The 53,913-nt window shown below is 39.2% G+C and overlaps 4 protein-coding genes across 4 annotated transcripts; 1 reads left to right on the top strand and 3 right to left on the bottom strand.

Moving 5' to 3' along the window:
* Positions 1-9,145: 9,145 nt before the first annotated feature.
* LOC127192250 (olfactory receptor 52P1) lies at positions 9,146-10,135 on the bottom strand. Its single transcript, XM_051149577.1, has one exon. The coding sequence runs from the start codon at positions 10,133-10,135 to the stop codon at positions 9,146-9,148; it is 990 nt and encodes a 329-aa protein (XP_051005534.1).
* An 18,122-nt stretch (positions 10,136-28,257) lies between these two features.
* Positions 28,258-29,184, top strand: LOC127192249 (olfactory receptor 52P1-like). The gene has a single exon (XM_051149575.1). The coding sequence runs from the start codon at positions 28,258-28,260 to the stop codon at positions 29,182-29,184; it is 927 nt and encodes a 308-aa protein (XP_051005532.1).
* Positions 29,185-37,888: 8,704 nt separating this feature from the next.
* LOC127192248 (olfactory receptor 52D1-like) lies at positions 37,889-38,866 on the bottom strand. The gene has a single exon (XM_051149574.1). The coding sequence runs from the start codon at positions 38,861-38,863 to the stop codon at positions 37,889-37,891; it is 975 nt and encodes a 324-aa protein (XP_051005531.1). The 5' UTR covers positions 38,864-38,866.
* Positions 38,867-46,350: 7,484 nt separating this feature from the next.
* Positions 46,351-53,694, bottom strand: LOC127192247 (olfactory receptor 52D1-like). The gene is made up of 2 exons (XM_051149573.1): positions 53,684-53,694; positions 46,351-47,284 (listed from the first exon to the last, which is right to left on the bottom strand). The coding sequence occupies exons 1-2, from the start codon at positions 53,692-53,694 to the stop codon at positions 46,351-46,353; spliced, it is 945 nt and encodes a 314-aa protein (XP_051005530.1).
* Positions 53,695-53,913: the final 219 nt, after the last annotated feature.

Here is a 53,913-nt window from a genome sequence, read left to right as displayed (position 1 = left end):
ATCTCAATGTAGCCACACCATAATTTAATGACTAGAAAGTGAGATAGCCTAGTTTTCCTCTGAGACCTTAGAAGAGCATCTCAAGGAAGCGCAGCACAGTATCCATGCCCTGAGGGTTTGAACATGCCAGGCCCATGTGTTTGTACAAGACATTTCTCTAAAACTCTCATTCATTCCTTTCCACCGCAGAGAACACAGCTTTTTTTTTTTATCTGATAGAGTCTCATTTTATTTCTTTTTAAAGATATACATTTTATACTTACTTATTTTTAGCATGTGGTATTTTAATTTTTAATGCTATGTGTAATAATTAAATTGATTGATGCATCCTTCACCCACAATATCTTATGTGTATTTTTATACAAATGTCAGCAATGTTGAAACGCTCAGTTCTAAATGTACAGCTCTATTCAGTATTCTCTGCAACTTATCTAGATGAGACTATTCCTACTGCCAACCTGAGAGATTCCTTCCTTGCCCATCATTCTTCCTCTTTCTAGTACAGACTATGACAACAATTTCCATCCTCTCTCTTCTTCTCTAAATATAATTATTTCAGACTCTACCTGAGAGACGTGATATTGTCTTCCTGCGTAGAGATTATTTCATTTAATGTAATGTTCTCAGATTCTATTTGTGTTATCATAAATGGCACAATGTCTTCCTTTTTAAAGCTGAATAATCCTATTTTCACCATTTTCTTTTAAAACTTCCCCCTTGTTAATATTTCTATTAGACAATTAAGACTAGAAATGAGTCTGAACCCATAGGGACAAATGGCATTTTGTCCTTTTAACAATAAAATTCAAAATGACATAAAATGTGTTTCTTGCATCAAAAATGTTTGATATGTAAATATTAAAGATAATAAGGAAGTTAACTTCTGCTGCTCCATGCCAGCCTGGTCTTTTCTAAATTTTCCCTTAAACCATTTCTTAAAAGGTTTACAAACCTCTGTCACTTGCTGTGGTGGAGAGGAGTGTTGACTGATTTTACCAGAAGTTGCTGAACAACATTAAGCTTGAAGATTTAACCACTAAGACTTAACAAAGAGTAATAGCTTACTGTCGTTATGAGCAGAGCCTCACAGCCTGGAGTCTCAGCAATCGGAGGAGCTTCCCATTAGGAAACACAGAAGACTGGGAAAGGCAATCTTACATGTGATGAGGATGTCCTTTCGTCTGAGTGTGGGACAGAAATCACAGACTTACAGAATTTATGAGAAACATTACCAGTTCAAGAATCTAAGGATAATAGCCCGCCACCCCCCCCCCACTGGAATCATGAGGAAGAATGGCCAAGAGAGAAAGCTGAATTCCTATGGTGTTAAATCCCTAAAGTGTAACAAGGAGATTAATTCAAAGACAAGAAAGTATTCATTCACATACAAATTTCTAGTGTCTTTGTTAAACATGACATATATAAAGTGATCAATAAATAACACATTAATTCCATTCTCCTAAAAATTGTTGCCATGTGGGAATAAAGAAACATAATGTCAAATTTAAAAGAAAGTAAATATATACAGACTTAGATAAATGTCTTAAAGTATAAGGATCCTGTGAGGCACAAAACATGGGCACATGGACAACAGCAATAGAAAAGAGAATCCAAAAATAAACTCCACTTAGCTACAGATACTTGTGTCAGGAATACATATTAGACTAAATATAGCCTCTTCAGTAAATGGTTCTGAGAAAATTGGATATCTACCTGGAGAGGAATTACACAAATCCATACTAGTTATTTTATAAAAATAAATCAAAATTGATCAACGACTTTGTTGAAAGACCTGAGCCTCTAAAATTGTTAGGAGAAGATTTCAAGTTCTCTGGAGAGATGGCTCAGTGGTTAAAAGTGCCCTCTTCTTTCCAAAGAGCCAAGAGTCCTTCTTTTTTTTTTTTTTTTTTTTTTTTTTTTGAACATAATTTTTTATTTTATATATATACATTTATATTATTTCACATGTATACAATAACTACCTATTACAAGAATAACCATGACACAATTAGGAATTACATAAATGTTACATTCTTAGTGTTTTGGCTATTTGTATTTGACAGCCTTGAAGAACCACTACATGGGGGCTTGTGACCATCTGTAATGAGATCTGGTGCCCTCTTCTGGCGTGCAGGTGTACATGCAGAACACTGCATACATAAATCTTTTTTTTTAATGTTTCTTTTTTAACATATACATTTTTATAATTACACACGGATAATGAGTAATAATATACATGCCGAATAATACACATACAGAATAATAATATACATACAGAAGGAAGAACCAGGAGACAATCAGGAATTATATAAATGTTATATTCATAGTGATTTGACTATTTGTATTTGGCAAACTTGAAGTAAACATCTTTCCTATCTTCTTGGGTCTAAATTTCTGAATGGAGATTAATATCTATCATAGCTCATCTCTATTAACTTAAAACATCCGTCTTGATCTAAAAACATCTTAGGCCCTAACCTACTAAGCTTAATTGACAGACTAAACTATCTGGTCTTCAAACTCTTTAGAAACTTGAGAAGGGATAAAACTTAAATACTTGAGTGAACCTGGAGGTCAGGTTAACAGCTTCCAAAGTGAAAACATGACTGAGACAGTTGAATTTTGTATATTGATGCAAATCATGCTCACGTCAAAGCTAGTCTAAAACAAAAGCTAGTCTAATTTTATCATAAGAATATATACTCTAGATCTAATAAATAGATGTGACTCTATAGATATAGGAGGTAAAATAGTTAAAGAAGGTCTTCAAAAGCCTCAGAGACCTACACAATATGGCCTTTAAAGATGTTTGTATTATTCTAAAGATTCTTTGACAACATAATAAATCTTTTTAAGAGAGCACATCAAGATATAGACATAGACAAGAAATTTTTATTTGTTTAGGTTTTATTTTTTATTAAATATTTTTTATTTTTTATATATACCTTTATATAATTACATATATACACAATAAACTACCTACAGCAAGAAGAACCATGAAACAATCAGGAATTATATAAATGTTGCATTCTTAGTGTTTTGGCTATTTGTATTTGGCAGCCTTGAAGAAAACATCTTTCCTATCTTGGTGAGTCTAAAATAGAAAAGATATTTTTAGGTCAATTGCATTTTATTTTTTAAATATATTTTATTAATTTATTCACATTACATCTCAATTGTTATCCCATCCCTTGTATCCTTCCATTCCTCCCTCCTTCCCGTTTTCCCCTTACTCCCTTCCCCTATGACTGTAAATAATACTCCCGTTGCTCAGGAAATAAGGTCAACAGTTAAAAATGGGACCAATAATACAATATGTTGTAAGGATATCAATTAGAAATGATTACTAGTGATAGTAGTTTTACTGCAAACATCAATTTACAGTTGAAACTAGGTTGTAACAGAAGAAGCAAGAGTGATTAGTATCAAAAATTATTTTAATAAACTCAAGTAAAAAAAGATATGCAATAATGCTTTGGTTTTAGGATGGAAAAACAAATCTGGAATTGAACTAGAAGCTTCCTCTCTGATAGTTAGCTTTCACAGTGCCAAAAGGTGTTCCATAAGCTGCTGAAGGGGAATTGTCATCAACTTTCTTACTTAACTGTGGGCCCTGAGGGTTATATTGCCAATCTATCAAGCAGCTTGTATCCCCTGGTGCAAAACTGGCATGATGGTTTGGGAGCTAACCAACCACATTCTGATTGACTTTGAGGGCTTCTCCATGGGAGCTAAGTCATGTCCGGTGTTAAAACTGGTCAAAGGCCTGTGACTAAAGAGAGCACAGCCCTACTGGAGAAGCTACCACTGATGTTTTGCTAAATTGACATGTTGGGCCTGTCAAATTGCCTTCTAAATATTTATGTTTATGCTCACGGATTAATGATTATGTCAGCTCTGGCCAGAGAGGCTTCTTTTTGCAATGCACAGTGGTTACTAGGGAGGCTCAAGGTGCTGAGAACTGGTGACCATTGAATGCTTAACCACAAACATGGTATCTGTGCCATTTTTTACATGGTTTTGATATCTCAGAAGAGGGGGCCCAAAAGACTTTAACACATGGAGAAAAGATGAAGTGTTGTATAACATTGTCTTCTCTCCAAGACATGCCCATTTTACCTGGAATTCCTATTGCTTATGATAAACTACACAAGATTGGTCCTGTCAACCTTCCATTATATGGAGACGCTCACAAGGCAATATAAATTTCATGTATATGAAATTAATAATCACTGGGGATGAGGAGTTCAAGTGACTACACCATTCCCCTCAGGATCTATGAGCAGTTAATTTCTGGGGGCACTGTAGAGATTTCTTAAATGATATAGCCACTAATACATTACCCATACTCCAACAAATAATCCCTTATTCACATTTCTCTGAGAAATCCTAGTTAAACACATTGGGTCAGCAAAAGAAAACATTTTAAAGACATAAAAAGTAGAAGAAAATAGGTGGAAAGAGGAAGCAAAGTAGCAGGAGTGGGAGACATACAAAAAGGTGATGGAGTAAGGTCAATAAGACTAAAATCCATCACACACATTATGGGGTTGTTACAGCAAAGATCATTGTTACACATGATTCGTGTGCACTAAGAAGAATATTTTTAATTTATTTATTTAGTATAATTTATTTACATTACATCCTGAATGTTATCCCCTTGCTCTTATCTTCCTGCTCTCACCCTCCCTCTCCTGCCCTATTCCCCTCCACTAGACCTCTGACAGGTGGGGTTCTCCTCCTCCCCCACCATCTGACCACAGCCCATCAGATCTCATCAAGATAGCCTGCAACCCCTCCCTCTCTGTGCCTGCAAGGCTGATTGCAGGTGCCAGGGTTCGCATCAGAGGCAGTTTCTGCTCTCCCTACTCCTCACACACACATGGAGAAAGAGCTGTCCACTAGCTGCGACCACTGTCTTTGGTTGGTGCATCGTCTGTGCAGGCGACCCTGTTCCAGATCCACAGGCCTTTATGGTCTTCCTGTGGAGCTCCTGGCCCCTTTGGGTCTTTCTATCCCACATACTCTTCCATACAGCATTCTGGGCTCTCCACTCATGTCTGTCTGCAAGTCCTAGTATCTGTCCTGAATCTCTGCTGGATGGAGTTTCTCAGAAGTCAGGTATGTTGGGCTAATATCATCTTATCAGGTAGTATATACCATGTGTCTTTCTGGATCTGGGTTACCTCACTAAAGATGATCTTTTTTTAGCTCCACCCATTTGCCTGAAAATTACAAGATTTCTGTGTTTTTGATAGCTGAATAGTATTCCATTGTGGAAATGTACCATAGTTTTTTTTTTATCCATTCTTCAGTTGAGGGACATCTAGGTTGTTTCCAGATTCTGGCTATTATGAATAAGAATGCTATAAACAGAGCTGAGCAAATGTCCTTGTTGCATGGTGGACCATCTTTCAGGTATATGCCCAGGAGGGGTATAGCTAGGTCTTGAGGTAGCACTAATCCCAATTTGCTGAGAAAGTGTCAGATTGATTTCCAAAATGGTTGTGCAAGTTTACACACCCACCAGCAATGCAAGAGGGTTCCCCTTTCTCCACCTTCTGGCCAGCATGTTCTGTCACTTGAGTTTTTTATTTTAGCCATTATAATAGGCAAAGGACACTGTCAACAGAACAAAATGACAGTCTACAGACTGAGAAAGAATCTTCACCAACCCCTACATCTTACAAAGGGCTAATATCCAAAATATATAAAGAACTCAATAAATTATACACCACCAAACCAAATAATCCAATTTTAAAATGGGTTGCAGAGCTAAACAGAGAATTCTCAACAGAGGGATATCGAATAGCTGAGAAATACTTAAAGAAATGCCCAATATTCTCAGTCATCAGGGAAATGCAAATCAAAAACCTGAGATTTCATCACCAGAAGATTCTTTTTTTTTTTTTAAGAATAGTTAAAACATGACTGGCAAAAATAATGACATGATTCCTAATGATATTCTGCTATAGATCCATGCTTTGCCCAGTCATCATCAGAGAAATTTCCTCCAGCAGCAGATGGGAGCAGGTGCAGAGACCCAAAGCCAGACATTATACAGAATCTAAATTGATGATCTCCATCCGGTCCTTCCCTTCAGAGACCAGGGAAAGGCAGGAGAAAAGGCAGGAAAAACAGTATGAGACAGAGGGTACAGAGGACACCAGGACAACATGGCCCAACAGATCAACTAATCAGGGCTTACATGGGCTCACAGAAACTGAAGCAGCAAGCACGGGGTCTGCACGGGTCTGCACCAGGTCCTCTGTAAATATGTCCTAGTTGTTAGCTTGGTGTTTTCGTGGAACTCTTAATAGTGGGAAAGAGTGTGTCTCTGACTACTGTTTCTGCTCTTGTGACTTTTCCCCTCCTATTGGGTTGCCTTGTCCAGCTTCAATTAAGGGGAGTTTGCTTTATCATATTGTATCTTGTTTGGTACTGTTTGGCTGTCATCTCCTGGAGTTCTGCTTTTTCCTAGAGAGGAAATGGAGAGTGGAACGGAGCAGGAGGAGGAGTGGAGGGAGGAGAAATTGTGGTCGTGATGTATGGTATAAGAGAAAAATCTATTTGCAATGAAAAATAATGGTTATAAGCTAAAAATATAACTCAGTAGCAAAACACTTGCTTAGTGAGTGAATGGTGTAAGACTAGGCTTGATTTACACACACACACACCCAAACACACACACACACACACACACACACACACACACACACACACACACACACTACTAAGATAAAGAGAAATAAGGGGAAATAAGCTCTAGAGAAAAATTCCAGTGAATTCAAATTGTGAACCCAAAGAATAGAAGCGGATGACAGGATGAGCTTCCACCACTGTGTTTTAGGCTTCCTTGAACATAAAAGGAAATAAGAAGAAGTGAATACAACAAGAGAAGGAGGGAATAATGGCTGTAGATATCAAGAGTTCGTACAAAGACTGGAATTTAAAGTAGTTTACTTGAATCATTTTCTTTAACTCCATGGGACAGAGATTAGTACAGACTTTAAGCATGGGGAAGAGTGTTGTAGAAGGCAGCTAGCTGTGTGTGCCAGAAATGCATCCTTACAGAGCATACAATGAGCACAGCCACAGACACAGAGCACTGAGAACCCCATTAAAATGGGAAGCTGTGAGCAAGTAGAACTGCCTACCTGCACACTTGCAGTGGTTTACTCAGAAGTGCTGCAAGTCCTTAGGTCAGGAACCTGAGACACAGAGTGCAGGGTGGGCTCAGGGTTAGGGGAGTGGTACAGAGGAGGTACAGAAGTTGGCGACGCGGAGAATGAGAAACTCAGTTGGAGGAGTGCTGTATTTTGAGTTGGACATACTTTTTTTTTTTTCTCTTTCTGGGGTGGAAGTAAGAATTGAGACAGTCTTGCTGTATGGCCTGAGCTGGTCTTGAACTTGTGATCTTACTGCCTCCGTTTCTCAAATGCTGTGATTAGAGATCTGCACACCACGTCCAGCTGGAACTGGGCATCATTCTTAAAAAACACGCTACGGTTACCTCAATTTGAGGACTAAAACACAAAGTGAAACCCCACGACAGCCTGTACATTGCCTGGTCTTCCAACTGACTGGTATAATGTGTCTCTTTCTCTTAAAAACGGTTATTAAATTAAACTATGTGCAAGCCATTTTCTCTGCCTGTCTGAAGTACCACAACAGCAGTACCTACTTTCACAAACATGGGAATTTTCAAAAGATATGTCTTTGTTTTTCTCCTTCGGGGCTGATGTTTTCTGAGGCCAAGAGAATCTGTAAATGCCCATGAGTCCTGGGTCCCATTTACATAGGATGACATGATGATATTCCATGAGAAAAGGTTTCCCATTAATGGATCCAATGTAAGGAGCTTACTCTTTACGGCGATTACAACTCACCAACCACTTGATGACACTCTTCTCAGAGACCTGAAGGCTTTGTGTGAATAGTGAACAGCTTCTATTCTAGTTTCACCAATGCGGTTAAGAACCTTTTGCCAGAGGCTGGAGAGATGGCTTTATGCTTTTGCATAGGACCTGGGTTCTAAGACCCATATAGTGTGGCTCATAGCCATCTCTATCTAACTCCAGACCCAGGGGATCGTATGCGGTCTTCTGGTGTCCACAGGCAATGCACACAGGGATGCATAGAAATTTATGCAGATGCAACACATAAAAATAACTCAAAAGAATTTTTTAGAAAGAACCTTTTACCACATGCAGTTAGGTAAGATTAAACTTGTCCATTCTTCCTTATAAAAATAAAATGATTAATAAATATTGGGTGAATAAAAGAATAGCTAAGTTTCTCAATCTGGTTTATTTGGGTATATGACTATTTTTTTCCAAGATTAGGGGGTAAAATTCAATAACAGCAAAGTTTCTCTTAGTGATAATATGTAAGTACATCTGACATGTAAGTATATATTATCCTGGATGAAATCCAAGGTTATTTGGATTTAGATTGGTCCCTTAGAAGCTGGAGACAGAGAGCCACGTGTGAGATGGATAGCTTGAAGTTACAAATGAAGGTGTGTCCTGACCTCTCCAGTACCCTCATCCACAGAGGTTCTAATGTTTTCTGTTAAAGTATTCTCAATTCAGGTCTGTACAGCTGACAGCTGCTCACTCATACTGTGTTTTATTGGCAATTTGCCTCTCTTCCACTCTTGAGGATCTAAGCGAGAAAGACGGGGTTGGTGGAAAAACTTAAGAATCTCCTTCTGTTCTTTTTTTGCTGTGGCTTCGTTGTCTTGTCTTCTGATCCTTCCAGATGCTGTGAATTGGAACTTGACAGCCTGAATTTGAACAACCTTCTTGGGGGTGCTGGGAGAGGTCCGGGAAGCGTGGGGATCCTATGGCTACGCAGAGGCCCTCCTGAACTGAATGGACCCTGTCTGGGGCAGGTGAAGCTTTTCCTGTATCTAGTTGCTATCTAGATGGAATTATGTTAAGTGTATACTTCTCCAGATCAAAGAGAAGAATCACAGAAACCTCCCCCTCTATGATTTATAGTTATTATAAATGAGCAGTTCTTACAGGGGATTTATCCTAGCATTAAATTACCTTTTCAGTTTCAAATACTGAGCATCTCTTAATTTTGAAAAGCTAGGTGTCGTTTTTAATTTTTTATGTAGAGATACTATGCTCCATAATTACTTAGATGGTTTTAGCCCAGTTCCCTGCCCCCACTGAAACACCTTGGCAACCCTTTCGCGAATCTCCCTGGTCTTGACTCCATACACCACGGGGTTAAGAGCCGGTGGGAACAGCAGATAGACATTAGCCAAAAGAATATGAATGTGGAGTGGCACATGGTGACCAAAGCGGTGTGTGAAAAAGGAGAAGAGGGCTGGTGTGTAAGAGATGAGGATGACGCAGACATGGGAGCCACAGGTACCCAGGGCTTTGGACCGGGCTTCTTGTGAAGAGAGGCGAAGAACAGCTTGTGCGATGAGGGCGTAGGAGAGACCAATGCAGAATAAATCAACTCCAATGACCAACAGAGCTGCCGTCAGTCCATACACACGGTTAGGCCTGGTGTCTCCACAGGCCAGCTTCACCACAGCCATATGCTCACAGTATGTATGTGGGATCACGTGGCTTTGGCAGAAGCTCAGACGACCAATGAGGAAGGGACATGGAAGCATGAGCAGAGAGCCTCTCATCATAGCTACCACCCCAATGCGTGCAATTATGGTGTCAGTGAGGATGGTAGAATAGCGCAGTGGGTGGCAGATGGCCACATAGCGATCAAAGGCCATGGCCAACAGCACTGTGGACTCCATCATGCAAAAGGCATGAATGAAAAACATCTGTGCCAGGCAGGCGGAGGCAGAGATATGCCCGGCTCCACACCAGAGAATAGCCAGTAGCTTGGGTACTGTGGCGAAGGAGGCAGCCAAATCAATGGTTGAGAGCATGCACAGGAAGAGATACACGGGCTTGTGCAAAGCTGGATCTGTGACAACAACAACCAGGATGGTTATATTGCCCACGATTGTGGCTGTGCCGAGACAGCACACTGGAAGTGAGAGCCACATATGGAATTGCTCTAGACCTGGGATGCCCAGGAGAAAGAAGATAGAAGGATCCAGGTCCGTGTGATTAGGAGACTCCATGGTCTGGCGTATGGTGCTGGGCATTGTCTCTTGTCAAAAACCCCGACACCATATCATGTTGCCTGGGAAGACATGAGATAGATAAATAAATGAGATCACAATAACTTTCACTAGCTATAGAATGTTTGGAAAACTAATACTCTTAAAATGTCAGTAGTAGTAGTAGTAATAATAATAATAATAATAACAACAACAACAATAATAATAAATTCCTAGAGTTGTGGAATATGTGTGTTAATATTTGCAAAAATATTTGCATAATGCATAGCATATGAGTGTGTAAAAAATAAGTAACTATGATAAAGGGTTTGAGTAAGTACTTATGTGAACTACAATTGCAGCCTAGCTAATGGGTCTTGTCTTCAAGGAAAGGATCACAACCCTTATTCTGGGAATGTAGCTGAATATTAAAATATTAAATTGGGGCCATTGGTCTGGAAAACACAGCTCACTGGTCAAGATGGGCATCATTTTTTTTCTATCTAACTTAAAAGTTTCTTGTTTGGGATCTGGTTCTTAATAATTAATTTTCAAGTTGCATCAGTAATTTGCACTCTTTTTGTTAATCCATGAATATTTTTTGTGTGTAAGCACATATATATTTTTATTCGCACACATGTAATCACAAGTGTGTATATAGATATTTTGATATTGACATTTTTGTATATACTCAGTCGTATTTACATTATCTGTTTAGTTGTTGTAATTTCCAATGAAATATAAAATGAACAGAATAATATGACAAAGCATTATGTAATTGTTTCTATGTTAGTCTATGCTAAACATTCAAAGACTCGGTATATTTGGTGTTTATATGTAACTCAATGTTACTGGAAATGTTCACAGAAATTTAAACACTTAACTGCTCCACTCTCATCAGAAACTCCATAAGATGCTTTGCCTTCCCCATAGATAGAGAAGTTAACCCTCTTTTAAACATCATTGTATTTCTGAAAGGAAAATTACAGCCATACGTGGTGGCTCATGCCTTTAATCCCCTGCACTTGCAAGGCAGAGGCAGATGGATTGCTGTAAGTTCGAGGCCAGCCAAGGCTATGCAGAATTACCCTATCTCAAAACTCCAAAATAATAATTAATAATAATAATAATAATACACCTTTATCCCCCTCCATCAACCCTCTATTGTTACCCTATCTACAGTATATGAACATTTGAAAGGAAAAAAAAGTTATCAAATCCTACTATTCTCATTATCCCATACTGGCTTATAACAGAGAGTTTGTAAAGGACTGTAAACATATGCTTGTGTATGAGGTCATGGCTGCATCCTCGCCATGCCGGCGAGGTGAGCAAAGATCTGTGTGTCTAATCCCTTTTACTCAGGCACTTGTCTTCTCTAAGGAGAACCACATCAAGAAGACATTTTTAGACTTGATCAAATACATGACCCTTATTGATGTGACTTGCACTTTCCAGACATCTATATGGTTATAGTCAAGCAGGCGTGCATATCATATATCATACAATTCCTATGTGTTAGAATCCAAGGGGGATAAGTTTTTGTGTTTATTTCTCAATAGTAGAATCCATATTTTTCTTTGGAACCCTACAATTTCCTGACCCATAATGTAATAATAATAATAATAATAATACCTTGCAAGATTATGAGAATCACTTACTGAATTAGTAGCCCATATAAATTGCTTAATAAATGCTATTTGCTATACTCAATCTAAGTTGTCCTGTTGCCAGGCAAACATTCATGAACAATTATCCTTTTTCAGAATTTTCCTATATGCCCTTTAGTATCTGGTTAGGCTATTGGAAGGCAGATTTCCTGAGTGCCCTTGGACAAACATGATGCACTCAACTGTAGTTTATGTGACCCAGATTTTGCTTCCTGAGCTAACTAGGTCTCTGCTCAGCACAGATCATGGACCAAAAGTCAGAGCCCAGAAGCCCAGAGAGCCTGTTCACGATATTTCCTCCAACTAAGTCTACACTTCACACATGTTTGGCTGTTAGTCAAAGGCACTCACTCACATCCAGTATGCCTAACCTAGTAATTCTTAGCACTCCCTTCCTTCTCAGTAGCTCTCCGGCTCTATGTTTTGTGACTTGATTTCCTGTACAAGCTCAGGAAGTACAAATTACCACATGTCTTTGAACTAGATGTCCTAATTTAACACAACTGGCCGTTACTTGCAGGCCCAGTAGCTTTTCCTTTCTAAGGAACTCCAGTTTTTACCATTTCTAGCCCATCATAGGGTGACACATTCTCTTCATGATGATCGATCCACCTCCCTCCGAAGTCTGCTGTTTCACATAAAACACTGTGTGATCACTCTCACTTTCTCAGTAGAAGGAAATGGTCCCTTTGACCCAAGTCTCTTTATACCATCACAGCCAATGCCTCCAGAGCAATAAAAGTTCTAATAACTTAGCTGGGGCTTGAAGCCTCAAAACTGTGCCATATTGCAAACACTGTCAATTCAAAGTTTGACTGATTTCCTCTTCCCAATTTCTTGATGTTCATCTTTGCAACGTCTACCTCACACAAATTTTCCTTAAGAATTAATGAAGTTTTTTTTTCTTTTTAGTAATACCAAAAACATTACAATGAATAAATTCCTCAGTCTGTCTTCACAGTGCTCTCATTTATAGGTCTGGTTAGCATGTAACCTCCTTCTTTATTTTCCTGAGCCCTATTTATTGTACTGGTTCCAAGGACTCAGCCTTATGGCACACTAGAACTCCAAAGAGAAGCTGTTAATTACAACTCTGAATTAGACATCACAAAGATGATTTTTTTTTCAAGAAAGTCCTCATACCCTCCTCTTTGAAGCAAATTTCTCGTGACCAGTTGCATGGACAGACTTCTTTCGAAGGATAGATAATCCCCTTTTCTAACGTTTCTTCCCACCAGAACTCACAGGACTCCAGCAAAGCATCCATGAGAAGGCACTGCACCCTGGAAGATCCTCAGAAAATCAGAGGAAGTTTTCTTGTTTCCACACTTTCTCAGCGACCTGAAGGAGGGCTCAGAGGCTGTTATACTGAAGACACGGACCTCATGAGCCCAGGGGAGTTTGGTGGTTGCACTGAGTTTTAAAATTGCTGCCTTCTGGGGAGCTTCCATACTTCCTTGGAAATTAATCATCATGTTTTCAATCCTGGTTGACCAGGTCAAAAAGTATAGATGAAGCTACAGGCAGGGAAGACAAAATTATAGTCCATTCCCAAGGTAACCTTATGGCTCTTTGATTTGTTTTGCTTTTTCATTTCCCACATCTCAATGACTGCTTACCAAATAGCATCTGACATTTTAGAGGCAAAGAGGCTACCAGTGCTGTGACTGCGTGACTCTCATCTCTTTCCATTTCTAATGCAGTTCCATTCCTTTGAGATCCTAAAGCATGCTTAATCTTCTTTGTCTGTTGCGTGATTATCTCTGTCCCATTTCTGCTATGGTTTCTGTTTCCCGTTTATAACATCTCCAGACTGGACTTTGTTGTCCAGTGTTGTTTGCTTTGTGAGCTGCGTCTCCATTTCTTTTCTTCTTTAAATCACCTGGGAAAGATGTAGCAAGATTGGTGGTGGAGCTCGAGAGGAAATCATACTCGTTTGTAAAACTTAGGTGATGTGATTTGGTAGTGGTGTTTTTACCACATGGAATTATCTTAGGAAATGAGAAAAGTGAAGGCTTATACATTAAATATTAGTAAACCTGTACCTCATCATGCCTTCTGCTAGGGACCTATACGTATACCCATGGCATCATTGCTTATCTCAGTAAAATGTTTTGCCCAAAAGATCATTTGCTTTGAGCCCCTAACCCAGTTCTCCACAGGATTCAATCACTCCTGCCACCAGCACTCCCTCACATAAAGGATACATTCGAAAATACCTTACTATGAATATAATTTATTCCACTGTACATCATAAATCCCTTTCGGAACACAAACAAGTATTTTAAAGTCCTTATCCCAGAGAAACAGGTGCTGGATAACCTAGGTCCTGGCCTCACGCACAGGAATTCCTATGATGGTCATTGCTCTTTCCGCTAAGCACCGCAGGTGGTCTCCCCTTCATCTGTCCAAGTGCTTCTATTATTATTTACCCTCCTGAAAATAACTTAGCTATCTGACCTTTAACTACAGCCATACTAGGTCTGAGTTCTGGTCACCTGGATTGCCTTGACCACAGTTTCTCAGAGACTCTAAGCGAGTGGCATACAGATTTTACTGCACCTCCATTTTGCCTGTAACTTTTTAAAATTAATTAATTAATTATTCATTTTAATATAATTTATTAATTTATTCATATTACATCTCAATTGTTATTCCATCCCTTGTGTCCTCCCATTCCTCCCTCCCTGCCATTTTCCCCTTACTCCCCTCCCCTATGACTGTGACTGAGGGGGACTTCCTCCCCCTGTATATGTTCACAGCCTGAAACTTTTTAAAGCACAAGTTGCTAAACTAAACTTTAGGAGTTACCGACCCTGTCTAGAGTGAGCAAGCCATCCGAATCTTCCTTTCTAAGACATTTCCAGGTAATTTCAACCATTAAAGTGCTAGGCATGTCAAGCTGCACTAAGACAATGAACATTTAAAACAAAAACAGTTGGCTGAGTGTTTCTCCACAGCTGCTGTCTAGTTTCTCTCTTTGCTTGGGATGCATTTGAGGGAGCAGAATAACAATCAGTTTTTAGTGAGACCTCCTAATGATCTGTCTCAGAACAGGCATGAGAAACTTTCATCCTCAAGACTCCACCCACAAATTGCTTTTCTAACTATAGCTAAGTAGTTTAATCCATTTCATTGCTAATAACTAACACAATAATAGAAACAAAAGAGGGAAGAAACAGAATAAGACTGTGGTGGTTCGCCGGTTAGTTGAGATGATATCTCACTTGTGCTGCCCAAATGGCTCTGGAATTAGCTGTCTAGCCAAGTTGGCATTGAACTCTTGCTTATTTGGCCTCAACTTCTCAAGTGCTAGTATGATAAGCCCTTTCAGAAATTAACTTTGAAACTCTTTTTTCCGTCCTTCATCAGTAAGCCAACTCAGTAAGTTCTGGGGAAAGTCCTAGATAGCAAATTCCAAAGAGGTAATTGTTGTGCGGCACTCAACAGAGAAGACTGCTCAGACATGGGTTTAAGCCAATACAAAGTCTTTATTAGCTGGCTGGAGACTACACAGGGAATTCAGGCTCCCAGTGCAGCACTGAGTCTCTCTTATGGTGAGCTTTTAAGCAGAAAAGCCATGTTCTGGGTTGACACACATCAGTTAACAAGAACAGTTAGCCAGAAGTGGAAGTAGAGAAGCCAAAATGCAAGGTTAGTAAATTTAGGGACTTTCCCAGAACTATGAACTTAAACGGATTAGGCCTTTGTTTTAATTTTGGCAGATGGTGTTATCTGCATGCTGAGTTTTACAGCCTGAATGGTACTTCCATCATGGGAGTGTGCTAAGTCAGTTATGCAAAGGTCTGGAGCCCTGTTACAGAAATAACATGGCTGGCCTGAATTCCCTACAGTCCTCTATCTAGTGTGATTTCACATAAAAGGGATAGTGGAGATAGCCTCCTGTGACAGTTAAAGACAGAGGGAAGTAACATTCACACACACCAATAAAATTTCTAGTTGTTCAAATACTAACGTTGATGCAGTGGCAAAAAGGGCTCCATAGATAATACTAGAACATCTGAGTCAGATGACTTTAAATTAGGGGCTGGACAGTTAGAACCAAATAAGTAGAGGGAAGAGAGTGACAAAAGTTTGGACTTGTCCTGAGAAGAGAGACCCATGCCTGGAAATACTAGCTTTACCTCATCCCTGGAAATCCCCAGCCTTCTTGTAATCTTTACTTCCTGATTGCCTACTCTTTGGATTTCAGTGCTTGCCCAGTCAGCTCTCAGAACCGTGTAAATTAACCCACTGTGGTGGTGGTGGTGGGGTGCAGGGTGAGGCAGGCAGACAGACATACAGACACAGAGACAAACAGAGAGAAAAGTTTTGATATAGCAACCAAAAAAGATTAATAATAGTCTTCATTTTTCATAGTATCAGGAAGAAAGGAAAGGAGAAATGGAAGGTAAGGAAGAAGGGCCATGTTAGACCCAGAAAATATGAAAGGATTATGTGGTGTTAACTGAAACCCAGACCATAGGTCATTACATATTTAAAAAAAAAATATAGTGAGGATCTCATATGGTCAGATATGGAAGAAACAATGAAGGAACAGGAAGAGTTGAGTGTGGCATGCACACCTGTAATCCCAGAATTCAGGAGGTAAGACAATGAAATCACAAAGGGTTCAAGGTCATCCTGGGCTACAGAAGACTCTGAAAACAATGTCATGAAAAAAATCTAACTTCACCTTGCATATCTAGAAAAATATGACTTCAGTAAAAATATCAAGTAGAATTCCACAGAACTTGGAGAACAATGGGGAAAAAAGCTCCCTAAGAATAACTAGGTTTCTTTCTTTTTTAAAACCTGTAAAACTGAATTCCTTCATTTGAAGAGGCAAGAGATAATGCCGTGCTCTAACAATGTTATAGTTTAGACTAAGGTCTTGAACAGCTAAACTCCACAATAGGCATTAGTGAGCATTTTCTATCTAAATCTCTCTTGAATGAATATTAGCAAATGGACTAAAAACCTCTTTCAAATGTAAGCATATCTAACTGACAGAATTCAGGTATGTTAAATCACTTAAGCAAGATATAGGTACTCCTCTAGCTTTAGATAGAGAGTAGAAATTAGCAAACTGTTCTATAATTGTATTCCCTTTTGAAACCTCAAAGCCCACCACCAGTGACACACCTCTTCCCAAAGCAACTTCTTCTAATGTTTCCCAAACAATTCTACCCACTGAAGACCAAACATTCAAATGTGTGAGTTTAGAGGAGCCATTCTCACCCAAACTACCAGAGAGAGTGTCTTGTGTGTGTAGAAGTAGGAATACCTGCAGAAGCCAGAGAGAGCATAAAATTCAGTGGAACTAGGATGTCATTCTCTTAAGGTTACTTCAGGCTGATTTAGGGTGAATGAGACCTTTTAAGGGGCCAAAAAATGGGGGAAATGGTTAAGCAAGCCAGGGATAATATTTGTGGTCCATTTTCTAAATGATGCAAAATTCCAGGCTTAATAGGAGTCTTGTGTCAGACAGTCTGAAATGCTGGACCAATTGGGATCAGAAGCTTTTTACAGTGCTGTCCTGGAAGCTGTCCTGTTCTGATGGGTAACAGCAAGTGAGGCACCTGGGGCTAGAACACGGGGGATGCAGGATGTTAGCATCCAGCATGCTGTGAGGAATGAATCCTGTTGGGTCTGATCCAGCATCAATATCTGGCTCTTTTGTTCTGAAATATAATTTCTCACAGGCATTACATAGTTCTAACATTATGACTGTATGAGGTGTGTGAGATGCACAGAGCAATTAAGGATGGTTCTCTGCTCATTGTATGAGCAGAGGTAAAACATGTGTAAATCTTCCTTCATGCCATACTAAGAATGGCCTCTAATTATAAGTCACAGAGAATCTGAGACCAACAAGAAACCTTGTCTAGCTAGACGTCCTATTTCCTCTAAGGGGGGTTGGGTAGGTTTCTGTTTGTTCTCTAGGTCTACAGATGCTTCTTTTCATTGGGGGTTGGTTATAAGTTATTATTGGTCTTATACAGAGAGAAAATTAGGTTGGACTCAGGGATGTCTTTTTTTTTCCTTTATCTTTCTTTTATAGGTAAGGAGATAGGAGCTGAAAAGAATTAAAAGGGGGATATAGAAATATAGAGGGAGGATAGAACAAAAGGTAGATTATTGTTACTCACAAATAATGTTATTTTTAATTGTTTGAATTTTGTATATTAATGTAAATCATGGTAATGTCAAATACTACAAGAATATATATCCTAGGTCTAATAGATAGATATGATTCTATAGATATATAAGGTAAAATAGTAAAATAAGGTCTTCAAAAGCCTCAGAGACCCACAGAATATGGCATTTAAAGATGGTTTTATTCTTCTAAAGATTCTTTGATAACAAGAGAAATTAACTCCTGGCAGCACCCAGCTTGCCTCAAAGAGGATGATGAGCATGAAAGAACCTCCTTATGAAGATGACTTCAAATGTGGCAAACAAGCCACTGGGAAAAACATCCTCATTTCTGCCACAGAAAGAATTCCACCTAAACATAGGCAAGCTTGGATACAGGCAGAGTCAATGGCTGAACTCTGCCAAGGCAGGGTAAGCAAGTCCTCAATAGTTCTTGCCTCACAAATATGTCTGTCAGAGATATTGGGCCAGAAGGCTGAAGATGATGCTCCAACATTATAGAGAGTGTTGGGTGACTGTTCAGACAGTAAACTGTTGCAGTCATTTTTTCATTTTGGAAGCTGCTAACCTGCTCTTCCAGTTCACTCAGGTAATTAAGTTTTATTCCTTCTCAAGTCTCTGTTGGGGTTGAAGACCAGATGTTTAGTCTTACAATTAAGCTTAATTGGTTAGGGGTTAAGATGTTTTTAGATCAAGACAGATGTTTTTAAGTTAACAGAGATGAGATATGATAAATATTGATCTTCATTTAGAAGTTTAGACCCAACAAGATAGGAAAGATGTTTACTTCAAGTTTGCCAAATACAAATAGCCAAATCACTATGAATGTAACATTTATATAATCCCTGATTGCCCCATAGTTCTTCCGGCTGCGTGTAGTTTATTTTATTCATATGTAATAATATAACTGTATACACTAAAAAAGAAACATAATAAAAAAATTTTAAAGCAAGTCAGTGGAACTGTAGTTACAAACTGTTGTGAGCCTCTGGAAGTCCTCCTGGGAACCTGAGAGAGAGATGGGGAGAGAAAAAGAAAGTGAGAGAGAGAAAAAAGAGAGACAGACAGACAGACAGAGACAGAGACACACACACAGAGAGAGAGAGAGAGAGAAAGAGAGAGACAGAGAGACAGAGACAGAGGCACAGAGAGAGACAGGCAGAGAGAAAGAGAGACAGAGAGACAGAGAGAGAGACAGGCAGAGAGAAAGAGAGACAGAGAGAGAGCAAGAGAGAGAGAGAGCGCTCTGAGATTTTAATTTTTTAATTAATTATTATTTTTACGTGTATGTGTTTTGTCTGTATGTATGGTATATATGTGCACCTCATGCATACAGTTCAAGTCAAGACCAGAAGATGACACCAGATCCCCTGGAACAAGAGTTACAGGCAGTTCTGAGCCTAGGATTCAAACAAGGGTCCTTTTGAAGAGCAGAAAGCACTGTTGTTGTTGCTGCTGCTGCTGCTGCTGCTGCTGCTGCAAATACATTCTTTTCTACATAATATATCTTGATTACAATTTCTCTTCCCTCTAACCCTCTCAGCCCCCTCCACATCTCCTCTCCCATCCAGCTCCAGTCCGTGTCTGTCTCTCACTAGAGAAGAACAGGCTTCTAAGAGCTAACAACCAAACATGGAAAAATAAAATATAACAAAAGCAATTACTTCAAAAGTGGACATGACAAACCAACTAAAGTAAAAAACAAAAACAAAACAAAACAAAAGAAGGCACAAGAATTAGAGGTCCACTCATTCACACACACACACACACACACACACACACACACACACACACACACACACACACACACATTCTATAAAAACTAAACTGGAAACTATAATATATATGTATGCAGAAGACATGGTACAGACCCATGCAGGCCCTGTGCTTGCTGCTTCAGTGAGTTCATATAAGCTTTGCTCAGTTGGACTTAGAAGATCTTGTTTTTTCCAGTGTTGTCCCTTCTCTCTCTCTCTCTCCCTCTCTTTCTCTCTCTCTCTCTCTCTCTCTCTCTCTCTCTCTCTCTTTCTCTCATTCTTTTCATCTTCTCTTCCACAGGGTTCCCTGAGACCTGAGGAGGGAATCTATGGAGATATCCCATTTAAAGCTGTGTGTTCCAAGGTCTCCCCGCCCAGTGCCACCCCCTCCTCCATACTGTCTGGCTGTGGATCTCGTATCTGTTCCTGTCTCCTGCAGAAGGAAGATTCTCTGATGGCTGAATAAGGCACTGGATATATGAATATAGCAGAATATCATTAAGAATCATCCTATCCCTATCTTTTTTCAAGACTAGTAGTATTTGGTTTTACCTAGGTCTCTGGGTTATCTAGACTCTTGTTCATGGTCACCCAAGCAGTATTGGATATGGATTCCGTCTCCTGGAATGGGTCCAAAGTCAAAACAGACAATAGTTGGTTACTTTCACAAGACTTGTGCTACCATTAGCCTAGCATATTTTGCATACAAGACAAAGATCCAAAGAGTTTGTGACTGGGTGGTGTTTGTTTCTCTTTTGGTATCCTATCATACCAAAGACACTGGAAGTCAATATTTTCTTCAGCAATTGGGCCTTGATGTCAGTTTGTGGAGAACCTACTGTCTTGGCAACAGCATTTATTGTTTGAGGATTTCCACGGGACACCTTTGGTTAGCACTCCAAATGGATGTAGCCCAGTCCTGGTACTGGAAGCTTCATTATGTAGCAAGAGGTGGCCAGTTCAGACTCTGTCTCTCCTATTATTTGGAGGCTTCATTAGTATTGCCTTTATGTCTGTTAGAAAGTCTCTATTGCTCTAGGTTTTTATTAGTATTGCCTTTATGTCTGTTAGAAAATCTCTATTGCTCTAGGTTTTCACACCACTGCTCAAATGTCCCTTGGTCTCTTTCCAGTAATGGGCTTTTGACGAGGTTACAATACCTATGGCATGGAATTTACCTTATAGAGGAAGTCTCATATCCAATCGGAAAATGGTCACTTATCTCCATAACTAATGCCACTCATGCACTAGTGGGTGCATCTGGCCAGGTAGATTGGTATTGTAGCATGCAAGGTCCAAATCTGGGTGAGACCATTAATGTCTTTATTCCACCAGGAGTCTGAAAAAAAACAATTTTTAAGCTTTATTTTCATGTGAAAAATGTTAGAACATGTAAATTTAAAAAAATAAATTGTAGCCTGCCCAAAGAATAATATCCTATTCTACGGTTAATAAACAGAAGCAGGCAATTGAAAATGTTGCATGACAAAGTTTGCATGGTGAATAGGCCTACCTTTCTCTACATATGTGAAGATGCACAAAATATTTTAGTGGTTTAAATAATAAGTAATTAAGAAAAATGTGTGCCGAGAATAATATACTGACATGTATAATGAAAGAGTCAGATGAGCAGAATGTTGGAGGGAAGCACTTACTGGGCAGAAAGCAGATGTGTAAAATTCTGCATGAGACACCACCCTATATGCCCACTAAGATTTATTCATCTAAGTAAAAATATCTTAACCACAATTTATATCAAAATTATAATAAACACAAAGCACTTTGGCATCATGGTTTTGTCATGAAATTATTGCATAATGAAGTATCTGAAACTCAAAGGGTCATGTGGTAGCCAAATAGCAGCCCTTCACATCCTCTCCAGGCGTCCACTCTGCACTTCTACCAACCAGAACAGTAAGATAAGAAATTTATGTTGCTTTAAGCCATCAAGATTTTAATATTCTGTGGTAAGAGCAATCGAGAACAAACACAACCAATAAAAAAAAAATTGGTATTTTGTTTTAGTCCTAGACAGTTAGCTTGACTCTAGACTGGGCTAAACTGGACAGATTTGTAGGTAAGGGATGTTGTCAGAAGGTTTTTTCAAGATTTGAACTGGTTTCATATTAGCTTAAAATGTGTTCACTCGGGGCTGAAGAGGCAATTCCTAGAGCTGACTCTTCTCAGACTAGATGCTTAGCCTGACAAACACACTTAAAGTGTTTCCTGTGTTATTGTGCAAACATCCTAATGTTCATAACAAGTTACTATCATCCAGATCATAACCATGTAATCATGCTTGCTTTGTTTAATAACATGGAGTTCCTAAAAACTGAAAAATAACATCACATTGGGAGAGATAAGTTGGGGGAGCATTTCAGAGGTATAGAGCAGATATGATCAAAATACTTTGTATATTTGTATGAAATTTTCAAATAATGAGCACATTTTTTAAAAATCATGGAATATGGACTGGAAAGATGGCTCAGTGGTTAAGAGCACTGTCTGCTCTTTCAGAGGACCTAAATTCAGTTCCCAGCAACTATATGGTGGCTCACAACCATCTATAAGGTGATCTAATGCCCTCTTTTGGCATGTAGGTGTTTATGCAGATACACGAAATTAATAAATAAGTATTTTTTAAACCATGGTGTTTCTATATGAACCTACCTAAAAAGTAATGACTGTTTCTTTCTTAATTTATGTAGAAATTAACCAAGAATGGTTAAAATGCTGATAGAATGTAACTTACTTTACTCAAATTCCATACAGCATGGACTTCGTCTATCATTGGTATCCTGATTTCCAACTCCTTCACTACAATTCTATTCTTTCTATGCCTGAGCATTGCACAAAGACATGTTTTCACTGTATATATTACATGTATCATACATTATGTGTTTATATGTATAATGTATGGATTATACATATAACTCATATTTTTCTAATGTTATATTACAGTTAGGATAATGTGTACACCTATCTATTAAGTGATTATGCATACAGTTTCATAATTTAGAATCCCTTAACTCAGTGCTATATTTGACTAAGACACTGAGCAATCATTGCCAACTAGAAAATACACAGTAATATGAAAGAGCAAAAATTTTTCAATACTATTTAGATTACAGAAAGAACTACAGCTGACTCCCTATCATCAGAAAAGGAAGAACGAACAGCATTACTTTGTAAAAATCAAAAAAAGAAGAAAGTCGAATTGTTCCTGTTTCAGAAAAGTGGTAAGCAATAAAAACTTAACAGGACCTGGAAACTTGACAAAGTCAAGATGATGTCTTCCTTTGGGAACTACTTTTCAAGACCTGCTGGCCTAATAAAAGACCCAGTGGGATTCCCTGATGAGCTATTCTGTTCCTTCCTCTTCCCTTGGTCTCTGAGGACCTTTCACTATGCTCAGTTCTCTAAAGATGAAGTCATAGTGCAACACTTCCCTTATATGGCGAGAGAGCGTTGGCCCAAAGCGCCAAGGAAACTTATTTGTCATCTGGCAGAAAGAAATCCGGGCAGGGAGTGTTTTTCCTCTCTAGCTCCAAAGAAAACAAAAACCCCTCAGATGGGAATGCGCTGCTTATCAGAACCAAGGTGGGTGGTAAGAAGGTAAGAAGGACGCTTCCAGGTACGTTTTCATTTAAAAATTAAAACAACTATCTTTCTTTTGAACTCGAGACCTTTGGAAGAGCAGATGGTGCTCTTAACGGCAGTGCCAGCTCCCCAGCTGACTACCTTTGCTTTGATCAGATGGTTTACTTTCTCTCAATGTCTACCTGTGACCCCCATTGACCACATTTAGCTGGCACTTATTCCCTAGTCACCCAGTGACATCTACACCAAACACCTGAAAGCACTGCCTCCCCTCTGAAAGATGAAAAAAAATCACAGCAGATTTAAGGGGTGAAGAGAGTAAAGTTCCAAGAATTCAGAATTTCTTTTTTAATGATGCAGAAATGTGAACTATGACAGGGCAATTGTTTTACAACTCTAGCTGCATAGACGTACTTAATAAGCATGAGATAAATGGGAAGAGCTTCTTGGGGGGGTATTTGTTTTGTTTTTACTTTTGCTTTTTCATGTGTGTGTGTGTGTGTGTGTGTGTGTGTGTGTGTGTGTGTGTGTGTCGGTTTTGTTTTGTTTTGCTTTGCTTTGCTTTGCTTTGTTTTGAGACAGGGTTTCTCTGTGTAGCCTTAGCTCTCCTGGACTTGCTTTGTAGACCAGGCTAGCCTCAGACCCACAGAGATCTGCCAGCCCCTGCCTCCTCAAATGCTAGCATTATAGGTGTGCACCACCACACCCAGCTAAGAACTTCTTTAAAAAGGGAAAGTTGGATTAACTGATGCTTATGGAAAATAAAAATGTAGGAAGAGCCATGGTGTGGGCATAGAGAAAAGGTGAATATGGAGGAGGAGGCTGGGATTTTTTTTTTAATAAAGAGATGTAGAAAGCATGCTGTCAATCAAGGATAATGAGCCTGCCCCCCAGGACTCTTTGCAGTTGGAGACAGACCATACTGCATTTCTAGTTCCTAAACACATCTAGGTTTGCTGATAGTGTGTGTTTTCACCCACTCATCCACCCCTATCCAAAATCTTCTCTGCTCTCCACTAAGAGTCTGGCAACTTTTAATTCTTTACAATCTTCTTTGTCTCTGTACAAGAAAATTTTCCCTTAAAGCACCATAAACTCTTATGCATCTCAGTTGTTTTCAATTGTACCATTTACTGAACTTTCTAGTCACCGTCTCTAATTTTACGTAATGGAAAGAGAAAAGCACAGTGGAATGATGGAAGAGGAGACATAGTTTCGTTACCTTGAGCCACAGTGTCTTAGGTGGCACGGAAAATAATTGCCTGTGCTCTAGATCCTAGAGCAGCCACGCCCTTCAGTGCTGGGCATCTGGATGCAGGTGTCCGGGTCTAGACATGAGAACTGACACACACCTCTTAGAATTTGTAATGCATGGAAATGCTGTGAATGAGTTTGTGACTCCACGAAGCACAAATGATCCCAAGGCTAGTGAGTTTCGTAGGGGCTGGCTTTGGAAAGGAAAAAGAAGTAAGTATCTGGGCAGCATAAGGAAGAACAAGATCTTATGTATAACACCACTTTTATAATATGTAGTCTATGAGAAATGAAACGCATAAAAGCACCTTTCATTCTATTGTTCATAATTAGTCTATGGCCTGAAATTTAGGTAAAACAGAATAATATGGTTGATAGTTTTTTTCTCTCTTTAATAGTACCTCCCATCTCTACAGCCACACTATTAGTCCTGTTCTGTTTTTATGACTTTTAGCTCCATAATCAATAAAGATATTCATCCATTCCCTGTTGATTATTTTTATGCTGAGTGTCTAACCCAAACCTAGTCCAAATACTCTGGACAGCTTAAATTCTGTGTACTCTTTCAGTTTCGACAAAGGAATTGATTTTATGAGTGGGATAAAAGAATATAGAGATAGGGGGTGATGCTGCCAAATTACTTGACTTGTGAAAGTCAATTTGGGTCAGATAACTACATGAAATCAAGAAGAGCTTTAATAATTCTTTAAGAACAACAACTACAACAATAAAATGAAAGGTGAAATAATTATGGATAAACTCAGATTCTACAATGTGAATCAGAAGGCAATGTATCTATGTTTTATTTTGTTGTTTTTAGTTTTGGTTTTGGTTTTGGTTGTGGCTTTTGGTTTTTCAAGACAAAATTTCTCTGTGCAGTAGCCTTGAATGTCCTGGACCTCTCTTTGTAGACCACCCTAACCTAGAACTCACAGAGATCCTCCTGCCTCTGCCTTCTGATTGCTGGGATTAAAGGCATGCGCCAGCATGCCCGGTTTGTGTCTATAACTTTTAAAAGTCAAAGACTATGCAGAAAATATTTATAATAATTTCATAATATTTATAATAATTTTAATATTTATGTTTCTACTCCACATAGGAAGTTATAAAGATCCCTATAGGTGCACAGTTTGCTCAAATGACAGCAAATTCAGTCACAAAGTCTTGTCAGTAGTCACAAACCTGCCCCACACCTCAGCAGTGAGCTTCTAGTATAACAGAGGAGCTTAGAGCTGCACAGTCAGATACATGCTTCCATTTCATCTTCTTATGATGTGTAGGATCGTAGATTCTCCTTGGCAACCCTTATTTGAATGTTCATGGCCTGCATCAAAATAAACTGCTTTCAATGTCTGCTTATCATGAAGCCAAGGTCCCTTCTAAATGCATGCCACATGATGTTCTTTCTAACATGTTTGAAATATTAGGGATAGTATTATTTCTTCTGGCAAGAATTTTCCTGTGTTTGATCCTCTCCACCCTTCCTTATTACATACTCTGCTGTAAAGATTAGCTTCTTATTAGAAATCCAAGGGAAGTTCCGAGCCTTTCTTTACACAGAGTAATATTGCTTCTCATCAGAACCATTAATTATCCTCATGGCTGCAATAGCTCACAAAATGTCTGAATATCACTTTACACAATAATAAAGCTAAGTTTCCCAAACTATCGACACATGAGCAAAAATTATAGGCTCACATTGAATATCTGTGCTATTGAAAAAAAAATAGATATAGCTGGGCAGTGGCAGCCAGGTCCTTAACCCCAGCATTCAGGAAGGAGAGGCAGGTGGATATATGTGAGTTCAAAGCCAGCGTGATCTACACAGCTAGTTCCTGGAAAGCCAGAGCTACACAAAGAGAATCCTTGTCTTGAAGAAAGAAAGAAAGAAAGAAAGGAAGGAAGGAAGGGGAAAGGAATGAACAAAGGAAGGAAAGAAGGAAAAGAGAGAGGAAGGAGGTAGGTAGAGAGAGACTAGACAAAGTGGAAGATAGAAAACAATAGGTAATATAAAGGTTGCTCTTTACTTTTTAAGAAAGGCCACCAAGTTGAGCATGGTGGCACATGCCTTTAATGCCAGCACTGGGAAGGCAGAGTCAGGCAGATCTGTGAGTTTGAAGCCAGCCTGGTCTACAAACAGGGTCTAGGACATCCAGGGCTACACAGAGAAACCCTGTCTTGAAATCCAGGAAAAAAAGAAAAGAAAAGAAAAAAAGAAAGGCCACCAAAATTTAAGAAACTTATTTGAATATAGTAGCTTACATAAGCTTTCTTTTTCTTTTTAGTTAGTGTACAAAGTAATGTGTTTTCACTTTACATTCTTATACATTATATTTTATTTTATTTGTCCCATCCATCTCCATGTATCCTCCCCATTACTGGTCCCCTTGTCTTCACAAATAATCCCCCTCTGCTTTCATGTCACGTATATTCTATTATCTCAAAGTTGTCATTAGTGAAATGTGGTGTTGATTTGATTACTGCTTAGATTATTCAAAGATCCTTGGAGAAAACACCTGCTCATTCATGATGGGAACCGAGGAATAAGTAGCGACTGGTAGGGGGTCCAGTAGACTAATTTGAAGTAAGTATTCATAAATAAATATAATAGTTTACATTATACAGATGAAGGACAGTAATCACGGAAAAAAGAGTGATACCCTGAAAAATCATCCAGAAAGTGCATAAACACAGTTCAAAAATGAGTAGAGACAGACACTCCATCGTATCCCTCTATAGATCCTTGTCTTCCACATTTTGTCCACTGAACAGAGGCCCCAGAGAGAGAAAGGATGTCCTTACCAGAGACATTCCATAAAGAAACATGACATGCACAATTAAAAGATCTCAAATGACAATTCCCCTAAACTTCTCAGCCCTCCAGAAACAAGGAATGAAGACACACACCTCCCCTCCCCCTTTCACTTTCTCTGTATACACAAGGCATACAAATGAAATTCTCATGATATTCAATCAAGTTCTCTCAGCTTTTATTCAGGGATTTAAAAAAATGTTTTTTCCTATTATTACTCAGAACTTCAGAAAGTTCTAAGATTTTATTTATTTTTATTAAATGTATGAGTATGTACAGAGCGGTCAGAAAGCAACTTTGTGGAGTCATTCCTTTCATTCCACCATTATATGTGTCCCAAGAATTTAAAATAGGTCATCACATTTGCAGAAAAACCGCATCACCTGCTAAATCATCTTGCTGTCATGGGGAGGGGAGGTGCCGTGGGGAGGGCAGGGCAGGGAAGGGGCAGAGGTTTAAAGCATAGGATTGCTGAAGGGTGAAAGGTAAAAATGAAGACTCTTTTTTTTGTTTTGTTTTGTTTTTTTGTTTTTTCAAAACATATGTAGCTTTGGCTGTCCTGGACTTGTTTGGAGAGCAGGCTCGCCTTGAGCTCACAGCTGCTTCTCCCTGCCTCTTCCTCCCTGAGTGCTAGGATTAAAGGTGTGAGCCACCATGCCCAGTTAAATGAAGACCTTTTATATATCCTTTATACTGAAGGCCAAGACCCACAAAAGATGGCTTATGAAAACAATAAAAGAACTTAGAGATGGGAATAAAGCTGGGCTGTGAATTTCATGATTGTGAGAAGGCATTATGACATTTTTCTCTGGGTCTCAACAAACCATTGGAACCAAAACCAGCAAAAGCAACCAACACCTGTGTCTCATTGGCAGGTATCTCAACCTTACTTAACAACCACTACCAGTTTCTGGCATGTTAATCTTCAACCACTCCAACTCCATGACTTTCACGCTGATGGGTGTACCTGGCTTAGAGTCTCAACACTTGTGGCTCTCGGTTCCATTCACCTCCATGCTCTTGGCCATTCTCATCGGCAATGGGGCTATCCTCTTCTTGGTTGTCAGACACCCCACACTTCACACACCAATGTACCTGTTCCTGGCCCTGCTGATGGTGGCTGACCTCATCTCTACTCTAGCTCTTGTGCCCAAGGTCCTGTGCCTCTTCTGGTTTGATGATCGGGTCATAGGTGCCTCTGCCTGTTTCACACAGATGTTTTTCATCCACGGAGCATCAGTGGTACGATCAGCCCTGCTTGTTGCGATGGCCTTTGACCGTTTTGTGGCTGTATGTCAGCCACTGCGCTACAACACCATTCTGAGTCATTCTCTAGTTGGACGCTTAGGACTGGTGGCATTCGCCAAGGGTGTGATCCTTATCCTGCCCATGCCTCTTCTTCTTCAAAGGCTGACTTTCTGTCACAGGATCATTCCCCACACATACTGTGAGCACATGGCTGTGGTAAAAATGGCCTGTAGTAACACCACACCCAATCGTATTTATGGGCTCTTCGTGGTCTTGCTTGTAGTGGGGCTTGATCTGCTTCTAATTGGCTTCTCGTATGTCCTCATCCTGCAGGCTGTGCTACGCCTCAACTCTCAAGATGCCACCTTCAAAGCCCTCAATACCTGCTCAGCCCACCTCTTTGTCATTCTCATCACTTATGTACCTGCACTGTTTTCATCTATCACCCACCGCCTCGGCCGCAATATTCCACCTCATGCTCACATTACCCTTGCCAATCTTTACCTTCTCGTACCTTCAACGTTCAACCCGATTATCTATGGTATAAAAATGAAGGAGATACGGGACAAGGTGGCCAGATGCTTGTGCAGATGAGCTTCATAGGATTTGAACGCCAGGATTAACCCTTCAACTAAGTAAATGATGAGGAGACCTTTGACAACCATCCAAGACCCAGTAATATGTCCAAATAAACTGCAAATTATGTAAAGAATAGACCGCAAATGACTTCTCTCTCCATTTTCTCTAGGCTCTCATTCTCAAGTTCTGTTTATTTCTAATTACTATCTTCTTGCTTAAAGGATCCTGGTGTGCTTTTCACTGGAACCTACCTTATGATAACTGCTCAGGAAACTAAAGAGTAATTACTCAATCCATTGTGACTTTTTAATTTGTTAGTGATGTGGGATTTTCCCAAGACTATTCAAATGATTGCGATATTGTGTGTGTGTGTGTGTGTGTGTGTGTGTGTGTGTGTGTGTGTGTGCCATATACAGACAGGATTCATGGACTATTGAAACACATAATTTGAATTTTTTCATTACAAACTAAGTTAGATGTCTAGACTCATAACTCAAAATATTCCTGTGAGAAGGAACTCTATCCTTAAAAAAAAATGCACGTGAAGTGAAAAGTCTTTGTTTCTGAAATGGCATTAGCTTCATATTAATTCACCGAGAAAGATTTAGCTCCTGAATAAAGAGCAATTTATATTACATGGTGAAGTATTGCTCTGTTGTTATGTTTTAAATCATGAATAAAAGTTCCAATAATGCATCAGTGTAAAAAATACAAATTATAAAATGTTATGTCTAAAACAAGTTGCACAGAATAGAAGTATGGACTGTAAAGACAACTGTTAATCACCATCTTAGTACAAAGATGGAGTCACTGAGCTCAGTGCTGGAACAAATGGCCTTACATTTCTGAACACCAATTTCAACCTGTAACATTGTGTTTAAAATTCTAAAATGGGTAATTATGAGTTAGAAATTTGTCATCTTTATCTCTAGCCATCATCTTTGACTTACCTAAATGTCTTCTTCACTTAGACTAGGACAGTCTGTAAATTCTAATAGCAATTTTAGCTGTTTTAGGCTAGAACAGAGAAGTCTTTCTGTATGAACATCTTTACCCTGGATTTTTCTTGGTACTGATTGGATTAGAAGATGCCTAAAATAAAACATATATACATTTTCCACATAAGGTGTAAAAGAAACCACACATCAGTCTGTTAAAATAGACCCCAATTTACTCACAATATAAACACATTCTTATGAGATGTTTGGGGGCATGTACAGGTGGGGGAAGACTGTGGCATTATCATGGATCTATGGTGGGCTCTTCAAGCATATTCATTTCCTGTTGAGGTTTTGAGCATGAGGAAAGTGTGTACGCCTGACGCTACCTTTCAGTCACCATCAGGATCAGCATGTCGGAATACATAAAAAAAAAAAACTAAGAATATTCATGGGTCAATTTTCTCTTATCCTCAAAGTATAATCTCATTTATGAAGGATTATAGGATGCAGCTATGTTACAGGAGCAAAATCAAGTAGGTTAATATGCTCAGTAATAAGAACCTATAAAAAAGGGTTCAGGGCAACAGCTAAGACTGGAATGTTTCTCTGTTAATGGAAGACCACATTTTCTATTTCTTACTTTCCATCAACTGCAATAGAAGTACCTTGTGTTTGGGATAGTTCTCTTAGTTGCCCCAGGCATTTTATGTATAATGTTTCAACTACAAATCAAGTTATGTAAGAGCATGCTTTGCATATTAACTTGAAAAGATTTGGCCTCTTTATATAGCCTTCCCCCAATCACTAAGCAGTGAGCAGCTAAGCCTGCATGCAGATCCTGACCTATCTGACTGTATCTTCCCACGCAGTTAGTCCCGTTTCTAGAGCACAAGGACTGAAAAAGTGGTAAAGCACGACTAAGTGGAATACTCAGTAGGAGAAGCTTCCATCTCAAGAAACATGGCAACAATTAAGTGACTACCACACGTTCAGTAACAAAATTCAACTTAAACTCTGCTGTGATTGAAGAATAAACAGTTACAAATTATTTGGAGAAATAAAAATATCTTCCCTTTCTATTATACTTACCCTGTATTTGAAAGCCTTGACACACCTCCATCTAGTTTCTACATTTCTGATACTCATTCTGTGTCCAGGCAATTAATTGTACCCGTGGGCCTGCTCCAGTTCATTTGCAGTGTACTGTGATGAGCTCCTGGCTTGGTAAACTGTTATGACTGTATAAATTAGTGGGTCTGACAAAAATCTAGACCATTAGAGAACTTCAAAATGCTGGCCATTTATCATATATTGCTGAAAAAATTTTGTCAACTGGGCAGGGTGGGGCTGCATGAGGTAATCACCCAAAAGCCAAGGGCTGAGCAGGAGCAAAGGCAGAGGGAAGCTTGGATAATGAAAATTTCCATACTTATTTTTCTTTCTGTGTAGCAAAGCAAGAAAACATACATTTGACCATTGTTCATATGACATGTAGCATTCTGTATATGTTTTGTTTTAAGCACTTTAAATAAGATAATAAAGAACAGATAAAAATATTTATCCTAGAATAAAGCAACTGAAACAAGCAACTTTTTCTCATCAAGCATGTGAGAATGGAAGTCTTTTGACAACTGGGAGGTGTTTATTCAACAGAATTTTTCATAAGGCTTAGTATTGATGTAAACTGAAGCAAAAGTCTTCATAACACTTGAGTGGAGCTGAAGGATACACTTCTAAAATCAAATCCCAGTATCACTGTTGACTGGAGTCCTCAGTTTTTGTCACAGACATCTCTCCTTAAAGTTACTGTGCAACCCATGGCAAGGAACATGTTTTTCCCAAGAATAAATGAGCTAAAAGAAAGATGGCCTAAACAAAGAAATGGTACGGCACCATCTCTACCATATTCTGGTCTCTGTACAGATTAGCCCTGATACAATGTGCTGAAGGATTGAAAGCAAGCTTGGTTTCTAAAGAGGGTGGATTAGTCTGGTGCCTGTTTACCGAAGTGTCTATGATCAAGAGTTTTATCTCTAACAGGAGTTCCTGTCAAATGGCAAATGCTACAGATAGTGTACCCTCACTCTGCATTCCCAGAAATCTTCACTGGGATAGTTCCACTGGGACTTGTCATTATTGGTTCCTTCATGTTTTCTCTTGTGGTTGAAATATGAATTTAGATGTCTGTGTACAGAACATTAAAATATAAGGGGGCAGTAAGATGGTAAGAAAGGCTTAAGGGTATAGGATATGGTAATGGAGAGAAAGAGAAAAGTATCACATATTTTCTCTTGTGCAAAACTGTATTTAAACATATTTTGTGTACATAGGGAATGAAAGCAGAATGGAATCTGGGATGACAAGTTGGAGGAAGATGGTGGAATGTGAAAAATGTCATGATAAAACTTAATATTTTATACACTAACTAAAATAATTAAAATATAATTTTTCAAATGCAAAATAAGAATAGTTAGAGTTAGATAAGGTCTTCAAAACCTTAGAGACATACAGAATATGGCATTTAAAGATGTTTTTATTATTTTAAAGAGTCACTGAAAATGAGACAGTTTAACTCCTGGCAACACCCAGCCTACCTCAAAGAAGATGATGAGCATCAAAGAACCTCCTTATGGAGATAGAGTCAAATGTGGCAAACATACTACTGGGCAAAATGTCCTGGTTTCTACCACAGATAAAATTCTACCTAAAAAGGGGCAAGCTTGGATGCAGCCAGAGTCAACAGCCAAACTTTGCCAAGACAGGGCAATAGTTCCTGATTCACAAATATATCTGCCAGAGATATTGGTCCAGAAGGCTGAAGATGATGTTCCGACAATAACAGAGAGTGTTGGCCAGTGTTCAGGCAGCAAATTGTCTCTGTCATCTTCTCATTTTGGAAGCTGCTAACCTGCACTCCCGGTATACTCAGGTAATTAATTTTATTCCTTGTTAAGTCTCTGATGAGGTTGAAGACCAGGTAGCTTAGTTTTACAATGAAGCTTAGTTATTTAGAAGTTAAGATGTTTTAAAGTCTAGAACGATGTTTTAAGTTGATAAGGATGAAATATTATAAATATTGATTTACATTCAGAATTTTAGACTCACCAAGATAGGAAAAATGTTTTCTACAAGGTTGCCAAATACAAATAGCCAAAACACTAAGAATGTAACAGTTATATAATTCCTGATTGTTTCATGGTTCTTCTTGCTCTAGGTACTTTATTGTATATATGTGTAATAATACAAATATATATGTAAAAATTTTTTAAAATTTTAAAGAATTGTTAGAATCAGTCCATATATTTATTAATGTTGGATTGGTGAAAGATTGCAGATCTACATAGGAACTCAGAGATATTGTGACTATAAGTACAAGACCTGCGCAAGCTACTCAAGCGTGTGACAATTTTTATGCCATCTCTGAGATGCTCACACATGTTATAACATCTCCAGTCATCCTTGGGGATTGGCAGTAGATTCAACATATTTTATAGCTGAGAGTTGATGTTGTGTTTGTTTTGTTTTTAAGAGCTGTCAAAAGCTGCTGAATTAAGAAAAAGAAGTGTAAATCTGTTTTCTCCCATAGTGTTATTTTTACATATTTGTTCTTTAATAGCACTTGTAGCCGGGCGTGATGGCACACGCCTTTAATCCCAGCACTCGGGAGGCAGAGGCGGGCGGATCGCTGTGAGTTCGAGGCCAGCCTGGTCTACAAAGTGAGTCCAGGACAGTCAAGGCTAACACAGAGAAACCCTAGCTCAAAAAACCATAAAAACAAAAACAAATAGCACTGTTTATGCAAACAGTGAGTGAATGATCTATATAACAGACTCCTTATGTCATTCTTCTGAAAGCAACAAAACCTTGGAACTAAGTATCTACCAATAGGTGACTGCTTAAACTATGTCAACAGTCATACAACACAAGTCTCTAGGACAGCGGTTCTCAACCTGTGGGTCACATCACCCAGGCACGACCCCTTTGGCAAACCTATAACTCCAAAAACATTTACATTACAATTCATAACAGTAGCAAAATTACAGTTATGAAGTAGCTACGGAGATAATTTTATGGATTGGGGTCACCACAACATGAGGAACCATATTAAAGGGCTGCAGCACCAGGAAGGCTGAGAACTATTGCTCTAGAGCTAATAAATAACTAAACTTCAATGTATTCCAATTTGTGTAAACTGTAAACAGTAATTCAGTTCTTCCAATATGATATTGACTTCATCATAAATATTTTTTTCCATAAAAGACATTTAAGATGACTATATTGCGTCAAGGGTATGCTTTCCTTCAATTCACACTTAGACATTTACTAAAACTTAAAATATTCTTCCACAAAAACAGTGATCCCCCAAGCTTTCACATATGCCCAGACATCACTGATTCTTTTTCCAGTTATTACATTTTTTAAGATTATCTGATCAACAGTTCTGGTTATATCAAAATGGACAACAATGTGATCATGACACTTTGTACTGCTAAAAATTTAAAACTAATCTTTTTAAAATACACAAAAACAATATTGAAAAATTTTTACCATTAATACTATACTATATTTGAGGAAGTGGCATAAAATTCATGTAAAAATTAAATGGGAAGAGACTGTACCCAAATTACAATCTTTTCCATTTATCACTTGTCTAGCCACTGCCTAAGCTTAATCTGATTGAATTCTAGGGTGTTTGAGTTAATCAAAGTGGGACCACCTGGAAACTAAATTGCTTTTCAGACAGCTCTGTTGCATTGGAACTAATATCAACAGTCCACAATTAATATCAAAATCTCTATACTCTGGTGAAGACTTTATATTTTGGTCCTAGGAAATGTGTGGTACAATACTCCTTGTTCTTTGTACATTGTTTACTTCATTTAATTTTAAAATATTCAGTTGATATCTTCTAAATGAGATGTCTCCATGCAATCGCTCCCCCTTAGAGCTCGAGGAACCCTGTGGGAGAGGAAGCAGAAGGAATGGAAGAAACAGAGGGCCTGGACACCACAAGGAGCAGAAGGCCGCCAGGACAACCGAGCCAAGCTCATACAAATGCACAAAGACTGAAGCAGCAATCTTCATAAAATTATCTCCGTTGCTACTTCATAACTGTAATTTTGCTACTGTTATGAATTGTAATGTACAGCTTATATAAGCCTGCACCAGGTCCTCTGCATATATACTATAGCTTTTAATTTAGCACTTTTATGGGACTCCTGAATGTTAAACGAGTGGGTTTCTGATTCTTTTACCTTCTCATGGGCTTTTTTTTTTTCTGATGGCTTTTATTTTTAAATATGATGGGGTTTGTTTTATCTTACTGTGTCACTTAGTACATCTTACTATATTGTTTGCTATATTACTATATCTTACTATATAAGAAGAGATAGCTAGGTGCGGTGGCACACGCCTGTAAACCCAGCACTCGGGAGGCAGAGGCAGGTGTTCCTCTGTGAGTTTGAGGCCAGCTTGGTCTACAAAGAGAGTCCAGGACAGCCAAGGCTACACAGAGAAACTCTGCCCCCCCCAAAAAAAACTAAAAATAAAATAAAGAGATGAATGTGGCCCTTCCTTTAAAATAAGAAAATTCATATATTGTATTAACATTTTTAATCTTTGATCTGTCAAACCAGTAAAAATTGCTTTCAGTCACAAAAAATACAATTTATATCTTCTTGCTCATCCATTAGTTAAAATAATACAGATTATCTCATAGAACTTATATATATATATACATACATGTATATAATATATACATGTATTTAACTAGAAGGACACTATTATATTACATTGAATATTCTAACACACTTGACTGTCTTAACAAATACCTATATTTCTTTAATAACAATGTAATAGAGATCCATAATAATGATACATTTTATTACCCTTTGGATGAAAAAAAATTCAGAAGGATATAAAGACTGACAACGATGTAGCCTGTAGAAACTCTTTCTAGAACTGTTTTATTTATTTGTTTCCTACAGAAGGCTTTCCAAATCATTCTGAATGAACTACAGTTACGGTTTATGATTTTTGGTAACCAAGATAAATAATTTTTGTACTAAAAATTAGGAACTATGTTTTAATCTGTGAGACTGGATAGATATGAGTGTACAGTCCTTTAATCTCAGCACTGGAAAAGCAAAGCCAGGTGGACCGCTGAGTTTGAGGTCACCTTGGTCTACACAGCAAGTTCCACACCAGTCAAGCACATAGTGAAATGGACTCAACACAAAGCAAGAGTCAAGTCTGTGGGACAAGTGCCTGGATGAGCTGGCTACTAATCTCAGAGTGTATCATGGGTCTATACGCAGCGCACTGGTTTTTATGTCAGACAATCCTCAGGCACAATTCCATAATGATTTCCAGTGTAGAGCTGATTTTCACAGCTTTTGCTCTTAAGACATTCTCAGAGTTGTTCCATCACAAGAGAGTCTTCTCAGGGCTAGAGAGATGGTTCAGTGCTTATGAGAACTCCCTACTCTTCCAGAGGACCTGGGAGCATTTCCCAGCATCAAAATGGCAGTTCACAACTGCCTTTAACTGCAGTCCCAGGGAATCACACACACACACACACACACACACACACACACACACACACACACACACGTAGTCAAAACACCAATATGAATGAAATTTATAAAATAAATCTTATGAAACTGAAACAGCTCCGTAAGGAGGGAGAGAGAGAGAGGCAGGAGGATCTTCTCTCACATGGATTTAGTTGTGAGAAGTAGAAATGTTGACTCCAGCAATTTTTGCAAATATGCAAGTAATTAAAACCCATATCAATGCGGGCACAGCTTCTGACATGAACTCTGGTGCCCGGGATTTGACCACTTCCTTTTTGGTGGTGAGGCCCCGAGACACACAGAGGAAGGGGGAGCAGGCTATCCCGAAGCATCCTGAAAAGCTGTGGTCATATGGTGGGGGAGGAGGGCCCCTTCTGTCAGAGGTCTAGGGGAGGGGAATAGGGCAGAAGAGGGAAGGAGGGTGGGAATGGAAAGATAGAAGCCAGGGATAACAACTGAGATGTAATTTGAATAAATTATAGTAAATTTTAAAAAATTTTAAAACGTATTAACATATTCATTGTCAAGAGTTTCCTAATATTTTTCCTTCTTCTGTGAAGTTTCTCTAGACATCTGAGCTTGTGTCAAATATGTATTCCCTAGTTCAAAAGGAAGCAGTAAGTCCTGTGGTCCAAGTGTTAGGCTTCTGCCTGGGATGCTAAAACAATGACTCTTTATTCATCCTCCAACTTACTTGACCCTTTGCACTCCTCTCAAACATCTTTTCTATCTCCCAATAGCCTTTCCACCACGCCCAAACCTTCCACCACACACCACCTTCCACAAACACACACACAAAACCCCACATCTGGCTTGACTGTGCATGCCTTGGCAAATTATATATTATAGTATTTGACCATTTATTGAGAATGAGAAAGTTAGTTTGCTCTGTGATACTTTGTATAAAAATGTTCCTCACTGTCGTTCATGAATAGAGTGTATGATGGCATTTAAAGCGCCTTTATATACATTATCACAAGTAGCTTGCTCAACACTGTTAAATATTAAGAGCAAATGATCATTATTTTATCCCAAAAGGAATAACTGTGTCGCTTTTGAGTTACTGAAACCAAGAAGTTCTTCCATGTCTTAGCTTTTTTATCCAAGAATAAATATTATGGCTGCTACTCTGACATTTCAGTGTATTTCTACCATTAGTCAGTTCCCCCTAGACCTTTGCTTCCTAATATAACTGCTGGACTATCAAACAAGTTTCTGATTGTGAGAAAAGACTATATGTCCCTTCCTCCTACATAAATATTTGGTAACTTTGTCCCTAAATTCCTTGGTTTTCACTCCATAAATAATAGGATTGAGCATTGGTGGTACAAGGAAGTAGAGGTTGCCAAGAATGGTGTGGATGTGAGGTGGAATGCCTCTTCCAAAGCGATGAGTCAGAAAGGAGAAAAGACTGGGGGTGTAGGAGACGAGCATGACACAGATATGTGTGGTGCAGGTGTTCACTGCTTTGTGGTGGGCTTCCCTGGAAGAAAGATGCAGGATAGCTCGTATAATCAACACATAAGATGAGGCAATAGCCGAAATATCTATCCCAACCACCAGCAAGGCCACAACCAGACCATATATCCGGTTGACTGTGGTATCCACACACACCATCTTCACCACAGCCATGTGCTCACAGTAGGTGGTGGGGATGACTCGGTTGGCATGAAAGGGCATACGCTGGAGGAGGACGGGCATGGGAAGAATAAAGAGGATTGCTCGTACCAAACTTACTAGGCCTATGAGCCCAACGCGACTATTGGAAAGGATGGTGGAATAACGCAAAGGCTTACAGATAGCCACATAGCGGTCAAAGGCCATGGTCATCAGGACAGATGACTGCATGGCTGAGATGGAGTGGATGAAGAACAGCTGGACCAAACAGCCCTTGTAGCTTATCTTGCTCTGTCCGAACCAGAATATGCAGAGCACCTTAGGAATGGTGGTGGTGGACATGCCCAAGTCAGTGAGTGCCAACAGGAAGAGGAGCAGGAACATGGGCTTGTGCAGGGAGCGCTCTATGGAGATGGTGAAAAGAATGGTACAGTTCCCCATCACAGTGATGAAGTACATGGAGGAGAAGGGAACAGATATCCATTTGTGCTTGTCTTCCATCCCAGGAATGCCTTGAAGGATGAAGAAAGAAGGGTGCTCGGTGCTGTTACAGGGCATCATGGCGGCACCCTGGTGAAGTACCTAAAAGTAGAAACGGAGGACCTACTTGAGCTTTAATTTTTTTTAAAAATCCAGATGCTCAAAAAGGGAAAAGATAATTCAATATTAAAGTACACAAGGCAATCTGAAAAAAAAAATCATAGTATATGTTACGTAGCATGGCACTATACTGTGACGTGAAGGAACAATGTTAGTATGACAGCGTCAATGTCTGAAAGAATTATGCTATAAGAAAGTATTTTAATGAGGAAAACTGTTGATTAATTATTAAAACATATTATTAAATGTAGGTGAATATATAATGAAATATATACATTCTCACTAAAAACCATAACTTAAACCATGTCAGAAAATGAACAAAAATGAAAAAAACCCACATTTTCTCCCAGAAACAATGAGAAAAAAAAAAATACACCAACAAGAGAAAAACAATTAACTTAAGAACACTTCAAAATTTATACAAAATTCTACATGAGAAAATTAAAGAATATCCATTTCTAACAGATACGGGATCCAGAAGGTTTCTTTGTATGTGAGAGAGAATTTTGGCAGTGGTGATGAAGGTGGAAGCAGGCATTTGGGTGACCCGGCGCCTGAAGTTCAGTGAGCAACGCTGTGCGATAGGCTGAGGATGTAAAGCCTATTCCCACCTACACAGTCTTACCTGAATGTAAGGCAGCGAGAAGCTCGGTAGCTAGTCTCAGCCGTCTTTGGCAAATATTTTGAAGTGCCTGTGTACATGCATATGTAGGTATATTTTAACAAGCATCTGTGCTTGGGGTCCTGCATCTCTCCCCTCTCCTCTCAGACATTCAGGAGGCATGCTGTGGAAGCGCTTCTTTAAACCACCCAAATGGTCCAGAATTAGCTTTTTAACAACCCCACCTGAAACACAGAGCCACAAGGCACCATAGCTGTTGTGGCTGAAACTGACCCTGGAGATTGACTGAACTCCCAGAAGATAAAGCTGATTGATCTCAGGGATCTGGAAATACTCAGTCTTGACTGAGGAGAGAGAGCAAGAGCAAATCTAACGATGAGTCAAAGAACAAATAATGGAAGAAACTGTACAGTCTGTGTCTGTGCATTGTTAGTCTCAAGAAAGAAAATTCTAACTCTTGCTACAACAGAGACAAATTCGGTAGACAATATACTAAATAAAATAAGCCACATACCAGAAAAAAATATTTTATGATCTTACTGATGGCATAGAGTCTGTGGGAAAACATACAAAATTCAGAGAGAAAATAAAATGGTGCTTTCTGTGGAGCCAGATAGAGAGAGGAAGTGGAGGAAGGTTACAACGTAGCAGGTACATATGATAATAACTGCAAGGCTCCAGCTACCAGTGAGATCTGGAGATGACGCAGTGCACTGTGTTCAAGACTTCTGCTGAATAAATAGATTATAGCTTCTTTTGACACTGGGAATTTTCCAGTGAGTACTTAAGATGACAGAATGGCTTCATCTGTTCTTTCCTGTATCTGACAAAGTCAGACACCATAGGGGACTAAAATTAAATGTCCTGTGACATCCATAAATAATGCACAGATGTCCTTGACTATAAACACGTACCCCCATCCTATACAATATAGTTTCCTCAGAAGAATGTGTTAATTTTAGTAACACTCAGAAACCATCCTGGCCTCTGTCCAACATCTGCTGTGTGTCACAAGGTGAACCTGACAAGTAACAGTGGCAGGTAGGTACCAACGACTTAGTTAGCAAGCAAATAAGTCCTTCCTTCTAGCTCTGGTTCTTCACATTCACATCCCTGGATGCAGCTCCGTAAACAGGATAGGATACCCTGTGTTTTAAGCAAGAGGACTCTAGCCTCTTTAGAAAACAAACAAACAAACAAACAAACAAACAAAACAACCTAGTTCTTTGCATAGTCACCCTAAGGATAAAAACCCAAGCCTGAATTCTCCTCACATCTTGTATTCCTAACACTTGTGTGATGCTTGTCACATAATGGGCACACAATATGCATCTAATAAATCAATAAGCAGATGAATATGCAAAGAAATAAAATAAAAATGTATCTTAGTTCATGAGTTCTTAATCATTTTAAAGATTTATTTATTATTATATATACATTGTTCTGCCTGCATGTACACCCACAGGCCAGAAGAGGAAGTCACATGACATTACGGATGGTCGTGAACTACCATGTGGTTGCTGGGAATTGAACTCAGGACCTTTGGAAGAGCAGGTGGTGCTCTTTACCACTGAGCCATCTCTCCAGCCTCCTCTTAATCATTTCAGATACCTAAAGGCTTACAACATAATTAGTACGGAGGCCATATCTTCCTCAGTGAATTTCTAACACTCCATGTAACTCCAAATAACGCCAGTGTGTCTCAAAGCATCACTTCCATGGTGTTGTCCTCCTCACTATCCAGCTACTCTCATGTGTTCCAAGGTTTGGATACCAGGAAGAACTCTTTAGCCTAGATCTGACTGGTACCTGTTTTCTCTCTCACGTTGCCTGCTGTAAGAAACAGCCAGACTACACCTCCATCTCATCACCCACTCTTTTCCACTTTCCTGACACATCAGATGCTATCAGAGGGTAACATCTGCATGGTTTTCTCAGTATAATTCCTCTCTTACTCTTTTTGAGCAGACAGCTGAACCTCAATATCATGTCTTATGATCCACAATAAAAGCTAAATAACAGCTGCTACCACCTGCCTCTGATCCTGTCCTAAATGTGTTACTTTCAAGGACTGCAAGAAATCATTTAGTCCATCAGCCATTTTATACACATCCTCATACCCACAAGGTGGACCCCATTCATCAAGGCGACATGCTACCTGCTACCTTATATGATGTAAAGGATGATCAACACTCCTCCCAAAGTTGCTCCACACTCACTATAGAATGTTGTGCCACTCATCACATGAAACTGCCACTACAAGTAGGATTACAACTTCCCATGCTCCTCGGGGAAAAGTTATCACTTTAGGATTGTTGCCATGTACTCTTTACCCTAAAGGAATGAATCTTGATTGGCTTCTTTTTATTTACTACATGGACCACAAAGTCACATGTCTTTGGCTCATGTTTTTGTTCTGTCAGACCCAATTTAGGCACCAATGTGTTGCATGACAGGAACAAACATCTATTCATGTCATAGGGCAGCAAGAGGAGATCAAAGAAAGAATCCAACTCTAACTTACTGAGCCAATGAGGTTACGGGATTGTGTCCAACTCTAACTTAGTGAACCAATGAGGTCACAGGAACTATCATAGAGGCACAAATGTGGTGACCTGAGCTTAATTCTTGGAGCCCACATAAAGACAAGAGAGAACTAAGTCCACAGAGTTGTTCTCTGACTTACACACACACACACACACACACACACACACACACATACACCCATACACACCATAGCATGTGCCACCAGATATTATGCATGCACATACACAAACAAAATAATAATAGTAGTAGTAATAATATTTTTATTTATTATTATTATTACTATTATTATTATTATTATTATTATTATTATTATTATTACTACTACTACTACTTAGGGGCCAGTGATATGGCTCAGAATGTAAAGGTGCTTGCCACCTATCATGATATGAGTTAGTTCCCTATAACCCATACAATCGAACAAGAGAATAAGTCCTCAAATTTTTCCTTTGAGCTCCTTACATATGTCATGGATCACTTGAGGCCAGACACATACACTTACACAGGCATATGCACAAGCACACACGCACACTAAAGAAATAGATGAAAGAAAAGAGCTAAACTGAAATGCATGTTTGTTACAAAATCTTATATTTATTATAAAAGCTGTTATAATTTATTGGTATTGTAAATTCAAAGTAATATATGTTGTTTTAATAACATACTGATATGACTAACTGGTCATATTTTTAAAACTAATGTTGATAGCTCTGAATTTATAGTTTCTTCATTTGTTCATTATACTTACGTTACTGTATTTCTAATTATATATTTCTATTTCTATAAGTGAATATTCAAAATAATCTTAGAGCCATAAATTAATGTAGAAAGTAATTTAGGAGGTCAAAAATATGAATCTTTAAATATTCTCTTGGGTTTTGCCACATAGAATCACTGTATCAAAAACTCTTTACAGAAAAATAAAATTTTCATAAGCGAATTTTTATGACTTTGTTTTTTAAACAGAAAATTCTCTCTTTTTTCAAGTTTGTTTATTTATTTTTGTGTATTTGAGTGCTTTATCTGAATGTACACCTGCAGGCCAGAAGAGGGCATCAGATCCCAGCATAGATGGTTGTGAGCCACCATGTGGTTGCTGGAAATTGAACTCAGGACCTCTGGAAGAGCAGACAATGCTCTTATCTGTTGAGCCATCTCTCCAGCAAGACTTTGTGTTTTTAATACATGATTTGCAACTATTTTTTGACTTGACATAACTATTTTACATTCATATCTGTGTTTTGTTTATTCTTGGTTTCACTAAGGCCTTGGTTTCAAAATAATAAAAATCATTAAGATGGCTTTTACACTTAAACTTTAGTGTCTATAGATGATGACTACATATAATAAATATATGTTTGTGTGCTTAAAAGTAACAGATGGGTGAATATAATCAAAATGCATTGTATGCATCTATGAAATTCTAAAAGAACTTAATTTAAGAATCATATTTTTTTAAATGGTAGTAGAAATAATTAGGTGCTCTACTCTCCAAATTAGTAATTCTGTCATGAGAGTTTTGTTCTTTATATAGTCAGTGTAGGAGAAACATTTTGATGAGTGTTTGCTTTTTGAATCTAATGAAACATTCATTTTCACTCTTACTGTAAATTCAGGCACAAAACTGTAAAATACACTATCAAATAAATAAACACCAGCAATTTCCTGAAGGTCTCAATGTCTATAACTATTTTTGCTATCAGAATAATTACATAATTATAGTTATTAAAACTTAATTCCTTTTTTTTTTTTTTTTTTTTTGGTTTCTCATGGTATGATTTTTCTGTGTAAATTTGTCTGTCCTGGACTCACTCTGTAGACCAGGCTAGCCTGGATCTCACAGAAATCCTCCTGCCTCTGCCTCACCAAGTGCTGGGTTTACAAGCATGTGCCACAATGTTCAGCTATTAGTTGCATCTTATACATTAATTGGATGATCAATTTTGTACTGTTTTGATAAAGCTGGTTGATATTGAAAACTGATGAATGTTGTTTAAATTTATTTCCAACAAGTAAGGGTCATCTTCCTTCACCAAATTCCTGCTACCAAATAATCTTTTTTTTTTTTTTTTTTTTTTTTTTTTTTTTTTTTTTTTTTTAAAGTATTGGCTATTTAGAAACCAAGAAGCAAAAAGATTTCTCCTGCTCCTCACTGGAACAGATTTCTCAGGTGGTGTAGATACCAACCAGAGAAGTTCTGAGAGGTTTTTTCCAGCTCACATGTTTGTCCCAATTTCCATGTCTGCTGTTACTAACTTGCTAGTCAGAATCAGTTTAAACTGGTAATTCTTAAGGCTCCTCATAAGCAGGGACTCCAGAGAGAGCCATGGCTAACCCACCTTTCTGCATACCAATAACAGAGTTTACTGCCTCTGGATAAGACAGCAGAACAAAATCAAGACATGTTTCATTGTTTTCCTTTGTTTCATTATAAATATAATTTATTATCTTAATTCAGTGTATCTTGGTGAATGCCTGAGGTTTTTTCAATTCACTGAAATAGTTTTCCTATAATCACAGCCTAATTTCATAAAATATTTTTCTGCTATCCATTATAAAATGCTACTCTTGAGCATACACGTGTGTGTGTGTGTGTGTGTGTGTGTGTGTGTGTGTGTGTCTGTGTGTCTGTGGGAGAGAGAGGGGAGGGAGGGAGGAAGGGAGAAGGAGAGAACAGCTACTCCTCTTAACCCAATGAATTTTTGATTAGTTGACCCCATACAATCTCACTTAGCATACTTATTAACTTTTGTAATTGTCCTGTTTTCCTTCCATTGTTAAAGTTGACCTTCAGTTTTTTTCCATCAGTGGAATTCCTTCTCTGAAATCACCCTGTCGCTGGTAGGACAGAAGACACCATGCCTTTTATGCTGAGTCACTGCAAGTGATGATGTGCTTTGCTGAAACCACATCTTCGCTTCTCCACCCAGGTTGTGAATTTCCTAGAGTATGTACTTATGCCTATTTGCCTGTAAACACAACTGTATATCCAGTATACAGTTTCCTTGATAAATTACAATAAGTAAGCATGCTCTCTAAAAGCTCTTACAACAGACTTGTTCTCTGTGAAGTTTCTTGGCTGAGCAGAATAATGAATGGGTTATTTCTGATAGGTTACCAAGTGGTGAAAAGCTTCCTAAACAAAACTTGCGGGTTTCCCAACACTGTAAGCTTTAGATCACTAAATTGTTTCCTTAAAATGGGTAAGATGACAAAGTTCATGGTATGTATACTTTTATGATATGATTATGTTCTTTGTTGATATGCCTCACCAAATACCACATAATAAATTAAACCAATTATGGCTAGGCCATTGAAAAGGAAAGACATTGAAGTTGCAAAGTAGGATGGATACCTTTGATGATCAAGAATATCTGGTAATGGGACTGCAGAGATGGCTCAGTGGGTAAGAGCACTGACTGCTCTTCCAGAGGACCCGGGTTTGATTCCCAGCTCCCATGTGGAAGCTTAAAACCACTTTAAATCCAGTTCCAGAATTCAAAGGAAATACGCAGGAAGGCCAGCTGCTTGAGGATTCTTATTACCCTGACTGCATGCCACTAGCAAAAAACTATCCTTAGGACCCTTGCACAGCGAGGAAGCTACCTACCGAGGTAAACAAAGGATCATACCAAGTCCACAGTGGCCCTCAGAATGTTTTGCATGTTGAACTCATTGTGTTTAGAAAACCAGGAAGCAGAGGTCACAGTCATGAGGTAAGCATATTCTTCTCAGAGGGGCATCTTTTGAAGTGATGCTTTGAGGAACATGTGCCCTGCCTTCCCTCTGCAATCCTGGCTTCCCATTTCTTCACAGTGACTCACCCAGCCATCATCTTTAACTGTTTCAAACCTAACCCCAGGTCCAAAGGGCCTTAATTTCTTATAGTCTCCTGTGGCCAAGGTTGAGATCTCATTAATGACACTGGTTCTAAGAAAGCACTGACATCAATTAATAAATATGTGTGTGTTCTTAATTCCTTGAAATGATATGTAAGTGGGTCTTCAACTCCACTTTCCCTCTACTTACAACATATGAGCTTCTGTAGAGAGACACAGTAAACCTCCGTGGCTCTTCTTTCAAGTCTTCTACATTTCCTCCTAGCCTATTGTTTTCCCTTTAAAACTAAATCTCCGTCTACACCTAACTTTATAGGTGTGAAGGGGCTGCTCTGAGATCCTCAAAATTTCAGGCGTTACATGATACTGGCTTACTGAAATAAACAAAAGCAGCAACCTCAAGCCAGGAACTCACTAGTCCCTTGAACATATAGAGATTATTGTCACCTCCTCTTTACAAAAAAGTCAAGTATTCTCTGGCGGATTTGTTTGGTATTGATGCCATAGACTAAGGGGTTGAGAACAGGAGGCACAAGGAGATAAAGATTTGCCAGTATGATGTGTACCTGAGGAGGCACACGGTGGCCAAAGCGATGAGTGAAGAAGGAAAAGAACGCAGGGATATAGAAGACAAGGATTACACAAATATGGGCTCCACACGTGCTGAATGCTCGGAACTGGGCATCCTTTGAAGGCAGTCGCAGCACAGCCTGCAGGATCAGGACGTAGGAGGTGGCAATGAGGACCACATCCATGCCAGTGACTGAAAGGGCTACCGTAAGACCATAGATGGTGTTTGGCTTAATACTGGCACAGGCCAGCTTGGCTATGCCCATGTGCTCACAGTATGTGTGAGGGATGATGTGACGTCCACAGAAGGGTAAACGTTCGATGAGAATAACAAAGGGGAAGACAAAGAGAAGGCCACGCATCACGCACGCCAGACCAATCTTCCCAATTACAAAGGCATTGAGAATGGATGTATAGTGAAGTGGCCGGCAGATAGCCACATAGCGGTCAAAAGCCATGGCCAGCAGAACAGCTGACTCTGTGGCAAAGACCGCATGAACAAAAAACATCTGGGTGAGGCAGCCATGGTAGGAAATGACATGGGATCTGAGCCAGAAGATTGCCAGCATTTTAGGCAAAGTTGTTGAACAGAGGACCAGATCAGTAATAGAAAGCAGGCACAAGAAGAGGTACATCGGCTCATGGAGGGATCTGTCTGTTATAATGATGTAGAGGATAGTGCCATTTCCAGCCAGAGCAAAGATGTACATGGAGCAGAAGGGAATGGCAATCCACACATGCTGGTCCTGCATCCCCGGGATTCCGAGCAAGACGAATATGGAAGGGTGGAAGGCAGTGCCATTGAGGCTAGAGGCAGAGAGCGTCATGATGCAAGGAACAGGCCGTCTTCCTAAAAGTGGTTAGAAAATTAAAGTCTATTATCTTAAATGCCATGGGTGCCTACTAAATGTTTCTTCAATTTCTTGTCCTCCATTCACATGATTGCTGCTCAAACTCAAGACTTCTTTGTTTCTAGTGTACATTATTAAAATTCTTTAAGTGACAGTGTTTATCTCACTTCTCAGATCTGCATCTTCAAATAAGACTTCTATATTGTGTCCCAAACCTTCTGACATGAATGCAGTCAGTGGCGATTCTAATTTAACCTTTCTTAGTGTGCACACATGGTATAGAATATTTTGTATTCAACTTCTCCAGCCTTCCTTCTACCATTGTGCACTGTGTCCTAGGCCCTGGATCAGTGACGTGGATTCTCTCATCTTCTTACTGGAAGAAGTATTTGACCATATAAAATAGCAGCCTGCTACTGAAGAGGAAGGAGACAAAGGGTAGACACCGATTTCTCCTACTAGCTTGAAAAAGTGTTGTGAAAGTGTTGGCTTCCTTAGCTGAACTGTCATTTTAGCTCTGGCTTATGCTGGTGATCATATCTTCCTCTTATCCCTTCTGTCCAAAGATTGTGAGAGTTCCTGCGATCACTTACCTATAAAACTCCTCAGCACCTGTGATGGCCTTACACATTCCTAACACTTTAGGAAAAAAAAAAAAAAACTTTCTCAATTACATTCTCCTAAAGTATATAAATAGAATAGCTGACCTCTTTCCTTTTGGGATGCTAATGCAAAACATGTGAGGCTCTTCTTATGCTTTCTTCTACCTACCTACCTACCTACCTACCTACCTACCTACCTAGCATATTTCACCTCACATTTTACTACATAATTCATGTTTCTAGTATAACAAGTGCTGTGGAATATCTGAGACGTGTTTTCTCAAACCACATGTCTTACATATGGCATTCTTTCTATACAAAAGACTGTTTCCATTTGTGACCTGACACACAGCTAGTCAGTCAAATGTTAGCTGAACACATTTCTTCTGACTTCTGCTCTTACATAGTGGCACGTACATGCATATGTATATAATACATATATAGGTACATACACACAACACACAGAGAGAGACTAAATAAATGTTTAATTCCTTAATAATGATGTATGTTTCTCCCCCACCTCACTCTCATTATTCTGTGAAGTTTCTGAGTCCTAATTTTTCTCCATTTCCAACAAGTGTGCCTTAGAGACATTAGGCCAATAAATAATGTTTGGTGAACAACAAGTAAGAATTGAACTCAGCAGTTCAGTTTTCTGACAGACTTAGATAAGTGACTACTGTTGAAAAATGGGAAATTCCTCCTGAGAACTCTTTTTATGAACAACATAATACTTTCCCTTCTTTAATATGTGGCTTCTACCATGTTCTCTTCATTGTATATACTCCAGGAAATGTTTCTTATCAACTCTTCTGTAATATACTACAGCACAGATAATATTAATTAACTATTAAAATTGATAAAAACATAACTTAATGTACTTGAATCTATATAATTGAAATCTGTCTGTTTCTAGACATGGCATATGCATGGCTTTGCTTATAGACTGTCTCCAGACAACTTTGCTCTGGATCTTGAGAGTACAATATCTCAGAGCCAGTCAGCCAGGTGAGTGCTCTGGGACAGCTCTCAGGCAACAAGGGAAAACAGACTTGTGTGGGAAGCATGCCATGCAAAAAAGCATGCCAGTTTGAGAAAGCCTGTCTCAGATATTTCACAGTTGGATACTACATTAAACTCATAAATGCAGTAAGAAGACATACTAAACCAAGATACGTCAATATAAGGATAGAATGCAGCTGGGTGCAGTGGTACATGCTTGTAATCCTAGCACTCAGGGAGGCAGAGGCACATCTCTGTGAGCTCAAGGCTAGTCTGGTCTACAAAGCAAGTCCAGGACAGCCAAAGCTATACAGAGAAACCTGTTTTGGAAAGCCAAATTATAGACAGACAGACAGGCACACACACACACACACATTATTTATATATGTATATATACACACACACACACATTGGGGTGTACTGTGGAGAAATGTCACACAAGCCAATTTCTACTCACAGAGGTCTTCCTTGAGGAAATGATTACTATTCTCCAAATCCAAATCTTCAAATTCTTCAAACATCTTTCTGGTAGTTTGGCTTCCAGTATTATCAGCCTTTTGCAGATCCTGTTCTGTCGTCCAGTCTGAAACATGAGAGCTATAAGCTAGATTTAGACTGCCAGGGTTCAAAACACATCTTTGCTGCATATTTTCTGCTTTGATGCTTCTTTAAAAATTTCTTTCTGTCCTACACACACATGATAGCACTCCATGCATATATTACCAATTGAGAAAACATGTGAAATCTATGATGTAACCTAAATAACTTAATGCACATTCATGGAAATGTTCGCGCTTGCCTCTCATGATCTGGAAATCTGAGTCCTTGATTTATTTATTTAGCACTAAAAAAAGAAAATGTCATTTGAAAAAGTGAATTTGAAAGGTATATCAGCCTTTTTTGAGTTGTCCACTGCACTTCAATGTGAGGGCACTATGATCTGACCACAATATATAAAATAACTCTCCAGCAATCCCAATCCTACCAAGATGCCACTGTTGTTGAATTCCTTTCATTAATTTGCTTTGGGTTCAAGGTACTATTATTGTATTGGGGGTCCTTCCATATATAATGAACAAACATGTTTTATGTGCTATGAAGAGCAGAGTAAAAATGTAATAATGAGTACATTACCTAGTAATGTAACATTTAGTCAGTCACCATTTTTCATCAGGAAAACATTGCAGCAAAATATATTTGCTTATGGCTGTCTAAAATTAATACACATGAAATACTAAGACTATCTACATAGAGTAAATTAATTTATAAAGTGTCATCTGTGTTGAGATACTGTGTAGTGTAAACAAAATGGACTTTCTAAGAATGCTGAATACATTCTTAGGAATTCTATAACAATGTTACTCATTGGTACATATAAAAGCTGTTACTTACATACAGTTGGTCTGATGCGAGTGAGAGCAAGATGTAATTAAGGTTTTACTGTCTATGATTTCTCATAATATCATGTTTTATACCTTAAATATGTACAATGAATTTTTTAACTCCAGAAATCTAACCTTGTTGTTTTAAGGATGACTACACCTCGAGCTCCATCTACCCTATATTCAGACCACAAGGAAAACAGCCAGAGATTAAAACCTGAGACTGTAACAGGAAGGATTCACACACACACACACACACACACACACACACACACACACACACGACTTGTTTATGAAATGTTGTTGTACCTTATGCATTGTAACTACCGAAATACCTGAGGTGTTCAAAGAATTAGTTTCTACATAAGGCTTTGTCTAAAATGACCTTTAAAAAGGAAAAACAAAAATCATTGGTGTTTCTGCATCGCTGCCATTTCTCCTGCCCTCCCCACCTCTCTTCCTGCCTTCACACAACGATTTTTTACTTTATTTACAGTACATTGTATTCATCAAACACTCACCGCAGATTCAGTGGTTAACACAAAAACTCCACCCAGCACATATAACCGTAGTTCCTGATATGTGAGTTCTGGTCCTTTTTACACTTAATTTATGATAGTGTTCTTGGTCCAGAGAGGCTGAGGTTGACTCAAATCACTAATGGTCCTAGATGCTAAAAATAGAAGTAAATTTTCAGATATCATCTCAGGGGATACATATTAGCCAGGGCAAGATCTGCTTTTAAAATGTGAACATTTTTTTTTCCTAATTCAAGGGAAAGAGTTATAAACAGCTTTACACTAATGGAATAATAGACTCCAAGACTTTGAACAAAATGTTGCAACCAGATTGTGCCAGGCTGTTGGGAAAAGTTAGGAGAAAGGAAAGAATCAATGAGTAAATGAAGAACTCAAAGAGATAGATAGTTAGATAGATAGATAGATAGATAGATAGATAGATAGATAGATTAGATAAATGGATAGATAGATAGATAGATAGATAGATAGATAGATAGATAGATAGATAGAATGAGTTGAATTTGCAATTTTTTGTGTGTTATCTGACCTAGTCCCTCATAGTTGCTAGTTTTAAGAAAAGCTGTATCTGATCTGCCCTCCCGGTTGATATTGAAGATGATCACTTCCCTTTAACATTTAGGAATATTTTCCATAGTGCTTCTTTTTTTATATCCTTCACCTAAATATACAAGGTGATAAACTATGTAGTTACTGCTCATTACGGTGCAGTCTGAGGGAAGGGAAAGGAGGCCAAGGGAAAAACACTCTGCCCTTCGTCACCCAGCTACTCATTTCCAATCCGCCATCGGACCCTCGCCTACCTCAGCCCTGCTTCTGCCTTTGTGGAAAGATAAATGGGTTGCTCAGGGTACATGTCCCCTCCTCGCTGAGTGAACTCTCTCGCACAGAAAAAAAAAAAAGATTGGGGTCCCATACCGCTAAGTCCTTCACAGTTATTAAAGAATTCCAATGTCTCACCGAATCTTACAACCTCACTTTCCATGACGTACTACTCTCCTTAACAGCCTTCTTCTCACCAAGGCGCACAGGGCAAGTCTGGAAACAGGCTAAGGCGCACGCAGGTGGAATCCACCAAACTAATGCCACCCACCCAAGTCAGGGCTGTTGTGGTTCCTGACCAGGATCTGGAATAGGACTACAATACGGGGGTAGGGGCGGATAGTGGGAATCCCGAGACACTGATGGAAAACAACTCCTCACCACCTGCTTCTCTCAGACTTTCCCTGGCACTAAAGTCACACTTATATGCCTAGAGAGGGGACGCATGACTCCACAGGCAGAGGTCTTAAGTGGTGACATTTAAGGTGTACAAAAATACCTGATGTTGCCTAAGGGCTTTCAGCTGACTAGGTTCCCTCAGCACCCAAAGCCTGAGAGCCTCCAGGACCCTGCTGCAAATATGGTCAGGCGGGTCACTGGGTCTGGGTCTGCCTGAGCCCCCATAAGCCACCTTGACCACATCCAAGGTGCTACCAGGAGGTACAATGGGCTCTTGAGCTGCACCCATGGCCCCCACATCATCAGGGCCAGCACACCTTTCAGCAGACTCTTAGGCCTGACCCTGAGTGACTGAGACAGGCCCCAGGTAGTCATCCTGGTAAAAGGCAACCCACTGTAGTGGACTGAGTTTCTGAGCCCTAACCCAGAGAGAGAACAAATGCCAGATGGCAACATCTCAAGAGTTTACCTGACAGCCGGGTGGCACTTCTACTGGGGAGAGAAATGCATGCTGTCTGCAGTGAACATCCGTCTATTATATCCGTTCTGTTGCTGGGCAAGCAAGAGCAAGTAAGCAGATTACAAGGGCCAATGAAAAGCAGTTAACTTGAGCAATACCACTATTTTTAAAAAAAATATGGAATTGGATACTGCCTTTAACTCCCCTTCCCCTCCTTTTCCTAATTCTTCTAACTGCTTCCTGTTTTACAAACTTCCTGTCTAGCTGGGTGGAGTGGCTCACACCTTTAATCCCAGCACTTGGGAGGCAGAGGCAGAGGCAGGTGGATCACTGTGAGTTCGAGGCCAGCCTGGTCTACAAAGCGAGTCTAGGACAGCCCAGCCAAGGCTACACAGAGAAAAACCCTGTCTCGAAAAACCAGAAAGAAAAGAAAAAAATTCCTGTCTAGATTTCCTCAACAAAAAGTTGTTGGTTTTTTTTTTTTAATTTTTTTAACTAGACCTTTAACGGTTGTTAGTGGTACAGTTGTTCTGGGTACAAAACCGGAAGTCTGTGACTATACCTCAAAAATGAAGATCAAGCTTGCCCTGTGGACTTCTACATCCCCTAAGCAGGAAGCGACTTCATGATAACATTGCCCTCTTTCTTGACCCCTGATTGGTTATTGATAGTAAATAAATAAATAAATAAATAAAATAAAATAAAAGAGGGGGGAAGAATATAGGGAAAGGGGGCCAAGAAAAGAACACCCTGTCTGAAGGGGACCCCAGATTAGGCACCAACTGCACCCAAGCACCTGCTTTCACAGAAAGACTCTTCGTTAAATGGGGAAGAAAGTTCAAGTGGCTGCTTTCTGACTCTGGGAGAAGAACAGCAGCAAATGACCTTGCAGATGTTAGTTTTTAAGGGCCATGATGGGCTGGGAGGCAGCGGTATGATTTGATTGGGCATATTAATCAGGAGAACGAAAGGGAGCTTGTGGTTGGTAGTCAGCCTCGGAGGCTAGCTGTAGGGTTGTAATCTGTAGTTTACAAGGGAGAGGCAAGGGGGACAGGCAAGGCTTCTAGAGCCATACTTGCCTTCTTCAAGGTGGCTATAGCCAGTGTCTTGTCACAGTTTCTGACTCAGCCGCAAACGCAAGGCCAGGATCACGGGAGGAACATCCTGCCACGTACTTGACTCAGAGCTCCTAGACTTGGAAACCCCATCCCCATGCCTCAGCATTGATGGCCAAAAAAGGTCTCAGAGTTCAGGCCAAGAAATATTTCCAGGCCAGGCTATGTTTTTCCACTATGGAACCGCCGCGCAAGTTCCAAAGACCTTATAAAAGCCCGCCCCTCTGCCCCACCCTCTGTTATCTCTCCTCCCATTCAGAAGCAGCT

The sequence above is a fragment of the Acomys russatus genome, chromosome 7 (genome assembly GCF_903995435.1).
Source record: "Acomys russatus chromosome 7, mAcoRus1.1, whole genome shotgun sequence".
Taxonomy (NCBI): domain Eukaryota; kingdom Metazoa; phylum Chordata; class Mammalia; order Rodentia; family Muridae; genus Acomys; species Acomys russatus.
Note: the sequence above shows the minus strand (reverse complement) of the source record. Positions and strands in the feature narration are given on the sequence as shown.

Excerpts from the sequence above, each read along its gene's own strand:
- LOC127192250 (XM_051149577.1), bottom strand. The coding sequence starts at position 10,135 with ATGCCCAGCACCATACGCCAGACCATGGAGTCTCCTAATCACACGGAC.
- LOC127192249 (XM_051149575.1), top strand. The coding sequence starts at position 28,258 with ATGTTAATCTTCAACCACTCCAACTCCATGACTTTCACGCTGATGGGT.
- LOC127192248 (XM_051149574.1), bottom strand. The coding sequence starts at position 38,863 with ATGATGCCCTGTAACAGCACCGAGCACCCTTCTTTCTTCATCCTTCAA.